At 37.4% G+C, this 65,404-nt stretch overlaps 1 protein-coding gene across 1 annotated transcript; it reads left to right on the top strand.

Annotated features, from left to right (window-relative positions):
• The first annotated feature begins 19,145 nt into the window (after positions 1 to 19,145).
• Positions 19,146 to 60,956, top strand: USP7 (ubiquitin specific peptidase 7 (herpes virus-associated)). The gene is made up of 30 exons (XM_010287317.1): positions 19,146 to 19,250; positions 25,181 to 25,379; positions 26,757 to 26,895; positions 27,621 to 27,709; positions 28,424 to 28,532; positions 34,525 to 34,655; positions 37,453 to 37,507; positions 38,037 to 38,117; positions 38,211 to 38,301; positions 39,112 to 39,194; positions 40,196 to 40,305; positions 41,123 to 41,279; positions 42,383 to 42,527; positions 43,119 to 43,249; positions 44,351 to 44,485; positions 44,678 to 44,779; positions 45,465 to 45,570; positions 45,973 to 46,065; positions 46,956 to 47,023; positions 48,123 to 48,223; positions 49,591 to 49,744; positions 51,038 to 51,105; positions 52,499 to 52,607; positions 52,704 to 52,781; positions 53,142 to 53,242; positions 53,863 to 53,962; positions 54,798 to 54,917; positions 56,267 to 56,338; positions 57,239 to 57,329; positions 60,334 to 60,956. The coding sequence occupies exons 1-30, from the start codon at positions 19,208 to 19,210 to the stop codon at positions 60,438 to 60,440; spliced, it is 3,168 nt and encodes a 1,055-aa protein (XP_010285619.1). The 5' UTR covers positions 19,146 to 19,207; the 3' UTR covers positions 60,441 to 60,956.
• The last annotated feature ends 4,448 nt before the right edge of the window (positions 60,957 to 65,404 follow it).

Here is a 65,404-nt window from a genome sequence, read left to right as displayed (position 1 = left end):
ACTCTTTCCTTGGGAGCAATCTCCCAGCTGGGTGACTTATTGTGGGGATGACAGAGGCCTACTTTATGCCCCTGTGTTTCCTAGGTGAGGGTGCACCAAAGGTAGAGGAAGGGGTGCCTTGGGAGAAGAAGCTTTGAAAATAGGTCACTACTTCCAGAAGTGTAATTTTGCCCTACCTACTGGTCCTGTTCAGAAGAGCACCTGGAGAAGTGTGCAGCTGAGAAGAGTGCCTTGTTCTTGGTTGCAGCCTTGTCTAGACGCAGTTTGGACCGGAGCAGAGGAGAGGTTGGAGGGATATCTGCTCTTTTTCTCCTGCCGCCACTGAGAAGATGGTATCTTAACTGCCTGCCAGGCAAGGAGTGGTGCCAGCACGCGGATGGATAGCACAGGATTTCTAGGGGTATATGTTACCTTCAGAAGTTCATTTTATATTAAAAAGACAGCCGTATACTTGATTGTATTGAGGTGGGCATGAATTTTCTGGGGGGCTGGAACGCTTTCCTGAACCTATGATATCTCTCTCCTGTGTAAATTCACTGAGATCTGTAACTAAGTCATGTGTTGTGGTTGAATGCATGCAGCTGCCTTCTGGATCTGCACAGAAATTCAGACTGTCCCTGTGATATTCAGCAGCAACAAAAGCTATTTTAAGATTATATTTTAATGGTAGTTCTGTACCTGGACATACCTGAATAATTTGGTTTATGGCTTACCCAGATTGTTTAACTACTTGCTGTATTGTCAGGTTTAGGAGAAGATACGAATTGTTTTAGCTATGCCTTTTGTAGTGGTGAGAAATGCCTTCTCCTTTCCACAGAGCTTTACCAGATCTTTCAGATGCATTTTCAAGCAACGATAATCAAATATAAGGATTAGACTTAAGTTGCTGGAGTTGTATTGAAATCCACGTTACCATTGTAAAAAGCTTAAAAAGCACCAGTGCAGATAGCAGCACACACCACTGGCAATAACAGCTCTTCTGTGTACATCGTTTCTACGTGTATGCTATGTTCTGTGCCGTGGTTTCTACACTCTCTGTATTTCTAAACAAAACTTAAATGCAATCTAGTCTTGAAAATCCTTAATGACGTAGAACTCACGCTTTTTGTCTACTGTTTCCTTTTCTGTTTCCACCTTAAGATAAAGCATCACAAGGGTTATGAACCTGTGTAAGCAGAGATTCTGATTGTTGGGTGTTGAGAAACTGTATTGCTGGCACTTAGATTGCTGCTAGGTAGATCTCAGTCTGAGATCTGGCCAAACCAAGTACACGAGTGTATGAATTCAAGGGTAGGGGTCATTTCTTTGATCCCAGATAAAGTATTCATGTAAATCGGCTATTACAATAATAGTATCAGTAATAGTAAAATAATACTAAATATTGTAGGTAATACCAACGCTGATGTTTCTGATTTTATTCCTCACTTGCAGAACAGACAGTGAGAAAGCTATATCTCGTTTGATCCAATCTTTTGCCTGTTTGCATACTTGTTAAAATTGATAACAAATCACATGGAAACTGCATGTTCTGCAGGCTTTTTTATGCTCAAATGCCATTTCTCTAAAAAACATTTCATATTTCTACATAAAAAAATGAAATGGGAAAATAAGGTATAAAACTAACCCTGGAACAGTAGTTGTAACATGCAATTAATGTAGCACAGGCAATGCTGCTGTATAAGAGGAGTGTGTCACTTAATGCAGGTTCTTAACTTCCAACTGTAGAGAGGATGCCATAATTCGGCCGGGGTGCTTTGGACACCAATGTCTTAAGTTTCAGTTTGCATGTGTGCAAATAGGTGGGGGGTGCATTTAGTGGTGGATCTGGGATAACCTTTCCTTTTCCCTGATAGCTGGAGCTCAGCATTCAAGTGGATGTTCCCTGTACATCTCAGCAGGGTGAGTTCAGAATTGCTGTGCCTGAGAAGGAAGGTTGCAGGTATTTGAAGTGTGCTCAGACTTCAAGAATGCTGTATTGTATTAAGTGATAGGAAATAAGCACTGTTGTCATTGAAATTCTAATATTTATAGCCTTTCTGTTTGCTTGTGAAATTTATGGGGTTGGTTGCTACTAGCATTTGCAGAAAGTGATGAAAAGAAAATTCGTCCCCTCCTGCCCTAAAACTTCAAAACCAAATTTGTCTGTGAACACTTCATCTGTTAGGCAGGTATGATGGCAGAAGCAACAATAAAAGTGAAAACCAGGTGCCTGTAAGATATATTGAAAGGTGTTTCTCTTTGTTCTGGGGTCATTTATTCTGTGTCAACAGTTTGAAGCGAATATTTTAATTTTCAAAGAAGAGAGGGTGGCATTTGTAGTGGTTTGTACAATGAAGGAAGACTTTTTTTTTTTGTCTTGGACTGTGCAACCCAACAGCAGTGGGTGTGATACTTCTCCTGTGCATGCAGTCTGGTCCTTGTGATAGACTTCCTCTCTCCTCCCATACAGATGTGCATCGATTGAGTCCTAGGGCCTTGCCTTGAGAAGGGGAGTATGGGGAGATCCTACAGCTTGATAGAAGTTCTCTAATAAAATCCCAGAGATCCCTAGCATCCCACAGATTATCATCTGGATGTTTAGTGAAGTCTCTTGTTTACCCAGACTGTCCAAGCCAAAGTGAGACAGACAGCTACTCGCCCTATCCCGTGGCTGTGTCTCTCTTTTTGGTCTTGTGGGGTTTCTTTGATCTTAAAAAGTGTGCTGAAAATGCATCAGTAGTAAAACATCCACAGGGACATTAAAATACCTGAATTTGGCCACGTGAATTAGAACAAATCAAAACATGTGTATGTTTATTTCTTTATTTTAACATTTTTATGGTCAAAGGATGTAATAGGGGGGAGAAAAAATGTACATCTGCTAGGTAAAAATCTAGACAATGCATTGTTTCTGATGGGGTTTGTGAACAAGCTTAAACAGGTAAAGACTCTGCTGTTACATCTGCACAGCTAAATTTCCTTTTGTGTAGCTTAGCTGTTAAAAAGTACACCAGTGTTGTCTTACCACCCTGATAAGCACAACACATTGCCACTTACTTGTAGGCACCTGCTTTGTGTAGGTGAAATAGCTGAACATTGTATCAAAGGGTTGGTTTGGTTCTTTTGCTGGTCAGAGTGTTGTGTCCTGGAGTGCAGCTTTTCTTCCCTGATAACCTCCAGCAAATAACCATTCTCTTCTCAGTCCCAGTCTATTTTGTCTTTTGTTGTTGTTGTTGTCTTTTTATACCTCTTCTTATTTTTTATTGGCATATGGCATGGCATGTCTCTTCCTTTCTTTTTTTCCTGAAAGAAAGTTTTTCCTTTCAGAAAGGGAAAGGTATTCCTGCATGAATGATAGTTGCACTTAACTTATTACAGTCTCTAGTTAAATTCTTAAATCCTGGTCTTATTCTGACTTTGAGCAGTAACATCTGGAGCTTGTTTCAGGTTTGGGTCAGACCTGACTGTAATGACATTTAAATTGGAGCTCTCTGCTTCAATTCTGTCAGCTCAAGGTATTAAAAAAATAGTGACTTTTAGATGAGAAACCTTCAAATAACGCACACTAGTTGCAGATACTTTTTTTGTTTGTACTTTTATTTCTTAAGCAAGATCTCCTAACGTGTCCTTTCTGCTTCTGAAAGGACAAACATCCTTATGCATTCTTAATTAATTTCTTTTTGTGTGTGTGTAAAAAAGGTCTGGAGCTGAGGAAGTGCCAGGAATTACATACTAGACAATTTGTGGTGTACCCCTGTTTGGATTTATTTCTCTCTCCTCCCCTATGATCTGCTGCCGTGCACTGTCACATGCTTACCCCCCTCTAAGGAAAACTGTTGGCTGTTTTAAAGTCCTGGAAAAGTAGTCCAGAAAAAAGAGAGGAAAAGAGATGAGGATCCAGTAGCGGGGAGGACTGACCAAAAAATCTGCTTTTGCATCTCAAGGGGTATACTCAGAACACTGAGAGCATTCGTGGGATAAAAGTTATAGCGGGAAATGTGAATGGACTAGCTGGAGCAAAAGAAATGTGAGTAGTGAGGGTTTCTGTCCCAGCTGTGTGTGAGTTTCTAGTGGCTGGTGATGACACAGGCCACAAATGCTACATTATTAGAGAGAAAAATAAAGAGTGGGGAAAAAACTTAAAGGGCTTATGGTTTTCCTGAGACACAGGAAGAATCATTCATCATCAATAGAATAAGGAATTTTAGATACAGCTTAATTCGATGGTGGTGTTTGTACCAGCTTCTAGCCAGAGGCAAAGCAGGAAGGCAGTAATTAATTTTTGGAAGTCCTCAAAACTTGCTTCAGATGAGTGGTGCTAGCAATGGAGCAAAAATAGAAGTAGTTGGGAAGATTTGCCAGGAAGAATAGAGTATTGAGATTGGGAGTGTATTTGTGGAATTAGGGTGTTTTGCAGAGCATGAGAAAGATGTAATTCACTGGGTGACGTGCAGTTGTCAGCTGTTCTAAAACACATTTTCAAGTCTGTTTTGTTGCCTTTATGCTCTAAGAATAGTTGACCAGAAAGCTATTGAAATGCTGTCTGAGGATTTGGCTCATGAAACAAAGAACAAAATGTAATATGTAATAAATAAGAAAGTAAATACACAACAAACATGTGAGCAGTGAAGTACAACTTCCTCTTCAGAATGTATTTTTGCTCAAAAATGTGCTAGTTATAACTGCTGCTGCATGTGAGGTGACTGACTTTCCAAAGAAAAAGGAGAAGAATTTTGACCAGCTGCTTTTGTCTCCCTTTTCAGGGAAAAACTAGTTTGGGGGGTTGTTTGGGGTGGTGACACATCAGGGCATTAATAGGAGTGCTGAAATATCCCCAGTATATAAAATAGACTCCATCTGAAGCTTCATTCCTCCACCCTTCATCCACTTCATTGCACTGCAAGATGAAATCTAAATTACATGGGTGCAAGGTCTCATTTCTTGAATGTGTCTCTCAAATTTCTGTTTCTAAAATAGTTGTTCGCATGATTTGCATAAACCACGTAGTTTTGAAGTTTGCAGCTGCAAATGTTAGCACATGATGTACGTGGTTCAAGAAGCCCTGTCTGTGATAAAGAATTGTTTTAAAAATGATTGCTGCTTTACAGGTGTTCTAGTGTTTCATCAGTAGATTCTTCTTTTTAATTTTTTTTTTTTAGTTCTTGTTTGTATTCCAAGTAGCTTGATTTTGGAGACCTGAATTTAGCTGTTTTCAGCTAATGCAGGCATGGACGAGTGCACTAGTTTCTTTGCTTTGTTGATACCGGTGCATTTGTCTTAGGTTTTGAAAGAGAAAGCTAGCCTCAAAAAGTGCATTTTTTGGTATGTATATTGTTTTCTCTAGAATACAAAGTATAACTTCTTTTCCGATTGTGTTTTCTTAATGAATATACAGACTTGGCTAGTTGGTCCCATGGCAGCCTTTTTGGTGCCAGAACAATTGGTTGGCTATTTAACACTTGAGCAATTAAACAGGAAAAGCTTTTTTTGTCACTTCTTAAAAGTTTTTGTTTGTTTTCATTAAAAAAAAAAAGTGACTTAAAATTGCTGACTGAAAAAGTGATAAAATACGGAGTGCTTAACTGAGGACCATTACATTCCTGTTCTGCATTCTTTTAAGAATTCCTTGGTAAATAATGGAAGCTGACACCTGAAATTCCGTATGTTTTCTATATCAAACAGTTTTTTAGAGGTGTTATTTGTTTGAAGAATGTTGTTCTTCATGTAGGCAGTATTAAATAATCAACAGTTTCGTGCTAATTTTGGTGTCTGCTAACATTTGAATGTTTTCAGTACAGTAATTTTCATCTTCAAAGCAGTAAAGAGAAGCTGATCTTTAGAACATTTTACAACAATAATCAGCTCTTTCTCAGAGCCTAAATAATTGTTTCCCTGTGTTAATGCTTGGGGGCAGAAAGGTTGCTGTCAGAATGGAAGGGAAGAATAAAGGTTAAATCATATTTAAAAGTGAATGCTCAGGAAAGCCTAAACTGCTTTGGGACCTAATGGTTCCGTTGTCAGGACTGAGGAAGATTTTTGGTTCAGTCCTGTGTTGAGGCTTTTTAAATTATTTTAATGATTGCCAGTGTTTGAGCTACAAAGTAGGAGAACGCAGGGTAGCCACCTGCATGATTCAGTAAATTAAGGCTTTCCAGAAATTTAATGGCAGTGGTTTCTTGGGACTGTCCAGATCCCAAAATCTTTGTGGAGACTCTGGTCAAAATGGGGATGCTTCTGATGCAGGGAAGGGGATTTCTGCGCCAAACAGGAGCAGGATGGGGTAAACCACCCCACAGCCACTGCTCCTCAGGGCACCAGCCCTTGCCTGTTGAAAGCCAGGGACATCACCAAGTCCCCAGTCCCAGCTAGGCACTCCTCCCACCTACAGCCATTCTCTGCTTCTCCTCCTTGGCTCAGTGAAGTCTTTGTAGAACACGGAACAATGCTAACGGGCTTAACAATTGCTAACAATTGGAAAATTGAGCTTATTAAGTAACAACCTCAAAAACTCCTGGTAACCATGTCTTTCAGGAATTTGGGAAACTGGTGGAGAATAGAAAACTCTGAAATCTGTGTCTTAGAGAACAAAAAAGCACTTTCTTGTCCAGCCCATTGTAAAGCATCCCATTTGGAAAAGGCATGTTTTTTGTTGTGCTCATTCCAAGGCTGTCAATTTTAGATGAAAGCATAATTATGTCTTGTTAATTACAGTGAAAACAAATGGTAAAATTAACCCAAAGTGTAGATTTTTCTGGGTAGTAGGAATCTCTTAAAATCATAGTTTACCATTATGCTTGAAATCAGTATGTGTTAATAAACTTAAACATAGCAAAAAGTGAATCTCAGTAGAAAATAATGATTTTTGCCAGCAGTGCTCCTTATGTCTCTGGGAGGAAACAGTAAACATTCCTCTGTTACCAGGACGTGCACATGTGCATGTGTATCCATTCACATAAAAGACTTAACAAAAAAACCCAAATCACCAAAAAAACCCCCCCTTGAATGGTTTTATTGTTGTTAATGTTTTCTCCATGGTTAATCTAGACTTGTAAAAGCGACCCTGACATGAGGTTAGGGTTTAGTTAGGGTTTATCAGTACTGGGCAGACCCATGCTAATTGGTTCAGCTCGGCACTTCACTATTGCAGCCGCTGATCTGTGATGCGGTTCCTCGCGCGATGCATGCGGTTCCTCGCGCGGCACACTCAAACGAGGAGGAAGCTGTCAGAAGCACTGACGCTGGGCTGGGAGGCAAAGCCATCATGGGTGGGTGTAGGGCCAGGTGGGGAGCCCAGGGCTGATCCTGCTGTTCAAAAGCAATGTTCAGAAGCTTCTTACAGAAACCCTACATATCTACACAAGATTAGCCACCTTGGATTGAGAAAAAATCGTTTTTAACCTGGTGTTTTGAGGGCTGTCAGTAGCAGACACTTGTGTTAAACGTTAGGACAGGGAAGGCATGGCAAGTTCTCTTCCTCGCTGTGCTCACCCCAAGGATGTCTGAGCCTGGCCAGGCTGCCTCCGTGCCTTTTCATTGCTCCTGATGGAATCTTCCATTTATTGCTTTGCCTTCTGTAGTGAACGGGGAATAATATATGCTATGTGTAAGTTCACTGTGCTTCTGCATCGTGAACACTGAGTGCAGTCTGGTCAACAGCCTTGCTTTCCTCCTCCTCCTTAAAAAGGTATAGAAGTAAAGAAGTTACCACGAGGAAAATAAAGATCATAAAAGGTATCAAATGGCCACTGTAGCAGTAATGACTGAGTAGACTAGCAAGCGTCCGTCAGGCCCTGGTGTTGTTATGGATAGCTGAGGAGAGATACGCTAAAAGTCGGGAAAGCACAAGTGGCAGGAGAAGGTGAAACAGAAGCAATGCAAGACCCAGAGAACATGGAATGTAACATCAGAGGACAGATTGAAAACAAGAAAAAGAGCTATTTTGTATAACATAGTTAAACTGTCGCACTCCTTGCTGGTATATTGTACCTACTGGTAAGGTCCACTGGTTTGCAAAAGGGTGGGCACATGCTCATAGGGCATTTTGAAATGCAGAGAGCATGCACAGATCAGGAAATCCCAGAGCCTTGAGATGGGGGCCTGGGAGGATGCCCTACAGCCGCATCCCTCCCCATTCCTGTTCCCTTCAGCCTGTGTTGGTAGTGTCCAACCTGCGTGCTGTGCTTTGTGGACCTCCTGTTTTGCACCAGTGCCGCTGCCTTTGAGCCAGAGAGGGCCAGAAGCTCTTTGGCCTCCATAGCATCTCTGACAAAATGTTTCATAACTTTCAGAAAGTTCACGTGTGGCATGAAAAAGGATTTTGTTTTCTTTAGTCTCGCATTCTGGTAATTTCATGTGAAGCCCCTTGTATTGTAAGTAGTAGAAAATAATTGTTCTCTGGTGGGTTTTTTCCATTTGATTCCCCTCCTCCATGCTATTCAGAATATTTGTCTGGCATATCCTGTACCCCGCTTTAGTCACCTTTTCTCTGAAGTGAATATATCTAGTCTGTTTTCTCTGTCCTCATTCTGAACCTGTTAATGTGTTATATGAAGTCGAACCAGCACACACGGCAGGCTTTATGTAGAGTTGTGACTTCTAAACAGTATCTTTCTGCTTCCGTATTGTAATTCAGATTGTTGTAGTTCTCAGTGTGCTGTGCTAGTTAGAGCCCATAGTATTCTTTATAGAACCACTGCTTCAAGAACAATATAGTCAGATACTGTGCTTAGGAAATCCCAAGATCTTACGGTTGTGTATCCCAACTGAGCAGTGTATGAATCATGTGGCATGACATGGATCACCTCTGTCTGTGTACCCAAGGACGTTTTTGCATTTTTCTAGATTTGCCATAGGACAACCAGATCAACTTTGTAGATGATTTGGCTTGTGATTTCATGCTGCTTTGTTATCATAGCCACCTTTAAAACAGGTTTAGTAGTTGCATAGTTAGCCTAACAGGAGAAATTTCTTGTGACCATATTTGATTTAGACTTCTTTACTATTCAGCAAAGAAGCCTGGATTTAAGCTTTTTGTGTTGTCAAATGAGACGTAAATACCATTAACTCTGCTTGCTTTTTTTTTTCCACAATTGTGTAACAGTTTTTAAACTTACTGTCCTGAATCTGATTTGTTTGCCTTTCCCTCTTCTCACAAAAGTCTAGTCTCAGAACTACTAGCTACCTGTAACCACTAAGTCAGAATCGTGTGAACCTACTTTACATATCTATTTCTCTGCACAGCAGAAAACATAAGGAAAAAGAGCTAGAGCAAAATCAGGATTAGCAAATCTCCAATGATAAAGGAAGACCTTTAAAAACAGTACTGAAAAGAACAGGAAGAAATGCTGAAGGTGTTAGATCCTAGGTATGATGTCTCCGTGCACATTGCACAGTTTCTCTACCTTGGAGTGATCTGTCCTGTTTAAAGGTAAATTAAGGTATGAGGCTAAAAGTTAATTTTTTTTCCTCCCTGTGTCTGTAAAATTAATTGCAGTGTAAAAATCTGTATTATTATCCATTGTTGGTCTTTGCTAGGAAATTATTTTTGCATTTAAAGTCTTAACATGGACAGATCAACAGTGTTTCAACAGTTTAAAAAATTATGTCAGTATTAGGAAAAAAAGATGCTTTACTATATTCATGTTACTTTCCGTGATAGTGTGAGCAAAGCTCAACATACTTCAAGACTAAGTTCAGGAGTGAGCTGTACAATTAGCATTTGCTGTGAGTATGAATCCATTCTTAAACAGAATTTCAGATTCTGAAGTAATGGTGAATAATATTTTGACCTTGTAACAAAGTAACTACACAGAATCAGTGTACCTTCAGACCTAGTTTGGGCAAGTGGTATGTGTAATCATACTAACCCATGTAAGGCAACAATTTATATTACGTTAAAGTGCAAAACTTTTTTGCTGCTTAAGTATATGGCAAGCATTCAGTCATAGTATTTACTTTCTGAAACTGTGGACTGTACTCATCCAAATTGATACAGAAGTGAGGTCTGAAAAATGTATGTAGCTGACTACTAAAAATTATACTGGCCCAGGTGGTGAAGGTGTATGCTTTTCTATACTTTCACAAGAAAAGAGGGAGGCGCTAATAGGAGCGTAATCACCGATCCCATAATGTGCTCATATTATTATCCAAATAAACTCATTTAAACTGCTATTTAATTGCCTTTCTTAAAGCACCAAGAATGTGATCACAGCACAATAGCATGCTGAGTATAGTGTCATGTATAAACATAGATGCTCTGTGATGCTTGGACTGCCCTGGCTCCAGCTGAGAGTGTATCCTTTTCTTCCCTGTGTCAGAAGTTCATTGTCCTTTGAGTAGTTTTTCAGCCTTTCTAGTGATGATATGCTGAAGAGTTTAGCATTTGTTGTTGCAAGAGATAAATCCATTACTCACTAAAGCACTAAAATGTAAAGAAGGGTGTGATACTGGAAAAACACATTGTTTAGGGTGTGTTCGGTAGGTTGGGACTGAGCGCCTTGTCTTCAGCAAAGATGTAATCATACTACCATGTCTGGAATGTGCAGAGGCAAGACTTGACGAGTTAGGGTAGTTGCTTCTATAGCCTTGCTGCTCTAGATACAGCAAAGAGAAGGTAGTGCAAGTCCAGTAGCTGTTGCCATAATCGGTCATGACACTTCTGATGTTTCAGCCTTTCCTTATCATGGAAGAAAATAATTTGTCTTGTCAACTGTTCTAGTTACTGTTTTTTGAGTATTACATGGGAGCCAGAAGCAGTCTTCCTTCCTTTCTTCCTCAGCTGATAGTTTTCTAGAAGCGTAACCTGAGCTAACAAAGCTCATCAGACTGAGAAAAGGATGAAAGATTTTTCAGCAGACCTCCTCTTGCCCTCCTGACTGCCAAGGGGTTATGCACTGTAGAATGGGTAAAGCCAGGTTAGTGAGACAGGCAGGTTGGTATTTCTGATAAGTAACATCACTGTACTGAAGAACAACTCATGCTGGTGCTGCTGTCTACCCCAAGTTATTAAACACCTGAGGCTTAGAAAGTGTATGAAAAAATTCTTAAAACAAGAAGGCTGTCTATACAAACTCCTTCAGCAAGAGTATAAAGTTGTAAATACGTAGGATAATTATAGGTGTGTTTTTAGTGTCCAAACTGAACTCTGGTTCATGCGGTCTTTCATTTAACACTGAATTATTCATAAAGCAGTGAGTTAAACTGCTGAAAGCAGGCAGTAATTGAGTCACTGTTTGTTTTAGTAGATTTTTCGGGGTGACTTCTTACATGGCAGCTTTTGGTACACTGAGTAATTGCATTGATAATACCCTAAATGCTTTATACATGTCTATAAGTTGTTAATCACATTTTTAAGGCTCAAAATTTTGGTTTGTGAAGTGCCATCAGGCTGCTCCTCTTCAAAGATAAGCAGATAAATGAGTTGCTGTAGCCAATTGCCTAGTTTATAGAGCAGGTTTTGTGTAAGCTATTTGTTCTCAGCTATTTTTCTATGCACAGAGTTACATTGTACTTCCCTTTTACTTTCACATAAAGATAACTTTCTCAGTAGGATTAAGTTTCAGATACTATTTACGTTACAGACTGATATCTTTCATACATGTTGTTTAGCTTTCAGGAGCTTCTTAGAGTAATAATTTCTTTATCGAATACTGGAATAGTCATGTAACCTATTTTTTTTTTTTTTTTTAAAATTCATTAGGTACATTAGCACAATTTAAAACCAGTATTGCCATCCTGTGTTTTGTCAAAATGTTCTCTTTGGACAGGCAAACATAGCAATAGGAATACAAGGCAACAGCAATATAATGATTGATCAGTGTAATAAGTGGTGGCTGCAGTGTTACTGTCTGTCTAGTCATTGCTAAACATTTTGTAGGCATGGCAGAGATGATGAGTCTGCTTCCAGGAAGTTGTCCCATCCCAGTAATGTTTTCTTCATTTACTGTCTTGTGTAGCATCATCTCCTGCTGTGGAGGATTTGCAATTCACAGTCAATAATGCAATAATTATTTGTTTCGGATGACAATTAGAGGGCAAGAGACTTCCGTATAATACTGTTTCTATTTTTTTTTAAGATCTAACGTTGGCTACTTGCTCTTCAGTAAATAAGTGTCCTTTCTACTTTCTCTCTTTCTTTCTTTATGAATTTGCTAAAGCAAATTTTAAAAGCATTGAAGACCTTTAAACCTTGTCTCCCTATCTTCAAGTCATCTCACTTCCTGTGCTCGTAACACCTTTCTCCCTTAATCTGTAAGCTTGCCTCCTGATACTTCTCTAGAAACATTTTCCCCTGAAGACTTAGTCACTGGCCTTTGCAGCTTTCTTGTTAGAGGTTTATATTGCTAGATAGACCTTTTGACACCAGATCAAGTAATGAAAAAGTAATGAACCATGAAAAATAATAAATGAAACAAAAGCAAATAACCCACCATTTTGCTAATGTAAGAATTAACTTTTAGCTGTAAAGGCAAATTACATGGTTTTTACAAGTCCTGGTAAGATCTGTGGCAGCAGTTACCTACACCTTGACATCAGTCCATAGGATACTGGGGATTTATGTACTTCCCTTTCCCCTCCTCCCATTCTACTGGTGAAATTAATCTCTGTCTCTGTTACTGTTTCATCCGTTAAAAATGTTTTAGGTAGATTGCTTTATTTTTAGATGCCTTTTGAAAGGCAGCCACACTACAGAAATTGATTGATACCTCTTCAAATTTTCATTGCAGCAACCTAGGACTGTCTTGAAAAAATGAAACTCTGTATAGCACTTTTCATTTAATTCCTTTTCTCCTGAGTCCCTTTGTGCAGTAAGTGGTGTCTATATTCTAACTGCAGGTAGGGATTAGAGGCCAAATAGTTTCTCTTACTTTTGAAAGGCTGAGTTCTTCCAGAGCAAATGAGGGAAAATTTTTGCTTTGAATACTTCTAGTTGTTTAAAGATTGACTATTGGAAGTTAATTTCATTCAGACAATAGAGTTGGGAACTTGTTTGGCTAATTTTGGTGTGTGTGCTTGTTTTGGTTTTCTGGGGTTTTTTTTGTTTGTTTGTTTTGGTTTTTTTTAAACCCTGCCTCCTGTCAGTAATGCCTATTAATCTGGCTTTTGTAGCAATGGTTTCCAGAATTCTGGAGAAGCAACTTGCTGGAGCACCCAGGTTTTCTTGTGAGCTGTTAATATGGTGACATAAAAAACAGTTCCACTGGTTCAATAGACTACCTGTGGACCACTTACAGGCATGGTTTGGGGAGTCTGCTACAGAGAGTTGTGAAGTAACCTGTCACATTTTTTTTCCAGTTAATGGCAGATACTATTCTTCATCTTCTTCACGTTATTCTAAGTTTCTTGTTTGCCTTTCAAGAAGTAATATCCTTACCTGAAGGTTTTCCGAATGAGTCTCATCAGTGTCCTCTTTGCACCACCACAGTTCGGTAGCTGCTTTAGAAAGCACTGCATTTACTGCTTTCTTTAGGAATTTTTAAATTATGTATTTTGATATGCTGCCCAATAGTTCCAATAGCAAAGGTCAGTTTGGTGGTAAAAGAGGTGATATTCAATGTAGCACTTGAAATCACTGAGTATTTTTTCATTATAATTTCTATCAGTGGTGATGTTTTAAAAATGATTTTTCTTTTCTTTCTTTTGTTTTTAACTTGTGTGGTATTATCTGTGTGAGACTGGCATTCTGAATTACGCACTGAAGCAGTAAACTTTTAGAGGCTTATTGGATGTATTTAAAATACTGATGTATTTAAAAATATTTATTTTTCAAACTCTTTATAAGAGATTATAGTATGTTCCACAGTTGAAGAGGAGTTACACAGTGAGCACTGAAGAGCAGGGGCTCACCGGGGCTGCCGTGGGGGTTGATACAGGTTACTCTTACTTCCAAGCAGTCTAGTGAGTTCCAACACCGAGGTGCGAAGCTAGACCTGGACTGCGTGTTAAGCATGCAGTTGATACCCCTTGATGCTGATGTAATTTGACTGCTACAAGACTGACTTTGCTAATTTTTCAGTGAGATTTACATTACCTGATATTATTCTTATCTCTTACCACCTTATATTTTTGCTCAGCAAGTCCCTTTTCTTAGTGTTTACTGCAGCTTCACTCATCTGCTGGAATACACACACAGAGCCATTTATCATATCTGTACTTACTATTCTATTTATATTTTAAAAAATAACCACAAAGAAGTTTTAAAAGGCCCTTTAAAAACTTCTATGAAGGCTTTGATTCTGGAATGTCAATTTAGTCTAGCAGCAGAGGAGAAAGTCGTTTGTTTTCAGCTTTCCCCCTCTAAAGGCAGAACCCTGGACATGGAGTTTGGTTCATCAAAGTCTTCAAGCTGCTGCCAGCAGTGAATGACTGACTTCTCTTCGGCCTGCCAATGCTACTGTTAGGGCGGCTCCCTCGTCGTTTCTGGGATGGCTGTGGCAGCTCTGCGTAGAGGCCTATGCAAACCATCTGTAGTGACATGTAAAAGTTGTCAGTACTAGTGATTTCTGTCATGAGGTGGTTGTACATGATAATTGTAAGCAAGTTTTTAGTATCACTATTACTCCTTCATTGTGGTCTCTCTAACCTCACAAGGAAACAGAAATGTTTCATAACCTGCTAGGGCGACTGCTTCAGTTTCTCTGTGGCTGCCAGATACAAACGCTAATGACAAACACTATAGATAATCTTTCAAAATTTGAATACTTGGTGTGATATGAGTCATGACTGAAACCTATGAAGTTAGTAGTTTGCTGTCATCATTGTTAATGTAGTAGCACTATTCTGTTGTAATTTAATTGCTGCGATAGTGGAGTCATTCTGTAGCTTTTGTCCACATGTGACTGCAAGCACATGTTTACTGCTGAGCAATGTATTCTACGTTTTGGAGAGAGTTGAAATTCTACAGTACTCCGGTCTTGTAACAGGACTTAGGTTGTGCCAAAAGCCAAATGATCTTGACAAAATCTTTACTGCTTTCTCATTAATAGGAAAAAAATATAGCAAATTTTGAGATTTCTTCCCTGTAGATTTGAATTATTGTGAACAGTAGAACAACAGAGCAGTACATCTTTCAGTGGCATAGAGTTCATCTTATTAAACACGCTGAATCCATCTGAAGAGCTTTTTTTGAGTACAGTCTTTTTAATTATTGGTGCTATTTTTGTTCTGATTACTTAACAGTGCAAGTATTTGAGTATGATAATGTTGAGGTCATGGTCCATAACAAGGAGATTTATTTTTTTTTTTTTAGTACTTTCTGTAAGGTCTGGTATCCCATGGCAAGACTGTAGTTTCAGAGAATTTGATCTTTTTTTTTCTTTTTTTTTCTTTTTTTTTTTTTCCCCTCTTAGCATCAATTGCAATAACCATTTTGCTTTCAGGCTTTCACTTCAACACTGTAGTGACAGACTTAGTTAATGAGCGATGAGAAGTGTGTACCTGCAAAGCTCTTCATATATGATAGAGTAATTTGTCTGTGTAAGGTGACTGATGCTCCTTACTGACTTCCCAAACTATATTGTCATGCTCCAGTTTCTTTCTGGTTGCATACGTCAATTTTTAGACTTGATTTCATTTCAGCATTCATGATCTTTCAGTAAATAAATGAAAGCTCTTGTTTTGCTCAAACTTGCTACTATCTGAAATACTGCTTCTTGGAAGGTGTCTTAACCTCCAAACTGCAGAGATCCCCTTTAAACACTTGAAGTTGTATTGTTTGTTCGTAATGCAGTGGCATTGGTAGATAGAAAACTGTATATAACCTTAAATGTTTCAGAAGAAATTGTCATCACTGTTCTCCATGGTGCCTTGCATTCCTTTTTGTAATGAAAGAGTATCTACAAAGTTGTATGGGTTGCGTTTTGGGGAGGTGGAAAACACCTCTTCACCAAACAGTCTGACAGTGTTTGAAGTTGTGGTCTTGAAGGCTATATTTATTTAATATTTTGCAGTACTGTATTTAAAGAATTAAAAACATTCCTTATTCATAAGGTCACTTCATGCTTTGTTGTAATACTTTCTTATGTGGTTTATGTTAACTTTTGGTTGATTAATAGACTGCATCTTTAATTTATTCCAGGGATACGATTAAAACTGGGTAGTCTGGTCTAGGAGCTGAGATGACTGGGGTGATGTTGACACACTGTGGTGTAAGTTGCATTAAAGACAGCACTGTATTAAGTAGCGTGTTTGGTAGGAAGGTTTTCCTGGCCAGTGTAGATAGGTATTTTTTCTTTTTCTTAATCTGGTATTGTATAATTTGAGTAAGTCTTTGGCATTGTTGTGCTTGAGGCAAAGGAAAACGTGTTTCTTAATTAAATCTTGGTATGATTTGACAATTCTTTGCTATGAGCTCTTAAGGACAACAGTGGAAAACATATATTACCGGATTTCAATGCTATAGCTGAAAAAAAATTTTGTCATACTGCTTGCTAGTAAATCTCTTGTAAAAGAACTGTGATTTGTTTGTTGAAAGTATTTACTGTAATAGTTGAATTTTACTAGAAGTTAAAAATTCCCTTATTCACAGAAGCTGAAAACCTTCATTAGTGTTATCTGGGTTCCATATCTGAAAGCTGTGTTGTAGAATGTGTGTCGATATATGTCAGAAAAAGCAGTAGTGATTCAGTTCCTATTATCACTGAACAGTATCTCTCAGAAGCTGCCTCAGTTTACCTTTTAAGTTGATTGCTTTTACTATGATCTCTTCTGCATTTTCTCCCTTCTCTCTGCTAACCATTCATACTTTCGAGGACTGTAGAGCAGTGTCTCATAGAAAGCTCTTTATTAGTTAAGGACAGTTCTTTCCCCATAAAATATGGTATCAACATTTAAATCCTCTGTTAAAAGAATATTTTGGATGAACTTCTAGTGAAAACTGTTCCTCAGGTGTTTGCTTCAGTTTGTTTCTAGATGCTAAGTTGCCTTGATGATAACTTTAAAACTAAAAATAATAAAAAATCCTAGTATTAATTTAGCGTAAGCAATTGTTGCATTGCTGTAGGCATGCTGTATGCTTTCAGATAGAAGTGACCCAGAGGATGGCTTCTTTGTTAGTCTCTCACTGTGCTACTGTTAATTACCACCAAAAAAAAAAATCTTTTATGTTGATTTTAACTTGCTGTTCTACCGCGCTGCAGTGTTGCCAGTGCTCATAGCTGCTAGTGGGGCATCTGCAGCTGTATCACGCAGGAGCCAATCTTCTGCAAACATTTTTCTAATAAAATCAAAACTTGAAATCATACTTCATTTTACTTTTGTACTAATAATGAGAAAAGCATGTACTTTATTGGGGGTGCTGCCTACTGTGTGTTTCAGCATAGACTTTTCACTCATGCCTCGGTGAGATTTGCTGCATCCTTGTAAGCTTCCAAAAGCTGTGTTTGAGCATTAAGTTTATGATCTTTTCTAGCTCTAATCCAGAAGTAAGTCTCTAACCTGATCTGTTTCTGCTCATGCTCAGGGCAGAGGTTATTAGTTCTGTGGATTTACTAGAAGAGGAAATAATAAGAGGAGGAATGCTTTTTTGTCAAAGTATGTTTTCTTGTGTACTGTGAGTTGGAATGAGGCTGCAAAAGCGTGTTGCACACACCTCAACATGGCTGTGAGGAGAGGGAGGACTGCAAAGCAGCTGGGGACTGGTCCTGCTTCGCTTCTCGCGTGGCCTTCGTTCCCTGGCTTTTAAAGGACCCGGTGGCGCTCTCACACAGCTCTTCATAGCTCGTTCCACTTCTTGTCCCTTTTGTACACGGGGCAAATTCCGCTGCATTCAGATAGGAGATGAGCGTCTAGGCTAGTTGGTTCCGCTCTTCTCAGCCGTTCTGGCAAACAGCCAGGCGCCCCGATCGCTAAGCCCCCCCACGCGCGCAGATGGCGAGCACGAGCACGGGTGGGGAGCGCTGTGCAGCCCCCGCAGGGCCCGGCGGGCGGCTCTGTCCAGGGTGCTGACGGGGCGTGGGCGCGGGCTGGGGCGCCGGCGCGGAGCTCCCTGTGTTCCCTCGGGAACTGTTTCCTTCCTGCAGGACGGGTTACCCACATCCCTGGCTACCCACGCAGGCAGCAACTTGCATGTAGCTTTTGGGTATAAAGCTGTTCTTACTTACAGAAATCAGTGACTTTGGGGGGTTTGTGGTGTAGTAGAATATACAAGTTAATAGCTGGACTGGTACATCAAAGAGAAACTTAGAAGATGCTTTAAAGAGTGTCTTTTAAGTAGTGCTTGTCCTTGAGATGGTTGCAAGGGGTTATAGGCTTTACAGTTTGATGATTAAAAACAGTTTATTCAAGAATATATATCCACATCCCTGTAATCGGGCTGAGATGATCCATTAGCTTTTGATGCGTAAGCAATGGAAGGAGGTGTTGTTCCGTTGCTGGATAAATCAGGAAAGTGCTTGTTCAATCAAAGCAATGCATCTTTAAAGTAGTGGGTTTTTAGTTCATGAAGTTCATAGAATCATAGAATAGTTAGGGTTGGAAGTGATGACCTTTAAAGGTCATCTAGTCCCAACCTCCCTGCAATGAGCAGGGACATCTTCAACTGCATGAGGTTATTTCGTATCTCTTGTTTTAGTGGTGTTTACATATGCTTTAAACAGTTACTGTAATAAAACTTAACAGTAGTGATGGCTAGAAACTGGAAAATGTTACCTCTAATATGTTCCTGAGGTGGTAAAGGATTTCCTTTACAGTTTTTCCCGAGTAAGATTTAAACCTTAGCATTACATTTGATTAAATGTTTAGTTTTGTTTTGTTTTTTAAAAGTGGTAACACTGAAGGAGTCTTAAAGTAAATTATTAATTTAGAAAGTCTGCTGTTAGGAACTGGTATCTATATAAAAATGTCTAACACCAGAAAAAGTAATTGAAAAGTTTGTTTTTATTTAAGGAGACTTGATTATGAGACACTGACTGTAAGTTTATGGAAACTTAAGAATCAATTTATGTTCTTTGTATTTGTATTCTGCATTAATGTGGACTTTTGTCTTCATCCATAAGTATTAATCTGTTTGAGGAATTTTACAGTTAGACATGTACCAGTATAATTGTTGTGCTGTAATTTAAGTAGATGCTGTTTTGCACAGAAGCGTGCCATTTGTGTGTCTCACAAGCACTACCTGAGACAGAAATGTTAATATAGCTGATTAATTTTTATTTTTTATTTTGTGTTAGCTGGAGACACAGATGATCCTCCAAGGATTACTCAAAATCCTGTCATTAATGGAAATGTAGCAATGGCTGATGGACATAACAACACTGAAGAGGACATGGAAGATGGTAAGTAAATATTTCATAAAAACATGTGGTTTGGCTTCTTTATTTTTATGATTTTTGAGGACATGGTCCATGTCTTACTTGTGTCCTCTGAACTGCAGCTCATTAAAAAGAGGAAACTCTGTAGTTACGACTGCTGGTTTTCTGTATAGGCATCCTTTTAACATAACTATACAATGGGATTAGGCATCTGAGGGCTTGGGATTTTTTTCTATTACTCTTTCTAGGTACTCATTTAAAAATTGCTGAAAGTGATACTGTCCGTTGTTATATTTTGTGATATGTCCCTTTAAACATACTGCAGCTGGTGCTTGCTGAATAGTAATTTTTGTAAGTTATGCAATTCCTTCAGGACATTTAAAATCATTATCTATCCTGCTCTCTTGTCAGGTGGCAGCTGTGATCAGTTTTTGTCTTTGTATGGTAAGTCAGTGGTAACTATTCTGTGGAGGAACATTCCCCCCCCGCCCCACTCTGATGTCCTTTTACTTGCAAATGCAAAGGAAGAAGTATGTATTGATATCCTGTTAATAAAAGGGGACACATGTTTTTGAAATCTTTTTGTCAGTCTTTTAAATGAAAATAAGGGTGTACAGTTTTTTCTGTTACAGAAGATCAAATAGTTTTTAAGTAGATGTGTCTGGGTTTCTTTAAATAAAGATGATGAGTTTGTAATTCACTTAAGTCTGTTATGTTTAGTGAGGAAAATGTACAATGATACTCCTTTTCATAGGAGAGGACAGGGGGGACTGCTCTTACTTTGAAGAACTAAATAAAATTGAATTGGGAGAAGGGAGACAAAATGAGTGGGATTTGTTCCCCTCTGATTCCTTATTTCATGCTGTCTTGTGAGAGTACATTAAAGACTAGGCTTAAACATGTATTTAGATTTATGCAAAATATTGAGTGTGGGGGTTTTTTTTGTTTGAGAAAAGTCAAGAGTTTGAGGCTAAGGGTCAAAAAAGTGCTTACTTTCATGTATTCAAAGAACATATAATAGAATACTGATAGAAAATAATAATGTTCCATGAAGAGAATATGGTTTACATGCAGGACAAAAGCATCTCATGGTTGAATTGCTTCTGTGTCATTGGCAAAGATAAAGTTTCCTATGATCAGATTCTCGCCATAAAGTAAAAATGAGATCTGCTTCGCCTATGAATTTATTTTTGTCTGATTGCCTGGTCTCATTCAGAGGGCTGTGATTTCTTGCTCAGAGTAACTAGCTGAGACCAAAACAGGTATTCTGTTTTTATCAAAATCAAGTTAAGCTGTTGTAAAAGATGTTAAATGTCTTTGGGCCATGGTATTTGGAGGGTGGCAAGAGATCATATAGGTTGACACCGACTGGCAAGGACAGCTCTGTTGAACTTCTGTTCTCAGTAATGATGTTTATAGGTAGAAAGCCTGATAGTGTTTGCTATCAATACAGCCAGTAGATAACACATTGGTCAGCACAAAAATTTGTCCAGGAGTTGGTCTGTATATACTTGCACAAATTAAGCAAAAGAGACTGAAGCTGCAGAAGCAATTGATGAAACCCAGGCCATATCGAGGACGGCAACTAATCTCTTCATTCAGAATAACGTGGACTTTCTAACCTAAAAGCTACTGCAAAACAGTTTCTGTCACTTACCAAATTTTTGACTCCTCTCAGAGAACTGGATATGAAGGTGTCGCGATAGGAAGAAGTAGTATCTCAAAGTATTTGGCAAAAGGCTTGCGAAAGCTTATGGTGGCACTTGTGTTTGTGGACTTTCAGTATGGTTAGGAGCTTTGGTCCACTCTGCTGTGGGACATCTTTCAGGGTTAAAATGTGATTGTTAAGCAATACTCTTAATGGTTCCTCATTATCATATTTGAATAAGGAGTGTCTGGCTACGTCTTAGCGCTACTATAGCCCTGCACTGACACAGATAGAAAGTAGTGTTATTGCAAAATGTTCTAATTGCAAAAACATTCCTGAAGACTTGCATCATGTAAGTGGATGAGGCCTCTTTTCCAAGTCTTGTAAATTAGATTAGTTGCTTGCTGTTGCATTATTTACACATCGATGCAACTGCTCTCTTGCTGTTTGTTCTCTTGCTATCCTGGTGTGCAGCATGATGTACATGTATAATGGACAGCTTGGCGATTCACAAGATAGGAAAAAATGGAGACATTGGCCTCTTTGATAAACATGCTCTGTTTTCATTGCTGTTACTCATAGCAAGTGAGATCAATCTGAGCTGATAAAGAATGCATGAAGAGAATTTAGATACCTCTTCAGTGAAAATCTTGATGAGTTTAATGGTTCCTGCAAAAGAGGTGAGGAGTAAGATGAAAGGTTGATGCTTCCAGCTGGATTACAGAAACCAGCCTTCTGGTGAATTTCTGAGTTGAAGGAACTTTTGAGGTGATTTTGTCTTCCTGCTTAGCACAAGAAGAAATGACTGATAATGATTTGAAAAAAGTGCAGCGCTCATCCCCTTTGCTAGGCAGTTAACCACAGGCATTGTGAAGAACACGTAATGGGGGCAGCAGTAGACCACCAACAGGGCTTCCAGATAAGACTGTGTTCTCCCAGGTGGTTTGACTAGAACCTGTTGTTGCTATGTATGATGTCTTAGCAATTAAAAAGAACCAGTGGAAACATTGTGCTGCGTTTTGTACAATGACTTAATGAACCAGCCTTTGTGAGCTGGTTCTGCAAATAAAGTAAAAAATAATAAAAACAGGATTCCTATCAAATTATGTTTGCAAGTGCATCAGTATTCAAAACAGCACATAGGATAAATTCTCTTAGAAGTTAAAGTTCAAACAGAAGGTCCGTAGCTAAACATAAACTCACATCTTCGCAATTACCTACTGAAGTCTCATTTCTGTGAAGAATTGCAGAGGCTACAAGGCTTTCAGAAGCATCAGTCTTAGCCATATGCTAGTATTGTGTGCTGTATTTGTATCATTATTAAAATATTCATAGAATATTCAGCCAGTTTCTCCATTAATAATTCAGGTTCAGAATATTTTAATAACCTCAATGTACTTTAAAGGTAGCAACATTTACTAAGAGAATAAAGAAACCTGCTTTTCTCAAAGGTATAAGCACTGAAGTATGTACTTCAGTCTTAAAATGGATCATGTTCTGTATTTGGATCTCTGATTTGAAGGATCTTTGTCGTGTCAAGGTGCTAAATGTGACATTGATCTCATCAGTGAAAAAAAAATCTTTTCCATGTAGCAAATATAATCCATTGCATGTAACTTCAGCCAGCATTGCCAGCTGGGTCTGTTCTTTTTATCTTGTGTTTAGGATCATGTGTCATATTTGTAGTTCAGGGATTTATAGAAGTCTTACTTGCCAGTCACTACTAAATTATCCTCCTGCCAGTTCCAGTTTTTATTGGAAACTGGTGGACATATTTGATGGTGAAAAAAGTTTTTATTTATTTATGTGCTCAGAATACCTATCACACTATTTAAACTTGTTTTTTTTTTTAATATAATTCATGTTTTAATTGATTACACTTGCTAAAAATATGGGCTTTCTGGAAGGAAGGGGAGGTTGTTATTGCAGGGGTGTGTGTTTTGTATTTTTAAAGAAAATTCTATTTTAGGGTTGACCTATATTATGAGGCTGTGTTTTTGTGGAGCAGTTAGTAGTGATTGCTCAAATATTTTATATAGAAGAGTACCCTTCCCTGGTGAGCTCTCATGCACAAACTTTCCTGAAAAGAAATTGAGAAATACAGGCAACTTTTCTCTGAAGCATCTGCAGATGCTGCGTGGGCTGCCTTTTTTAACTGACAGCGTAGCAGTGCTGCTGCATCCTTGTGCTGAACTGCTCTGAAAGCTGCATCAAAGGAGGCAGAAAGCAAACTTGGTCAGCTCATTTTTCAGCAGCTTAGACTAAGCCCAGAAGTATTGATCTTGATTGTGAACAGGGAGGTGTGCTCGAATTGGTTTGAGATACATGTGATGCAAGACTGATTTTTAAATTGTTACCTGTGTTATGGATTTTTTTTTTATTCAGCCTGCAGAGCAAGTTTGAGACCATACAGCTCCTTTGGCTGCAGCCTGTCTGACTCTTGGTCCTGGAAGACCAACTCTCTACCCTGTCAACAGGTAGCGAGTAGGTAAAATGGGTAGGGAACAGTTTTTAAGTAGGCGATAGACTACTGGTTAGCTACACTTACATGTAGGGAAGAAGAGGAGAAAATAATCCTTTGAACTCTTCCGTTACTGAGGAAGCTGGCAGCACAGGGTAACGTGAAAGTCATTGCAGGTGTAGTGGAGGGAGGAAGCTGCTTTCTGCTGTAGTACTATTGCTTTCAAGAGATGGTTGGGAATGCTTAGGGCTGTCAGTTCATACACAAATAAGATCAACTATGTTATCAAGATCAGATGTATGACAGTTGCTTGAAAAGAAAACCGTTTTGCAAGGGAGAGGAATGAATTCTGTCAAAGCTCCCCAGCAGTTGTGGACAAAACTTGTTAATTTTCTGTACTGATGAGTACAGAAACAGTTCTGTACTGAACATCTTTACAATGTTGCATGTCGTAATCGAGAGAGTTTAATTTTTCAAGTAAGGTAGCAACCAGGGCTCACCTGTGTGTGTTTTTTTTTTTTTTTTTTTTTTAAAAATCAGGCCTGTCTCTGGTGCCATGCAAAGCTTTCTGAGTGAATGACTGCTTTGCATGTACAGAAATAATACATGTGTTGTATACCGTGTGCCTTGTCAGATAATTTCATGATCCAATTTCTGGCTTAGTGGTGTTGTACCTTAGGGTTTTTGGTTTCAGATGTCACTGCACGTGTGACAGATTGCTTCAGTTCTGCATCACCCGTGAGTGGTGTGAGAACAGCAGTCTGACCATGGGTGCTGCCCATATGCTACTTGAACCTCTGTATACCCAGTAGCACATCTTCCCATGTTACACAGGTGTTAAGCTGGAACCACGGAAAAGGAGGGGAGTGTCTTGTGCATATGCCATACTTCATCCATGCCCTGTAAAATTGTTGGGATAAGGTGCAGGCTTTTCCTCCCTGTATGCAATATGAGGCATGTCACAATAAAGACAGCCCAGCCTCGTGCCTTCCTGAAGCTGTCGCAGTCTCCAGCACCCTGTTATAGCTGTGTACGACAGAAGCAGAACAGATTGTGGTATATGAAGAACTGGGGATGTGGGAAGAAAGCAAAATTAGTTTAATTGTGTGTGTCAAAATAAGCTATTTAAAAGCTATTTAAAAAAAAAAAAATAGCATCTCATTTAACTTTGTTTTAGACCGTTAAAAATCTCTAAAATTTTCACATACCACAAAGAATACAGGACCCTACTCTTGGGCTGTTCTTCAGCAAACAGGTATGAGATTTTAAAAAACCCATCCACCAACCAACAAATGGGGTTACTCTGTTTGGAAAAGATAATTGTTGCAAGCAGAAAGCAACTAAATGGTGACTTGGTATCAACTGGGCAACCGAACAGATTGTGAAAATCCTTTGCAGGTCTTGGTTCATGCAAGGAGCTAACTTAAGCTGGGCTGTGAAGACAGTACACAGCAAGAAGGGTTAGAGTGGGCTGTGATTTATGTTGTAAAGCATTTGATGTCTCTGTCTTGCTGTACCCACTACTTTAGAAGAAACTTGAGTGGTAGCAAATTCTAGTTCTAAAGAAGTATTTAAGAAAATAGTGTATGAAAGGAATGTGTCTTTCAGCACTCTGTTTTCCTGAATGGTGTTGCGGTGTTTTTCAAAATGAAAAAAATGAAACTTCTGTTGCTAAGGAGTTCAGTGCCTTTCAGGTTGTTGTGTTTTTGTTTGGGTTTTTTTTTTTGTTGTTGCTTCCAATATCCCACTATATAAAACATACTTACGTTGCATGATTTTTTGAAAATTGTGTTTTGGAGTGAAGAAGATCAGGTTTTTCCAGATAATTTTGTGTGTGTGTTACAGATACAAGCTGGCGATCAGAAGCAACATTTCAGTTTACAGTTGAACGCTTCAACAGATTGAGCGAGTCAGTTCTCAGTCCTCCCTGCTTTGTACGGAATTTGCCATGGAAGATCATGGTTATGCCACGACTCTACCCAGACAGGCCACACCAAAAAAGCGTAGGATTCTTCCTTCAGTGCAATGCTGAATCTGATTCCACGTAAGATCCTTCTAATTATTGTACAAGTCCTCTCCTTATACTAGTTAATCTGTATTGCAAGAAAAACAAACATCTAAAAAAATAGTTTTACCTAGCTTTCTGCAAGAGTCCCCTTTTCACCCTGCCTTTCTGAATCCCAACACATAAGAGTAATCCTCCCTTTAGGAGGAGCTAAAAGTAGCTTGTGTAGCTACAAGTTTGTGGTAGAATTTAGATACATTTCTGTTTGATTGTTGGGGGAAGTGTTTGACAGTTTTCTTGGCATGGGGAAAGTTCTGGGTTTATTTCAAATGGAAGTGGTACTGGAGCTTCTCTAACCCTGCTGAGCTATAAGTCCTGCCCTACAAAGTGTGTGAGCAGGTAACTGCTAGCACCTGAGGCAGACTGTTGTATGAGGTAGTCACCTCCTTAAATGGAGTTCATCACTCATCGAGCAAGATACGAACATGTACATGTTCTTGGAGTCCTGTGTGCAAATCAACATTGGCTGTCTTTGACCACTTTTGTAAATAATATGGAAATTTAAAAAGATAAATACAAATTTCTGGGGCATTACTGCAGCTTATTGAGCTACAAAGCAAACCCGTCATAGGTATCCTTTCCAGTAAGGTAGCTCCATTCTTGCACTAAATCTCACACAACTTGTAGTTCACTCTGAATAAAAAGTTGCTCTTTTCCATCATTTTTCTAAGCTAAAATGTGAATGCTCAGTGCAGAAGGTAAAGAACAAAGTTGTAAGTGTACTAACTAATCACAGGAGAAGTAGTCCACAAGCAAGTAATCACTGAAAAATGATAATGTTGTCTTCAAAAGTATCAACAAAGGTGCAGCTGGTGGAGCTAAGCAAGCAGTGACAAGACCTTGTCTGAACTGATACTCAGTCCGCTTGTCTTGCGCAGTTGGGATGGATTTGAACAGGAATGGTGACAATGAAGTGCTGCTGAGAAAATTAGAGTGTTGGGGAGTTTTATCTTGTGGGAGGGAGGGTAGAACCACCTCCTCCTTTCCTTAGCCAAAGGTTGAGTTACCATACTCTGTAGACACCAAGACTACTTTGAGTTAGCCTATCTGTCTGCACTGAATTGGATTAGAAATAGCTCACCTCAGAGAGCAGTTGGCTTCTTAAACCGCTGTTACCTGCAGCTGTCTGACAGTACTTTCTTAACAGTGTTGTCCTAAGAAAAATCTCTGTTCCAGCTTCGCGTTCATAATGTGGCTTCAGACAGTCCCAGGGATTCATGCCCTCAATAACAACGAAATCTTAATATCTAATAAGGAGAAAAAAAATCCTATATGTGAAAGTAATATATGAAAAATCCCTAATAAAAATTATTTTAATGACTGAATGAGTTTTGAATATTTCTTCTGTATTTGTAGGTCGTGGTCTTGTCATGCACAAGCAGTTCTCAAGATAATAAACTACAAGGATGATGAAAAATCATTCAGTCGTCGTATTAGTCACTTGTTCTTTCATAAGGAAAATGACTGGGGCTTTTCCAACTTCATGGCCTGGAGTGTAAGTAATTGGACACATATTAATCTTTTGCTAGATGAGGAGCAGTTTTGAACCTGCTCTCTGAATATGGAAATACTGATAGGAAAGTCATTTTTCTCCTACCTGTTATTTTTTTTCTGTCATCGCTGTAGATTCTTTTTCAATTTCTTGTAAATTCCTGCACTTATTGTAGACTGCTTTTATTTACTTTGTGATTTAAATATTCCCTCATTATCTTCTGCATATCTGAATGCCTGTTTTTTGTTTTCACTGTGTGATAGTCAACGTCATTCTGAAGCAACATAGATTTTCTTGCATTTCCACGTGTTCTTTGTATATGTGTACAGATATTTAATGTCCTAATAATACTACGGAGGCTTATCTTGAATTGAGACAGCTTTTTAAGCATTTTAAATGGTTGGTTTCTCAATTTTTCTTCTGTCTGGAATATTGTCCAGGAGGAGCAAAGCCTTTGATTACCAACTCTTATTAACCACAGAAAATTGAAATAGTACTGCAAAATCTTAAAAGCCAGGAACAGGTTTCCTGTATCGAGACATTAAAAAAGAATTAAAGTGTATTAAGATGAAAAACAGCTTTGTTGGTGTCCTTCAGTTTTTCTTCTTCAGTTTATTATTACTGTAGCCCTGGCTTGGAAATTAGAAAGTCATGTATAACTGGATGCTTCCCTATAGTCATGTTGCAAGCTCCAGTTTTCATGTTCTTTTGTCATTCCTGTTTTACAGGAAGTTACTGATCCTGAAAAAGGCTTTATAGAAGAGGATAAAGTTACTTTTGAAGTCTATGTTCAAGCAGATGCTCCACATGGAGTGGCGTAAGTATCTTTGTTTAAAAATATAATTCTTAATTCTAATATTTTTATGTTGCTTTAGATTGTTCAAGTATTTTGTGGTGGTAACATTTGTAGTTCTCATTAGACATTTTCACTTTGTCACCTTTAATTGATGAATTCTCACATGGCAATATTTTTCGTTAGTCGCATAGAGATTTTTGTATAGGTTAAATTTCCATTTTCATTAGTCAGCATAATGTTGTGGAACTTAAATCACAAATCAATTCATACAGAAGTTTAACACCTCGGCAAATATAGCCTCAACATTTCTGATCTTACAGCTGATAAGAGTTTCAGACACCATCAGGTGGTTCTACTATTTAACTTGCCTTGGTTTACAATTGTTTTAAACCTGCCTCATCGGAGTTTTTCAACTTCATGTCACTTGTAAACAAAGTGATTGTACTGAAATGCAGACTTGCTCTTAAACGTACAGCTCTGGCTTCCATTACACTTTCATAATACATAATTTTTCTGGCATACAGAACATCTTTAGAAAGAAAACCTAACAAAATCACAAAGTACTTGATTGCAAAACCTGTTGTTACTGGCAGGCAGTAGTGAAGTGTAGTTCATTTGAACCTTAAGTAACAATGAAAGGTATCTGATATCTACCAGCAGTCCTACCTTAGAACAAATACTCTTTATTACATTAATACAGAACTATCTTGTTTTTAACCACTAACTGTTTTCCAGGTGGGATTCAAAGAAGCACACAGGATATGTTGGCTTAAAGAACCAGGGAGCAACTTGTTACATGAACAGTTTGTTACAGACTTTATTTTTCACAAATCAGCTACGAAAGGTAATTAATATGTGAAAGAAAATGAGTATTTCAATTTGCAGTCTCAATATCTTATAGTTAGAAATACTTCAAAACAGAGCTGTATGTTCCTTTTGCCTCCTTCATCCTTTTAGAGAAGTTGTGACTTACATGGTGGTGCACATGTTACTTGAGGCTGAATGCAAGAATCTTCCTTTTATAGTTCGTTGAACGTAAGCTTTTGGTTTTTGTGAAAGCAGATGGAGTACCTAGTGAAAATCTGAGCTTAAGGGGTGTTTCTTAGACTGTATTTTGTGTTAATGTTGCTATGAATTGTTGGAAGGGGGCGGGCAGAAGGATAACTACATCTTGCAGATGAGAGATGGAGGTAATTACCATTTATTGAAATAGTTATAATAGAAGTCAATTATGACTTCTCAACCCATAAACAATGTAAAAAGATAAACAGGTATGACCTTTGTAGTTCATTTGTTCCATCTTTTAATTTATATTATACAGTTGAATTTTCCGTTGTTATGGTTAGCATCTCTGTAGTGATGGAAAGCGTTACAATTTCAGTAGTTTAAACAACTGAATTTTATATTTGCTTCATTCATATGTTTTTTATTTACTGCAGAGGTTATTTGTTTGATGGAAAGAAAAACTTCTTTAAATATCAGCTTAATAAATATCTCCTGCAACCCGGGATGAAATACGCTAGATAATATATCTTTTTAAAATAGTGCAGTAGCCTTAATGGGGTAAAAACATAAATATCAATGACTTGATATTGGAGATGGCTATCTGGAAGAGGGGATATACTTGAGAAAAAATGTAACTTGGCACCATGTAGTTTATTGGAGTGTCTTAATGATCCTAATTCATCTTTTTGCACATTTCTGCTCTTACTGTATCTCTTGGTGAAAATGAACTGTTCTGGCTTACGCTTTCTCGTATGTGTACTGGTTGTTACATTTCCATTAAGCTTTCTTTTCTCCAATATTTTCCTTTTTAATGTACCAGTGTCTTAGATTTCGCACCATCTTACCATTATTTATATCACTGTGGCCTGTAAGTATCCAAGTTGGGATTTCTTTTTTCTCTTTGCAATGTGCTGCTTACTCTGAAGCGTTGCAAAAAATAGCACATCCAGCTCTAGGAGACTGTAACTGAGATCTTACCAATTCCACATACAAGAAATAAATACTTGACTTGTTTTACATGATGCACCTGTTTCTTTTTGGACAACTTCACTTTGCTCTCGAAATAAAAATGTGTTTTTATACTAGCTACATCTAATCCAATTGTGTAGTTCCTTTCAATGTCTTGTGGTCAGTAAATCAATATGTACCATGAAGTAATCTTGTGCTGTGAATAAGAAATTCTTTTTGTGATACACACTTGTTTCAACTGAATTAATCTTTTCAGGCATTCTCCCTGCACTTCTCCCCCAGCCCCCAAAGAAATAGCAGCTTTTAGGGAGTTTTAATATCTGGATAGTGACCATATGAGAAAGCTTAATTTACTAGCTGGTGACTGCAGCTTTCTTTGTGGAAGTGTTACTGGACATCAGCTGAAATGCCCAAGATTCCCAAAAACCTGCTCACTCTTCAGGTTTTCAGAGCCCCTACAAACGGAACAGACTACAATAGTTTTGGACAGTTTTAATACTCATTTGGCTTTATTACAGTTAAGGAAGAATCCATAGTTGTCTTCTTGGAGCAATAAATTTTTTTTCAGCCATTTTTGTTTCCACTTTGAGCAAACTTGTTCCTGTTAAAATCAAGTAAAAAAAAATGTGTAATATCCTCAGTTTGCTTATCACCAATTCTGTTATTGCTGTTAATCCTCCTTACTGAGAAGAAATAATGATTTCTATTGCTGTTATTTAGAGCTTTGTTAAGAGAGAGGTTGCTGTCAGGGGTAGAGCTGAGAAAGCAATGAACAGTGGCAAAGGCAAGCATGTACCTATGGAAAGTCAGACTCTGGTGAAGCATAGGTGAGGATTGATGAAGAGATCCTTTCTTCTCTGCTCTGTTTCCAGACAACAGGTGGGGATTCTTGGGTATTTGACCTGAGACCTCCTTTTATTAGCAACCAGGTGGCTTCAGTGGTAGGGAATAAAGCAAAGGAACTTTATCTTCAGAGCATATCTTTATTTGTCTGTGACTGCACGCTTAAATATAGTCCACCTAGGCAAAGGGCAGTGGTAACTTCCTGAGCGGGTCCAGGTTTAATCTTGGACCATGTTACATGGGTCTTTCTATGTCATTAGCACCTCCAGCCAGTCAATACTTGTGGCTGTATCCAGTCCATTTGATGAAAACTCTTTGCTTGTTCCCTTGAAAAATTCCCTACAATTCATGAGAACATTGCAGAATGTTTATATAACTATACTAAAATCATAAATACTGGTCCAGTACATTTTTCCCTGATCTGGCTCTCTTCAAGTTATCCAATATATTTTAACTTGCCTTGGAATTTCATACACAGTATTTCCTTCCCTTCTTCAAGTAACTGTCTTGACTTTAAGCAGTGTGTTCAACCTTATCTGTAGCATTCTTTTAGCATGTAAATATCTGAAATTTTTCTCATATCTCTGTCTCTGTTGCTTATAGTGATTGCCTATACATGTCCCTGCCACTCTTTCGTGTTCATTTCCTGAGGGAACTTCTCAGGTGTTAAATTAGAGATTCTGCTTCATTTTTCAAATGGATCAAAATACCTCACTCTTTTGATCTTGAGGTCAAGCTTTTGGAGTTTGGAAGGGTGAGGCATAAAAATGAAGGTTTGTAGAGGATCATATTTGAAAAGTGATTGTTTTAGCTTGGAGAAACGCTTAAGCTTTGAGAAATGGGCTTCGATGCTACTTACAACCACGAACAGAATGAAGAACCAAAGAAAGGTTATGTGTTAAATGTTTAGTTTGTAGTAACACATTTAGAATTTCAGAAGAAATAAAACTGGTGTTTTTACTCAATGGCAGCTGGAATACAGTAATTATAAGTAATTTGTGAAATATTATTTTAATATTACTTGAGAGATATAGGAAAGGAATTAATTGTCTAGATGGTATATGGGGAAACTAAATAAGAACTAAATGCAAAGAATCTGATTTTGATTAATTATCAGGGTATTCTGAACTCCCATTTATACTTATGGTGGAAGAGTCAACCACTAGGTTGACTTCTAGCCTGCTGCATTATCATATTGGTTTGTTATGCAGAATATTTATCATTTTAATATTTATTGTATGAGCATTTTTTCAGCACTGGCTATATTTGAATTTCTTCACTGGTTGATCTTTTGTATCTCACTTTTGTTTATTTAAACATATCAAGTTACTATATATTTGCTTTTTAAAAAGCATTATAACCTGTTAAAACCAGTGAATAGGGACTGATTATATAGCTTTGGAAGATTTGAGACTTGGTCATTCAACTATTTCCTGTTTCTGCCTTTAGCCAGTGAAGACCAGCTCATAAAAGGGTTCATAAACCAGAGGCAAGAAGAGGTTAACTCTGCAAGATGCTGACTTGTTTTGGTGTTCATATTTTAAAGCAAAAAATAACATTTGCTTGTAAAGTCAAAGGTATAATTTTAGCTATTCATATTTGGATTGGAGTTTGCCCAAATCAGCATAGTTAACTCTGCATTTGGATAATAAAAATAGAGACACAATTGACAATTATTTTATTAGTTTATTAGAATTGTTTTGAAACTGTGTGTTCTGATCTTAGGAAAGACATTTTCATAATCAGGGTGGTCCAATAATCAGGGTCTCCACAATAGCATGTGTGGAGAGGTTGTGGGATCTCCATTCCTGGAGATGCTCAGAACTCGAACTGAATATGACCCTGAGCAACTGGACCCAACTTTGAACCTGACATCTCTATGAGCAGGACCAGAATTCAGAACCTACAGACTTCTCTGCCAGACTAAATCGCTATAAACTCTTAAGCTCTTAAAGCAGTGCTTAGCTCATTAGAAAAGTTGCTGATGCAGCTACATGAGAAAAAAGTTTTTTTTTTTTCTTCTCTTAATTTTTCTAGGCTAACCAGGTACTTAGTCTGATGGATTGGCAAAAATAATGGCATGAAGGATTATTGAATTTCAACATCTAAAACTTGTTGCTGATGAGAAAAATTGAAGATGCTATTTTCTTCAATTTATGAAATGTAAAAAAGCAATTTAAGCAAATTTCAAAATCAAAGCAGAGCAAAGGAAGACTTTTTTGTTGCCATGAGGGTGGGGCTGGTCTGTTCTTAAAATTATACTAAAGAAGTAAGAGTTCTGTTGGCTGTCCTTCAACAAAAAGTTGCTGATAAATGTCAGTTAATTTCTATTGCTGTTTCTCCTTTTTTATGTGTAAGTACTACTCTTAACAGTAACTCACAAATAAGTGGAAACATAAAATTTGGAAGTTACTAGTGTTCAGTCATGCTGCTTTAGATCATCTCTGTTTACTGTTAAATTTTGGAAATTAAATTTAAAATTTAAAAGATAAGTCACGTGAACTATCATATTGCTTTACAGTTGCGTAATTAACCAGTGTTTCTCAGTCTAAATACAAGGGATTTGCTTTCTTTATGAAGCTGTTTGATATTTCAGTAAAATAATTTCCTTCATTTCATCTTATTACTGTAGCTATTCTGCTGATAGTCTCATATTATATTATTCTTCTAAGTATTTATGTTGCTGTACTTTTGAAAAATTTTGTGCATATTCAAAATTGGAATAGGAAGCTGGCCTGCCAACTTCTTAACAACTTTTTTTGGCCTTTTTTGTCTCTTCCTTCCTTTCTTTTTTGTTATTCCTTTGTGTTCTTTTTGTATCAGCTTGGTCTTTTTCTAAAGTCCGTCTCTTTTGGTTCCCATCACCTCTGTGCTGAGCTTTCACGTAGCAATGAATGGGTTTCCCCAACAATTCAGCTATGTATTGGAAGTACAAACCTTGCTCTGTATCTAGGATAAGTTAGAGGTGCTGGACACCTGTGAAATCTAGGCTGATGCAGACACCAAGTGAGAACTACTGAGATACAGTTCAGCGCTTCACTCGCAGAAACGTATCGTTCCTTGTTGTTTCACAAAATTCAGGTGGCATTTTTTCTGTTTCTTGTAATAGGTTATTGTCTCATATGCTACTTAATATTGGAGTCTTTATTTTTTCATGTATTGTTACCTAATCTCCTTCTAGAGTTATCTATGTTTACTTCTACGTTCATGCTTTCTAAATGAGTATCTCCCTGTAAAATACCTTTTCTTTGCTGTTACTTGTCCTTAGATATATTAGGGTACACTTTTTAAAAAGTAAGTCTCATTTAAGTGCCTGTTGAACTCTCCTAATCCCTGTTTGGTCTATTTGTGTAATTTCTTTGTTCTCAATCCTTCCCAGATCAGTATAATCAGTGAATTGAATTGTTAAGCTGTTTATTTGCTGGACAGCAATGACGTTAAGTAGGAATGAATGTGTCAGGGAATCTCAAAGCTTCCTCTGGCATCCTTCTCCACGTGGACCGTTACTCTTTTTGTTCATTTGTTGCCCGTTATGGTTTCGTGTGGTGGGGTTTTTTGGGTTTTGTTTGTTTGTTCTGTCTTCCCCCCTTAGGTAACAATATTCACAGATAGCCAAGCTACAGCACAAAACTGAAGTTATTCTCAAAAGCCTGTAGTATTGATCAGTGTATCTGGTCCTACTGTGATGATTGTGTAGACATGCCAGGCGCGATAAGTTGTTTGAAGGTTTTGAATGGTTTAGTGTATTTACTTTTCTAGGGTGGAATAAGGGAATGATTTAGATAAAATAACCATGAATGGAATTTGTTGTTCACATCTTTCTAACCCCTGTGCCCTAAGAAGAGTCATTCCAGAAAATTAATGTTTTTACACTACAGTATGAGATTTTTTCCAGACTCTTTTGGAGTGATGATGAAATGGAGTTACATGAAAGAAGTCGCTGAAGAGGAAAGAATGCATTAAACAATATGAGCAATAAACTTTTCCGTAGATACTAATTGAAATAAATGCTTTTTCAGGCTGTGTACATGATGCCCACAGAAGGCGATGATTCATCCAAAAGTGTTCCTTTAGCATTGCAAAGAGTGTTTTATGAGCTGCAACATAGTGACAAACCAGTCGGAACTAAAAAGTTAACAAAATCTTTTGGGTAAGTTTCAGAAATTCGGACTATTTATTAGGCTATTAGAGGCTTCATAAAGCTTTTATTTAAAAAGACTTCATTTAAATCAGGCTATTTTTAGAAATGTGCAGAGAAGTGTTAATATAGCATTATGTTAATCACTAACTTTTCTTAGTTTGCTTGGATAGATTTTTATTTCTAGTTAAAGACAGCTGATCCAAAAGTCAGATTTTTTTGGTGAGGGGACCGGTATACAGTCAAACAGAGCTGTTAGTAGCGGGGTTATAATTTGCCTGTTACCTGAAAATTGCATGGTGCATTTGGCTTAAGTAAAATTCACGACAAAATATATTGTTGAAACATTGCAGTTCGTGTATTGTTAATGTATTTTTTAAAATTTAAATATGTTTTGAATTTAGACAAATAGCAGTAATTTGCATTTCCATATTCTTAGTTTTGCACTGATAACTGTTGTAACGTTTTCTTTCCATATATCAAACATGCACAAATTTTTGCCTATGCACAATTTAGAAGCGTTTAATGTTGTATTCTGTTTCGTGGTTTAAAGCTTAAGAGGAGTATCTGTTGCATGAAGTAAAGGTGTTGGAGCACACACGCAAAGTAATTTTTTTGGATTTTCCTCATTCTAGCACCCTCTTTTCCTCTACTAAACATCTACAGAAAAGCTTGCTTTTTATTTTCATTTTTGCCTTGTATCCAGTTCACTGCCTGGTATTTTTTCCAGTCTGGTGATACTTCTTGTGAGATGTGTTACAGGGTGTAATATTAAATCTGGAGTATCTAAAAATAGAATTATACAATATAGATGCATTGAGGGTGTTGAGTTTTTTTTTTTTTTACTAGCTTAATGTTTCAGCTTAGCACAAGTTAGGACAGAAGATGAAGATTAGCATAACCTTTACAAGCTTTCTCTTTGCATGTTGTGTAAGCATGGAGTAAGATTTTATCAAAAACTGTTCTAAAAGATTGTATTTTGCATTACTTTGTCACACTCTATTTGTAGACTAGTCTTTTGTAGCAATATTGATGGGTTAGGAAGTTTGTATCGTCGTTTTCACATAGCTGTCCTAGTGTCCATCCCGCATCTTCTGCTAAAGCTTGTAGTAGTTCCCTGTCCTGATAAGACTCTTCATAACCTTGTGTCTTTGTAACCTTTCCTTTTCACCTTTTGGGAGAAGTTTAAAATGAAATCGGTAACCTCAGTGTTGTATGTTTATCTGGTCATACCCTCTTCCCACTAGCACACTGTATATTTAGTTTATCAGCACTCCTGCTGTCCTTTTACTCTGGAGAGACTTGCTGATATCATAAATATTTCATCTAGAGTTAAGATCCCAACTGAGTCATCTTTAGTAGCATGAAGAGACCTTTCCCGAGGGTGTTGCAGATGCTTAATTTTGTACCGGAGAGCAAGGTTTTAAAAATGTGTTCAATCCTGCCTTCATTCTTGGGAAGGAATTTTTGAATATGTTTAAGATTTAGTCTTCCCCAGCTCATTACATCAGAGAGGGGTTTCTAACCTTGTGAGACATACCTATATGCTGTGTAGAGCGTAACTTTATATTGGGTATTTTGAGCTTCTAAGCTGGGCTTCTTTCAGTAGAAAGTCATGCCAATGTCTGAAGGAGCCCTTTTTTATCCTAATATTGTAAACTTTTTCTTTGATTTTGTCCTTGAAACTGGCTAGTGTTTAAAGCCTAGGGAGTCAGGAGGTTATTTTCCATTCTTAATTATCCAACAGGTCACTTCATTCAGCTTTTTAAAGTGTGGACACCCACACAGTTGTTTTGGCACACTTTTGGGAGTAGAATGCTGTCGTGTGACAGTGGCAGTGAGTCACTGAGAAGAGAGTGGGAGGGGAAGATAAAGTTAGTATTGCTCCTGATCACCCTTGTGCTTGTGGCTTCAAGGGCTGGGGTTGAACCTAATGCTGAAGCTATAGCCTACAGTAAACATAGCTATTTCATATGGTTAGGAGTGATGACTGTAGAAAAAGAGTTGTCAGAGACCTAAAAAAGCATTCTTGAGTTCGTAGGAGAAAGTATTTCATGCTGAAACTAAAACCACTTTATGCTTCTTTTCTATTTAAGGCAGTAGTGCTGAATGCCCTTGTTGCAGTGTGCCATGTTGGCTACAAGGTGTTTAGAGGCTGTTGCTCTCACTCCTCCTTTCACAGGAGTGTGTTTGCACGTGGACAGTTTAGGAAGCTGGATGCCTCTTGCATCCTTGGAGTTACTTTGCGTCCAGGATTAACTGTTTAGATGTGCACAGAGGAGCCAATATTTCCTAAAAATCCATAAATTCCTTTCATGCTGAAATAATCCATGAATGCTACTTGACTGCACCTGAAGGGCCCTCAGAAGAGAGGCAGCTAGAAGCATGCTGTGGGAACTATTCTGACAGCACTGAATTGCTCCCAGGCCTTTTTTTTAAGAGTTGTTTTGGCGTGAACTGAGACTAGGTTGTAGACTGGAAGAATTCTTCTGCTAGCAGTAGCCTGGCCCTTGCCTCTTTGGCTGGCTCCAGCTGCCTTGCCGGTCCCCATCCCCAGATCCACAGAGAGAGAAGGCAGGTGGGCATGGAACGGCTGCCAAAATGTCCCACAAGTTCATTGCCCCCTTCTTCCCGCCAAGTAAATGCTACAGAACTGAAAAAACCTGTGCATCAGCCAGTACCAAATCTCAGAGTCTTTATATCTTGCTCTGTGCTAAACTCTTGATCTGCAAAGAAATCACAAAAATGCATATTGAGCTGTAAGTTTTCTTCATAATATAGTAATTTTGTATTAATTTGTCTTACAAAGGTGGGAAACTTTAGACAGCTTCATGCAACATGATGTCCAGGAATTATGTCGAGTGGTATGTTTTTACAATTTCTTACTGATCTGTGATGCATAATGTTGTCTCTTGATATTGTGTATATATAATTTAGTAACAATCCTAGTAATACTGGCACCGATTAATCTAAGTTAGGTCTCTAAAACATAGAGTTTTTGCCTTGGTTTATTTCTCTTTTTTAAGAATGGGATTGATTACGGCCTTTTGTGTGCGAGGAATTTGTAAAGGATAGGGAAGGTTGAAAATAAATGGAGCGTATGCTGGTGATCCTTACACAGCCATGGAGAGAAGTGCAGTTTTGAAGATGCAAATATATTATTACATTTGTGAGGTTTTCCAGACTCAAAGGAATGTAGCTGCAGTAGTCCTCAGTGCAGTTTTTAGGGAGGAAAATTTAAAGGAGTAGAAAGGAGATTCCAGTACGAATAGACTAATGTTTCATTTTTATGCAAGTGATTTAGAGTTTAATCAATGAAGTAGTCGTCTGTTTGTGATGAATAAATTCAAAACCTGCAACTTTATCCTATGTAAAACTTGATTTTTCTTTCAGCTGCTCGATAATGTGGAAAATAAAATGAAAGGCACATGTGTAGAAGGCACTATTCCTAAATTGTTCAGAGGGAAGATGGTGGTATGTATTTAATAATTTTTAAATTTTAAATAATTTAAATTAATTCTTACTTATATACATTGAAATTCTGTGTTCCTTATTTTTTGTTTACAGTCTTATATCCAATGCAAACATGTAGACTATCGATCTGAACGAATAGAAGATTATTATGACATCCAGCTAAGTATAAAGGGAAAGAAAAATAGTAAGTGATACATTGTGATATGCACTAATCAAGTACTTCTACATGTTGGACATCTTTAGTGCCTGTTGATTTCAAATGAGTTTGTTGGTACTTAGCACTTTGAAATACCCTTTCAGAGGAAAGAGTCTTTGACACCTCATTGAAAACATTTTCTACAGAAAATGTTCTTTGCTTGTGTTACATTTTTGCCCTTCTCTCATTTCCCTTCTCTGCTCCTTCCTCCTTAATTCTCTCACTGATATCTTTTCACAAAACTTTATGAATTTTAGGAATTTTCCAGGTGTCATAAAAGTGCATAGTGTGCCATGGTGTCACACTAGGTTATAATATGTATATATGAAGATGAAACTTGGAGGAAATGGATTCTTATTTAGACTTTGACCATAGTAATAAGCAAATAAAAAGAATGAACTAATTGGAGCAGCATAACAGTGGTCCCTTATCACCACTTTACCGAGTACTTGGCACACAAGACATGAAAAAGGACATGTAAGAGTCCAGCAAACAGAATCATCTAGCTTGATACTTAACAGTTGCTAAGTGAGAACAGGAGATTTGGCAGACAGTTGTAACTGTGATTTTTAAATCTGTTGATATTCTTATGTATGCCCCTACAATTTGGTGCATTTCTTGACATTCTTAAGCAATATAAAACTTTTTTTTCCTTAAATAAAGGTAGAAATACTCAAACACAAACTCTCATGTCTTCATGTGTTATTTGATTAATATATTGTTAAGCCCCCAGGCTAGAGTAAACTTAACGTTTTTCTTCCTCCTTCCCTACAATTCCCCAATCTTTTTTTCATTTAGTTTTTGAGTCTTTCATTGACTACGTTGCAGTGGAACAGTTGGATGGTGATAACAAGTACGATGCAGGAGAACATGGCTTGCAGGTATTTTTCTTTTTTTAATTTGGTTTTAAATTTTATTTTTCTGTTCTTGATAAAATAACTTAACATAGCTATGGTAACCAAAAAATGTTGCAAAATCCGTTCTAGGTTGTATCAATTGCTTTTGGGTGATTTTTCTCCTTCGACAAGCTTTTACATAGCTCCTCTTAATTGCTGTTAGTTTTCTTAAAATGGAGCTTGGATTTTAAAAAAATCTAACTAGCAGTGAGTTTCACTTTTATACCTGTGTTTTAGTGACTAGAATGGTTAACCTCTCTACTGATCTCAAGACTCAGAAGTTCTTCCTCTAAGAGTAGTCTGTTCTTCTATATGACTACTAAAAAGCAGCATAGCTCTAAAAGTAACTTTAGAGAGGTCATTTTTGTATCATCAACAAGAACGCGAAGTAAACCCATGGAATTTTAAAAATTCATGTGTGCACACATGTTTCGGAGCTTTTCAGCTGCGCTTTGCTGCATCCACTGTAGGAAGCTGAAGTCTTTTATAAAAAAATGTTGCTTCACTAGAGCTTACTTCTGCAGCCTCTATATACCAGGTTTTGTCAGTAGTGTTCTATATATTCTTTAGCTGTTCTTGGGAAAGTACAGCATGGTAGCCAAATATTTGTTGGTAGGATACAATGAATATGAAATTCTTAATTGGTCAAAAATGTGTTTTCACCTCCTCTTGGCCTCGTATTCTCTTTTGATTTTACTTATACAGGAAACTTGCTCTTAATACAGTGAGGTATTCACATGTGCTTGTATGAATGGCCTAAATTTAAATGAACTGAGTTCTTGTAAGTGTTACTGGAGTAGCTCGTGGGAAGGTGGGTGCAATATTAAGAAGGTTAACTTCCACCCCAGTTTTAAACCATTCTTTGCTGCACATTGTGTTGTCCCTATAAAGTAAACATCCATAGGAAGAGTGACGGCAGCAAACAAGTATTTTGAGTTGCTGGAAATCTTGCAATTTCAACCCTCTATTTCCTTTAAAATGTCTAGGAGGCAGAGAAAGGTGTGAAGTTCCTAACATTGCCACCAGTATTACACCTACAGCTCATGAGATTTATGTATGATCCTCAGACTGACCAAAACATCAAGATAAATGATAGGTAAGTTTTGGGAGTTTGTTTGTTTGCTTGTTTTCTTTCATTGTAGAATTTGGACCTGTGAATGTATTTTACGAAAATAATTTGGCAAAACCTTTTTTTTTTTTTTTTTTTTTTTTAATTCAACTGCAAGAGGAACGTGTGTGCAGTCACACATTGTGGAGGTCCCTAAAAGGTGCACTGGTTGAATGTTAAGGTTCTGAATGAGAAATTGAATGCTTAAATAGTCATTTGTAGCTGTTATTTTGAATATTAAATAAGTGAATGCATCTTTTAACACTTTGTGGAACATTCTTCGTGCCATGTGTGGAAAGTTGGTTACATCCCCACAGGCTGCCACAAGAGTAAGTAGGCTGAATAAGTAGTCCTCTGCTTTCCCTCCATCAGTTTCCATGGCCACTTGCTGTAAGTAGAGGCTAATAATTTCTCAAGGTGTTACATTGCTGGTTGTAAACTAAATCTGTATGGCAACGATTTCAGTCACACCAAGAAGGTGAGACTGCAGCAGCTGAAAGACATTTCAAAATAGTGTTCCAGTCCAGTGGTGCCTGTGCTAGAAAAGCTGTGTTTGTGTACTAGAAAATAAAAGGTTTTGTGCTTTTCCCTTGGCACAGTGAATCCAAAACAGCATTATTTCAGTTAAAGTGCTCTTAACTCTGTTACTGAGGGCATACTTTTTCAGAGGTGCTTATGCAGATTATTTCATAAAATCTGCTCCTGTAACTTGTTTTTGTAACTTGCTTTAGGAGTCATGTCCTCCATAATAGCATGTGTCTGTCTTAACTACAAATACAACTGTCTTAATTCTTTTCAAAACTAGGTTTGAGTTTCCTGAACAGTTGCCACTAGATGAGTTTTTGCAAAAAACAGATCCTAAAGATCCTGCGAATTACATTCTTCATGCAGTTTTAGTACACAGTGGAGATAACCATGGTGGACATTACGTTGTTTACTTAAATCCAAAGGGGGATGGAAAAGTGAGTATTGAAAAGCACCTAAACATATTTGTGTTTTGCAAATATATACTTGCAGTTTTCATAATGGGCAAATCTTCGGAATTTTTCTTCCCTTACAGAAGAGCGTGCCGACACACTCATCTCATCACACAGGGATCTGACTTCTCCATGTAGTTCTTAGCTTGATACTCTTTTCATTTGGTGCCTATTCTAATGTATTTGGGAAACTTACTTTACAAAAAGAAAAACGAGCAGCCCTTGTGTCTAGTTTTGAGTCTTTAGGGAGGATCCTGTATTTGGAGGCATTAAAGAATCACTTGCCTTCTTAAAAGGAGCAGCTTCGTCTTTGCTATTGGCTTTTGGCAAAAGACTTTTAACTAAGGGAATGCCTTCAGTTGTATGTGTATATGTGTTGAAGTTCTACTGCAGTCAAATTTAATCCAGCATTTTTTCAGGCTGACTTTATGCTGAAGCAGATATGAATGTTTCAAATGTTTCTGTGACTCAGAAGTTCACTGTCTGTGCATGTCCCACTGTTACAGGTTTAGGTGACTTGATTGGATCAGACGTTTATAGGTCAGGTGCCTCTTCCCTTGAGTTGACTGGTTTTGTGTGTACATGACTGTTCACAGTAAAAGTAGAAATCAGATTTTGCTGTGAATTTGTTGCTATTTGTCTTTCATTCTTAATTGGCTTTATTGTTCTAATTTAAAATGTTCTGTAAATTACTTTAAATATAGAAATAATTACTAGATGTTGTGTATCACCGCTCTTTTATTTTACAACAAATAAGGTCAATTTTCTGATTCACACAGGAATGTTAGATATTTGAATAACAGTCTAAAGAAAAAATCCTTTGATTAATTATTGGACTTTTGATCATCAGTGTAAAATGTTAGAATAGTTCAGTAAAGGTTTGGTATTTATGACCTTCCTTATGCTGAGCACAAGTAGCAGGTAGCACAAATTATACTGAACTAGATTTGTTTTTAAACTCATGCTGCTTGAAGAGCAATTTTAGTTACTTCAAAGAGCTGAAAGACATGCCAGAAATAGGAAAAATTTATCATTCAAGAACATGTTTTTGTGTGTAAAATTACATTTATATGAAATTTTCTCTCTAGTGGTGTAAATTTGATGACGATGTTGTATCAAGATGTACAAAGGAAGAAGCGATTGAACACAACTATGGAGGTCATGACGATGACTTATCTGTACGGCACTGTACGAATGCGTACATGTTGGTTTACATCAGGGAATCAAAATTAAGTATGTATACTCTGTGTGTGTTCCAAGTTAGACGTACATACAGGGATTTAGGGCTATACTTTACTTCTGAATTGTTGACAGTTTTCCTATACAAAGGGGCTGTGTTAGTTGTAATTTATAGATTCTGTGGGATCAACAAGCCTTCTCTCATTTTTTGGAAAGTACGTGCAATCTAGTGTTGTCTTAGCACAGTAATTCAAAACTGTGTATCTGCAAAGTTCTTCAGCCTTGGTTGTTTTGTAGGATAGAAAAATTAGTGAACTAACTTCAGTGATGGAAACTAAACCAAATTGATTATAAATATGTAGATATATGTATACTAAAAAAATTGAGTGGTGGTAAATATTTTTTTAATCCTGAAATGAATATTTAATTCAGAAGTCTGTGATACATATTTCATGGAAGTAGTGCATTTTGACTTGGGATAGAAAATGCTTCTTTTGCCAAAACATGATGATATCAAACCATGTTTTTAATTAAAAGATGAAAAAAAGCTGATTTTGACTTAAAATCAGAGGAAAGTCAAGTGTGTATGAAGAAAACCTTGTCTGATGTAAAACTTGAAATGACATCACAAAATCTGCTTTGTAGGTGAAGTTTTGCAGCCTGTCACAGACCATGATATTCCTCAACAACTTGTAGAAAGGCTACAAGAAGAGAAGAGGATAGAAGCTCAGAAGAGGAAGGAGAGGCAGGAAGCTCACCTCTATATGCAAGTGCAGGTCAGCTTTTGAAACAGATAAAGTTGTAACTACCTTACCATTAAAATTCAGAATATGGAATGACCCAAGACAAACCTTGACTTTTCTTTTTTTTTTTTTTTTATTTACTTTGAGTTTGGAAGTAGTGTTTGAAGTGAAATTATGATTTTAGTGCTTGTAAGTATATTTACATATGCAATGAATCCTAATGAAACAAACAGTACTGGATGTTACAGCCGTTTCTGTTTTCTCTACAAGTTATGTTCTTGCAAGTAAAAATAGTAAGTTCAGGTGAAAGGAAGAGGACCAGGTTATTTCGAATGGCTGCTCTGCCACTGCACTTTTATCTCCTTCAGGAATTATTTTCTAAAATTAGAATGTATCTAGCCATAGGCTGCAAGCCTGGACTACTGCCAAACTGAGCTCATCAAGTAGAAGCAGAAGGAGAGAGTGCTTATATTTGCAATTATCTTTTTGGAAAAGCCAGATGGACTAGATTGTTATGAATCGCCTTAAGGAACTCTGTTTATGGCTCCTTCCAGAGCCCATCTGGCACAAGAAAGTAGAGCCCATTTTCCACTTGCCTCCATGTTTCCTTGCATCTTCTTTCTGGTGTTTGTAAGTAGAGGTATTGGTGAAGTTCAGCCTGTTCTATTCTGCATTTACATTAGGGCTGTTTTCAGTGGAGAGACTGGCAGAGTTGAACCGCTTGTCTTTCTGTTAACAAAGAGTGCATGGGAGTTGTGGGAGATACAGGAAACATTTTTAGGCCAGGCTCCTTGCATTACACCAGCAAAATAATTATGTAGCCTTTTTTTAAGTGCCAAGATTGTTAGAGCACATGTTTCCAAGATTGAGATCTAAGTGCAACTGGTTTTTAATTGTTTGGGATTTGTAAGAATTAGTGTATTTTAATTACTTACTGATTTGACTATCAATCACAATTTAAAATTTCGTTGTAATCTGTATACTTGCAAATTTTCTTCATGAGAACAAGAATAGTGTTAGCAGTGTGCCACTATCCAGAGAGCTGGTGACATTGCATAGTAAAGCATCATGAGAAGGCATTACATTGTGCAGCTAAATTAATATGAGTAGTAACCTTTAAATGTATTTTTTCAGATAGTGGCAGAGGATCAGTTCTGTGGTCACCAAGGCAATGATATGTATGATGAAGAAAAAGTGAAATACACTGTTTTCAAAGTATTAAAAAACTCCACGCTTACAGAATTTGTTCAAAATCTCTCTCAAACAATGGTAAGTTTTCTGTAGCTGAATATCTGTATGCATTTATTTTATTACATTATGGTTGCCTCATAGTCTTTATCTTCTCCAGATATTGGCAGCAGTCATGACTTAGACCTTTTAAAATAGAATATTTGGGCTTAATAAAAAGTATCTTAGCCTTTTTGTTTCTTTGTTTCCTGTCACAATTTTTATTTATTTTAGGGATTTCCCCAGGATCAAATCAGATTATGGCCAATGCAAGCAAGAAGTAATGGAACAAAAAGACCTGCAATGTTAGATAATGAAGCAGATGGCAATAAAACGGTAAATATTCATTGATAGAGGACATTATTTCTGTACATCACCCATGATTTTTAGTTCTCTTTAAGAATCTGGAAGTTTGAAACATCAGATTTTTCAGGGTTTTAATTTAACCTGTACCTGGTAAAGTTTGATACTTGAGAAGACTTGAGATTTAGTGGATTGATTTGGGTAGGAGGGAAGGGTGTGGTGCATGGTTTTTCTTACACGAAAAAGGGCATGATCATGATTTTTATGTTGGATTTCAAACAGAAATGTCTTTTTGAGTCCTCAATTATCTTGGCAAAAACTCTGGATTTAATGAAATGTGTTGCTTAAAATGTAAAACATCATGTCTAAATACCACAGAAAATGGTGATTGGTTTCACTGTCCTGTTACTTCTAAAGTTTTAAGTAATTTTCTTGCCATAATAAAGACAGCTGTAGGTATAATTTTTTTTCTTAATAAAAAAGAAAGAGGTCCACTTTAAATAAAACCTATAATTGGTGCTTCATAAAAACCTTTTTGGTGTTTTTATATCTGTCATTGTTTCTTTTGATAAACTTCCTGTCAATAATGCAACTAAAAAAAACAAATCGCCCACTCATAGAATGTCGTAAAGTTCTTGCATCTGATGAAAATGCAGGTATCAGGTTATATTATATTCTCCAGAGACTTTTTTTTCTTCTTCCACATCTTTCTACATAGATGATTGAGCTCAGTGACAATGAAAATCCATGGACAATATTTTTGGAAACAGTAGATCCAGAGATGGCTGCTACTGGAGCAACATTGCCCAAGTTTGATAAAGATCGTAAGCATATATGCTAAAACTTGAGTAAATACGAAGTACTTTTATTTTGGGTATATCTCAGAAAACATTGTGCAGTTCTTTTTTCAATTATGACATCGATGTACCCGTCAAACTACAGTGCTGAAATTAGTTTTTTTCTGCAGTTTTTCCCTTATTTCTCTTCAAGTGTAAGACGTTTCACACGGTTTTATTATCACTGAATAAATTATTTTTTTATATTTATATAATGTATTTATAAAAAATTCAGCATTTAAGACTATTTTAAGGGCGTTAATCCAATTAATAAATCAAAGACACATCTTTGATGCTGTTTAAATAAAAATATCTAGATGAATCTCTGCCCCGCCCTGACATACTCAAATAAGCCTTACTTAAAATTAAATCTTGTTTCTTAATTTGTAGATGATGTAATGTTGTTTCTGAAGATGTATGATCCGAAGACTCGGAGTTTGAATTATTGTGGACATATCTACACACCTATATCCTGCAAAATACGTGAGTTCTAAAAATAAATTTTATTGTTATAATTTAAATTTTTCAAATACAATAGATTGCATATTTACTTTTTTCTTTTAATATTAGTTTTAACACTGAAATCAAAGGTAGGCCACAGAAAGAAATTCTGATTTCTCCTAACACCTGACAGTTTTCTTCCCCATGTTGGGTCAGTGGAACTTCCTGCAAGGCTGAGGCATTGCTTTAATACACTGTTGACTGTTGGTTAATTTTTTGTTACATTTGCTGTATCCGCCAGGTGTTGTTGAACATAAACAGTTGTTTCAGACTTGCTGTAAAGTTTTGTGATTTGATATTGCTCGTCAGTTTAGTTTTTTCCTTGTATTTCAAGTTTTTTTGTGGAATGTACTTCTGCAAAAGCTTTTAAAATAACCCTTCTACAACTTTTCACTGTGGTAGCCTGAGAGCAGCTGCTCAGACTGAATTGGGCATGAGCCTTGGTTTTCATATGGGTCCATTTAAAGCATTCAGCAAATGTCCACCAAGTAAAAATACTTTGATTTGTCATTTTGAATGTCTTATTTTGTAGACTTGTATGTGCTTTCTAATTTTGTATTTTAGCTGCCTTAATATTTTATTTTTTTTTAAGAGATTAAAATTTTTCTCTGGGGAAGGAAAAGTGTTATTTCAGCTCTTTGATCTTGGTTGGCCTTACACACATTTTTGTTGTTCAGATGAAGTAGAAGGAAACTTTGAAGTCTATCTCTGGGATGATGGTCAATAAGGGAAGCTTTAACCTGAAAGGCTCTCTTTCTTAGGCATTTTAAAACTCTTTTTCCAGGATAGAAAAATAGGTTCACTCCTTTTTCAGGAGGTCTCACTAGCAGTTAAAGTGCAATGCATTTCACATTCCTTTTCTTTTCCAATAGGTGACTTGCTTCCAGTTATGTGTGAGAGAGCAGGATTTCCACAAGAAACTAACCTTATCCTCTATGAGGTTTGGATTGACAGACTTTTTGTAACATTTTTGTCTTTCACATGCTATAACTAGAGAAAAAGAAGCTTTATTGGTTAAAAAAGGTTGCTTATAACAATGGTAATTTATAATCATAAGCAATTCTGTAACCTTCAAACTTAAACTTTGAAGTTTACAGTGCTGCAACAGAGTACCAACAGATAGTTGACATCAAAACAGATTTAAAATTAAACAACTGAAGTGTGATGCTTTAAAAACAAAAGACAGAGTTAAGAAAACATTGCGTCTTCTCCTTCCTTCCCCAAGTTAGAAATCAGCAAACAAAATACTTAGTCTGCTAACGTGTTTCTGCCCAAATACAGAAATCTTTTTAACGGCTGTATTTATTGAGTGTTGAAGATGCAGATCTTGCCAAGGCAAAGTCCTTGCTATAGTAAGAGCAAGGAATTTTTTTTTTTTTAATTGCGATTTTTGTTAGCAGTCATGCTGCTCTCTCTGGTGGTTCCAGGGCAGCACACACACTTCCATCTTAAAAAGCAGAACTGTCAGGTACTCCTACTGTGTGCAGGTCAGGGTTACAGTTTGATTCCAGTTTGTTTAGACAATTGCTTTTATCCCAAGAGATCAACATACAAGTATAAATATGTAATATGCATGTAGATTATTTTATAACATAGGCATTTTTAATATGGTTGGGTGTTGTTTTGTTTGTTTTTTTTTTAAGACAAGTGAATTGCTGTACAAAAGTTCTGCACTATTAAAATAAATGAGCATAATTAGGGTTCTCCATGCTTCCTGGAAGCTGCATCAGTAGAAAATTAATCTCGGAATTTTGGAAAATTTTCAGTGCTAACAAGATAATACTGAATGATAAAATAGTCTTGAAAATAAAGATAACTTGAGTGAGACTCCAAAGGTAAAAATGAGCAGCCAGATTTATCAATAGCAACTAGATGTATCTGGACCTTAGCTAAGATTACATTTAATTTACATACACATATGTATCCGTTTGTTTCAGTTGAAAGAAGATACAAGTTACCTTATCTGAGGATTTCTTCACTATTGTGACCTTTATTTTTGTCTTTATTCTGTGATCAACAATTTTTGTTCTTTATTGCAGGAAGTTAAACCCAATTTAACGGAAAGGATTCAAGACTATGATGTATCTCTTGATAAAGCTCTTGATGAACTCATGGATGGCGACATCATAGTGTTTCAGAAGTATGTATTTTAAGGTGCCAGTTTATCATTGCAATTAAATCACGTGGTTCACTTTGAAAGCATAATTTCCTTTAACTTAGCATTTTTAACGAGCAAAGTAGAATTTTCCAACAGTAGACATGTTCTCAGCAGTTCTCATTTGTTTATTCAAAGGGGAAATGAAAAAAATTTTGGTAGTATTTTAACAATCACATGCCACATTATTTAAGGAAAAGAAGATTTCATCCTAGTTTAGAAAACTCATAACCTAAAATAGGACTTAATATTACCCAAGAGTGTGGTTCAGCAATGTGTCCAAGTTCTGCAACTTTTTACTTGGAGCTGCTGTAACTTGGAAACTGAAGAGCCTACCAACATTTCAGATCTCGGGCTCTACCATTACTGCTGTTCAAGGCTCTTGGCTTGGAGCTCCTTTCAGCCTAGAACTAAACTAAACTGCGTTCCCTTTTTTCCTTTTACTCATGCACAACAGTGAGTTCCGTATCAGTCTGCAGTGATGAGATGCTCCCAGTTTGCCTGAGCGTATGCGACTCATAGGTGTACTAGTGCTTCAACTGAGTTTTCTCCCAGGCCAAAGGAGAACTCCTGCATCTTGTATCCATTAAAGGGACCTTTCATAAGCTTGTCAGGGCTATAAATCAGCACTTCTATGCTCTCACTCCTGATGGTCACACCCAACTGTGTTGCTCTGTTTCTCTCCATGGGCTGACAGTGGGTGGAAGCCAGCTAGTCTATCTGCAGCACTCTTACCCCAGATTATGTGAGATGAATGTATTTCTCATGTCATGCCTTGGAACTCGCATTCCCTGTTGACCCAGTTGGTGTTATGCACCTTTGGCTGGCTGCTGACTCCTGGGTAAGTGCACAGCTTGTACCCTGGTGCTATTTCTCTGCTGAGAAGATAGGGGTACCAGTCAGTAGTGACCCAAACCAGCGTCTGTGCCGACTGTTTCGCACTGTTGTACATCTGGCCTCTCTGCAAAGCAATTCATACAGGAGTATATGGAAAGCTGTAGCAATGTGCAGTAATGTGCAGTAATGTGCCATGGTGGGAGGGAGGGATGACTCCTGCTAGAATGCTGCTGTGAAAGGGCTGGCGTCGGTACCGGCAGATTGCCAAGTGAGCGAGCACAGCACACGAGCGTGTTTGCCCTTGCACCGCACAGAAATGCTCAGGGGTGTAGGTCACTACTGACTGTATTAGTTCTACTGTGTACGAGTGGTGGCTCTTTAAAAAGGTTTCTAAACTTTTTTTCTGTATCTCAACTGTTGCTGACTTACTGTAGAACATGTTTTTAAAAGCCCTAACTGCTTGTACGTGTAACAATGTGATATGTGATGGTATTATCATTTGTTTGCTCTTGTAGGGATGACCCAGAAAATGATAACAGTGAGCTACCAACAGCTAAAGAATACTTCCGAGACCTTTATCATCGTGTGGATGTCATTTTCTGTGATAAAACCATCCCCAATGACCCAGGCTTTGTTGTTACTTTATCCAATAGGATGAATTACTTTCAGGCATGTGTCCTATTTGTCTCTGCTTTTGTTTCCTTGTTCTGAAAATAACTTTTGCATTAGTTTTCAAGTGCATTACACATATTTTTAGAAAAGAGTAGATCTGTTCTTGTACACGTTTTGCATTGTGGTAGTGAAAAATTTAAGGAAGCCGGTAATGCTTGTGAGAAGAAAATACTCTAAAATCTCCCAGTTTTATTAAAAATGAGTTATTTGACAATAGGATTCTTTCTTGATGTGCCATTCTGCTCTGTCAGGGAAATGATATTCTAGTGCAATTATGCGTTTGCTTTCTAACGGACATGTAAAACTTGCTCAACTTATTCAGCTGTTAAATACCTAGGGAATCTAATGATACCTATTTTCTTCTGGTAATATCACCAACAATATTAATTTTGTAGACCAAACTGTATTGCTTTCTTCACAGAATGCTGTTTAATGCTCAGTGGTACTAGCAGGTCAAACCTTTTGTGCTCAGAAAAGGTGACTGGGAGTGTTAGAAGAAGAAAACTGAACAATGAAACTTGAAAAAAACGCATAAAATAAAGTTGATCTCATCTATTAAGCACCCGAGTAGATTTGGCTCCCTACAGTTCTCCTGCACTTGCTCTTATCAGTGTCAAAAAGATCACTTAAAAACAGACAAGTCTATTTTCTGTCACCAAGGGCAGGAACTCTGAGCACCTGCTTACACAGGGGAAGTCAGGGATGGCTTTTGCTATCCTGTTCTCATCATCTGCTTTTCAGCAACTCGCTTTTATTTCATTTTTACTTGACGTGTAAGTTCCGTATACCTTATTTTGGTAAGGGAAATACAGACAGCGATTCCCCATGCTTTTTGTGACACAGTGACATGAAATACACTGATGGGAATAATGTGGTGATATTTCCCAGCAAGCTGACTTCCCTGGAGTGAATTAAAGAACAGTGGGAATTTCCAAAGAGCAAGTCTTACTTATTTCCCCATTAATACTAGAATTAAAACAAAAAACCCTACATAAAAACAAACAAAAAAACACAAAAGAGGAGTAGAGCTGTTGTTGTGGATTTTGTGGCCTTTTGGTGACAATGATTTATTGTAATAAAACAATTTCCTTTTTTTCCCCCTAGTGTATCTTACTCTGTCAACTGTTCAGAAGCTAAAGATACTAGTTGATTTTGCCTTGGAAGTAGACATAGTGGGTCTCTCAGAATTTCAGTAGCATAATGTTTGTGAAATGCAATGAATGACTGTATGATTGTAGAGCAATGTCATAACTGTCTCAGTTCAGAACTTACAAAAAAATTTATTTGCAGGTTGCAAAGACAGTTGCGCAAAGACTTAATACAGACCCAATGCTATTACAGTTTTTCAAGTCCCAAGGGTAAGATGAATTTCCTTAGTGTTCTGTGTCTGAAATACTCTTTAAAATACTTAGCCCAAATATAGATAAGTAGCAGTTACTCTGTAGTTTTTTTCCAGCTTGTAAACTAATTCTTAAGCAGTAAAATGTTAGTGTTCTGGCATGCACAGCAAGTTGCATAGACAGTTTAAAGTATTGCAGTGGCTGACACTAGAGCCTCAAGGAATTGCACATTTTAGAAGAGTTCCAGTAAGTGTCATTGAAAAAAACCTGCATTTTAAAGTATCACTGTTTAAATGTCTAAAATCATTAATTACTTCAAAGCCTGACTGTATGGGACAAATTATTAAGCTAATCTAAGTGGTGTTTCAGTGAATGCACATTTCTAGAATGGAGGAGAGCAGAAACAAGTGTACATAAAAGCAGGATTTTTGCTGATTTATGCAGGAGTTACTTCACTGGTTTTTTTTTGTCCTGTTTTGATTTTTTTTTTTACACCCACCCCCTCATCCCCGCTCCAAGTCTGCAAATGAGAATTAATGAAGATGACTATGATCTAACAAGTTCCCAGCTGCTAAAAGGGACATTTCTGATTAAAGTGGTATTCTCAGGCACAGTTGTGTAAAACTGGATTTGAATCTGTATAAAACTATAGTAGAAAACAGTAGTATCAGTAGTTATAGGTATATGCTGCAGGAATAATGCACACACAAAATTTACCCCATCATTTTGTATTCCTGTAAATATAGATTGATCTTTATTAACCTGTAGGTATCTCCCTTCATCATCAATGAACCTGTCATAATTTGAGTAGCTCTCCCCCCCATCATATTTTTGGTGCCTCCCCCCCCCCCCCCCCCTTTTTTTTTTGATTCTCAGGAGTTGTGTGGTCATTCAAAGAGAGTTTAAAGAAATAATTTAAATTAAAAACCTTTGTCTTGTAATTGCACGTACTGGCTTTTTTTGCCATGAGCCACAAGTAATTTAATCTCTTTTAACTTTACAGCTTAACTTTTACTAAAGACTGAATTCTAAATTTTACAAATACATTTTACAGTGCTGTGGTCACTCTGGAATTTGCTGTGTCATATGGCTCCACAAATTAACCTTTCACAATCTAAAGCATGTGCTGCTCTACTAGTAGTTTCAGAGGAATGTAGGTCTGCCGTCCTGAAGCATTAAAGGCGAGCTTGTAAACATCCAAGAGAGTTAACACGCACATTTAATGGTATTTCTGTTCCCATACACTCACCTGTTTTTAAAAATCACTAAAGCACTGAATATAATGCTGCTTAGGCTGTGCTAGCAATTATATGAAACTGGAAGCCAAGAATAAAAAATGTACTTGGTACTTGGATTTATTGAGCAGTGCTGGATTGTAAAGAGATATTTGTTTTTCTTTTTCGTTCTGTAGTTATAGGGATGGCCCTGGTAATCCTCTTAGACATAATTATGAAGGTACTTTAAGAGATCTTCTGCAGTTCTTCAAGCCTAGGCAACCTAAAAAACTTTACTATCAACAGGTAAGAGTCTTTTGTTTTTATTGGTGTGAATTTAAAAAAAAAATAATTCCGCCCTATACAAAGTATGCCTAAAGTGTTTTTCTTTTCTTCCTTAAGCTCAAAATGAAAATAACTGATTTTGAAAACAGAAGAAGTTTTAAATGCATATGGCTAAATAGCCAGTTTAGGGAAGAGGTGAGTGAGGCTGGCTGTTACAAACTTGCTATCATTTCTGTGTCAAAGCTGGTATGACTGTGGTTATGGTGCAGTTTGCACACCTGTTGTCCCTGAAGAACACAAAATTAGAACAAAGTTGTACCTTATGTAAAAAAACCAAACTACTAAAAACAACGCCAAAACACATGAAAGAAAATTTAAAAAGTTTGTTCCAGTTCTTAACAAAAACTTTGAAGGTGATTGGTGTTCACTTCAGTAACTGTTATCTTCTAAAGATGAGTTTTTCATGAAGAGAAGAATACAGTGTGTTTTGTGCTTTAATAAGGTTGGTTACATTTTTCAGGTTTTCTAATGATTATTCTGTTTCAAATTCCGTAGGAAATAACAGTATATCCAGATAAGCATGGGTGTGTGCGGGACCTGTTAGAAGAATGTAAAAAAGTTGTAGAACTCTCTGAAAAAGGTTCAGGGAAATTAAGGTAAAGCTGGAAGATTTTGATTTCTGTTATGTGATCATGTAGATTGTGTGCAGAAAAGTATCCATAGAATTTAAAATAGTGTAGAAAACATTATTATCAAATGAAGTCTGATACTCTGTTAAAAATAAAAAGCTTCCAGATTCACACTGCTAAGAGAGTTTTTATTAACTACAAATATAATTTTTATATATTTATTTATTTATTTTCTGTTTCATGAGGTTACATCCTTGAGATGCATGTTTCATCAATTGCATTTTTTGACTCTGAACTTAATAATTGTTTCCAATTCAAGCATTTCATGCTGTTCACTTCTCAGAGGTTAAAAGTGTGGTCGTTCAAAGAGAGTTTAAAGAAATAATTTAAATTTAAAACTTTTGTCTTGTAATTGCACATACTGGCTTTTTTTGCTATGAGCCAGAAGTAATTTAACGTCATGTTAACTTCACAGCTTAATTTTTACTAAAGACTGAATTTTAAATTTTACAAATACAGTAATATTATCTTTTAGCATCCTAACTACACTAATCCTTCTCAAAGTTTGAGAAAAAAATGTTGCATTGATTATTTTTGGTTTTTTTATAATTTTTTAAAAATGCTTTTCCTGTTTGTTTATTTTTAAGGCTGCTAGAAATTGTAAGTTACAAAATAATCGGTGTCCATCAGGAAGATGAGCTGTTAGAGTGTTTGTCACCTGCAACAAGTCGAACGTTTCGAATAGAGGTAAATACTACTTTTGTAAAGAAACTTTAAAACTTGACTTTGAGAGAAGAAACTCTCAACTGGCGATTCTGATTTTCAAGTACTGTGATACTTTCAGCAAGCTAAATTACATGATTATATATATGTATTTTAAAAGGTAATGCTTCTAAAAATTTTTCCTTTGTTCCATCTGCTTCCCTATAATGATTTCATTCTTCAAATTTTAATGTATGTTTATTATAACAATACGTGAAGACTTGGCAAGGGCTTGTCCATAGAACATTTGCTCCCTTAGCAATAATTGTTTGAGGACTCATGGCGTAAATGTTTATCCTTAGAACCAGTTTCATACTTAAATATTCCAGAAGACTTTGTTTCCTTTTCTGTTAAGTTTGAGCTTCTTGAGCCAAATTTTTATACTTATCATGTGATTTTTGTAAACATTTCATCAAGCAAATCTGTTAACTTGGCTCAAAGATCAGAAATTAAAAAAAAAAAAACCAACAAAAAACTTCCAATGTATACTGTAATGAAGTGATGGCAAGAGGTCTGTGATATTGCTATCAGCTACTTCTACACCTGATAGAAGATTTCATGTCAAAAAAGCCATTTGGGGAAGCCAGGAGAGTATTTACTGAGGGGAAGCTGAAACGCTGTCATGCCAGGGATGAATGAGTCTTGTAAAAAGACTCTGTCAAACAGCATGGTTCTTTTAATTGTTTTTAAATAAACTTGTTTTACACCAATTATGCTTTTAGTTACTTAATTAAGTATATAAGTATTAAGTATATAGTTACTTAATACTTTTTGGGGACGTTTTAGCTGATTGCAGGCGTAATTTTGTGTCTGGATCTAGGAAATTCCTCTGGACCAGGTAGATATAGATAAAGAAAACGAAATGCTAATCACAGTGGCACATTTTCACAAAGAGGTCTTTGGGACATTTGGAATTCCATTCTTGCTGAGGATACACCAGGTACAGTATGCCTCCTCCTTTTTCTCCACGTGGGATTATATTAATGATGATTTCTTAAAGCATTGCCAAATAAATTGATTATTATAAAAAGTGTATTGGAAAATACTGCTCTTCTAATAAAGGCTTCTGCCCCTTACATGCCTTTTTACGGTTAAGTCATTTACCACCTCAGTTCTCTTTTGCACATAGAGATTGTTTAGTGTTTCGGTGAGTCTGTGCAATATCTAGAAAGTAGCCAGCGACTTGAAATACTACCACAGCAATACTAATCCCCGCAGAACCCCTGCCAACGGACCTAGAAGCCTATTTGTAATACCACTTCAGTAATTGCAATGCCAACTTGTTAGCAAGAGTGGCTAGGCCATGGTTGCTTGGCTTCTTACTGAGACACATGATTGTGAAAACTGAGTTTGTTTTCTTGAACATTTTCTAAGATGACTTTGTATTTCATAGCTTCTGTAATTTGATGTGCTTTATCTTCTAGGGCTGGAAGTTAGTACAAGAGTGAAAGCTGATTTTGAAAGCTTAATTTAAATTGTTAAGTTTTTATGTGGTGCTGCTCCAACTGAATGTCACACTAATTCTTTTAATATCAAAGTGTATTTCTGGGGGCAGTTAGCAGTTTGCTTCTAAACTTTTTTCTGGTTCATGTATGTTAGTTTGTATGAAAATTACCTACTTTTATAAAAGTTTTGGACTGAGAAATACGTCCACGTCTCTGGATCCAGTAGCATTTCACTATATTCCGTATTTTTGATCAATGTAGAGAAAACCTGTGATCAATATAGAGTAAAACCATTTCCAAATGGTGGAAACCATTTGCACTTCATTTCCATGTCTATGACAGTTGATACATATTATTTGACTTGAAGTTGATGCTGATCCATCACTTTTTTGGGGGGCAGTTTACATACACAGCATGCAGAAACATACTACAAAAATTACTAATTGAGGGGGAGCATCACAGGTGTAGAGTTTTTAAAAAGTAATATGCTTAGGAAGGATATGTAAAATTTTTTTTTCCAAATTCCTGTTTTGCTGCTAATTATCTAACTTTGTTTCTTACCTTTAACCTGGCTTGCACATACCACTAGCAGTGCCTGGTCGATTTATGGGACAGTTTGCATGATGATGAATTAATAAGACTTACAGTTGCTGAATTTATAGCAAGTTGTATGTTGTTATTCTGTATTGTAGTGCATGATGTTGACATTGTGCAATTTTGTAAATAGCTGAGAGATTAAGGCAATGTATTTCAATTAAGCTTAAAGCAGGAACTATTAACAGCACCCCCTTTTTTTCCCAAGATTATTTTTTTTTTACATTAAAAATCTTGATGTCATTATCAGGGTGAACACTTCAGAGAGGTTATGAAGCGGATTCAGACAATGCTGGACATACAAGAAAAAGAATTTGAAAAGGTAATGGCAAGTTGGAAGAGTTTTTATTGCTGACTCTAGATGCTAAATTGAGTTTATTTTAAGAAGTTGGAACACCACAGATTTGGGATAAGTGTAGATTTTGATCAATAGAACAGTTGCTTGACTTAAATAAGAGAATAATTAGGTAGGGTGTGTAGGAGTAGTATTTCTGTCCTGTATCAAAAGAGATAGTCAGCAAAACATTAAAGTGACCTAGAAGAGTTTAGATGGTGCAGGACCTCTAGAGGCCACCCATTTCAGGTTCCTGCTCAGAGCAGAACTAACTTGAAGTTAATTCAAGTTGCTCAGGGTTTTACCCAGTTGCAGTTTGGAAACTCCCAAGGATGGGAATTCTGCCATGTTCTGGGCACTGTATTTTAAAGCATCATGGCTATCATTGTGAAGACACTTCTTTTCCTTACGTGTAACCAGGATTTTTCATTTTGCAACTGGTGATGATTTTGTCTTGTCCTTTTGCTGTGCAGCTCTTGAGAGGAGTCTGTGTAACAGTCTTCAGTTGGTGGAAGACTAGATGCTTGTGTTAGCCTTTTCTTCTTTGGGCTAAACAAACCGATTTCCTTTAGCTGCTTGTATGCCATGGAGTCCAGCCCCCAAACTGTCTTACTGGACTGTTACTGGACGTGCTGCAGTTTGTTGCCATCTCTTTTTCCCTGGAGGGCCCGAACCTGGACACAGGATTCCATGTGCAGTCTCGTGATTTCCGGAGCATTCATTTTATCCTATTGTTGAGGTCGTTGATGAAGATTTTAAACAGGAATGGCCTATATCAACCCCTGAAGAATACCACTCATAACCAGCTGCAAGTTAACCTATGACATTAGACTTGAAGGCTTTATTTTACTGTGGTATCTTAGTAGGTTTTTTCTTTCCTTTTCATAGTTTAAATTTGCAATTGTAATGATGGGCCGACACCAATATCTCAATGAAGATGAGTATGAAGTGAACTTGAAAGATTTTGAGCCCCAGCCTGGTGAGTTGTTAGACAACCTGTCTGTTCCTTTGACCTGTTGAAGCTGCTCTGCCAGTTGTCATAATGTGATTATCCTTAACTCGGGATGCAGAAAGAGATCGTTCTTTGTACATGAAATACATTACATGTAGTAAATAAGCAAGTATTTGTATATGCTCGTGTGCACACTAACAGTGTTAAGTGTATATGTTAGTTATTAATACACCTATAAAATACATATTCTCAGACTAAGTAATCTGTCCTTGTAACTTAAAAGTTTGCATTTGAGTTACCAAACGGGTCAAAATGTCTGTAGAACATACTTTACAGAAGAGAGTTGCATCTTTTTTGTATTGACCATCTGCTCCCCTGTATGTTTGATTCTCACATTTGTTATTGGAGTGTGTGCTCTTATTATTCCTAAATAATACTAAGGTGCATTCTCATAGGATTCTTATTTTAAGTGTGCTGCAAAGAGGTATTTGAATCTCATATTCATTGAAGACACTTCTTGTTCATTCTTGGTATCTTCAATGAATCTGAAGAATCTAAGGAGAATGTTACATATGTGAATGGGATGCTGTTTAGATTTTCTGTTCCGAAGAGGTGATTCACCAAGCTACAAATGCAGCTCTGTTCTGAATTTGTCTGTGGATGGTCTACCATCTTGTTTACTTGACTGATATTTAAAGCTCTATTCTCTGAGGAATTTACACGTAGGAGAAACCAGCTTAATCCTTCAGCAGTTCCACCAGAGTCATCTTTTGAGAGTTTCAGCTGGGAATGGCACCTTAGAGTCTGCAGTCAGGGCTCTGTTGAAAGCCTTGAATTTACTGTTTGTTGTTTTTTTTCCCCTAGCTTAGCTGAGTGTTCCTTTTTGTGAGCTGCTCTGTCTGGTAGAAACGAGATTGAGGACAACTTGCTCTCTGCAGTTCTATTTTTCTGACAATTATGAGCTCTGTTTTTTGTTGGCGGGTTGTGCTAGGGCCAAACTTCTCTGATTCCGCCCCCCCCCTCCAAGCTATGTTCTGGATTTATGTAACAGTTGTAAAGGAATCCTGTAACTGTCCATTTATTTTGAAATCCACAGAGACATGGACCGATACCATTAATGAGTACTTTGCAGGAACCTAGCAAAAAGTCCTCTCATGGTATATTACACAGCCAGGTTTATGGCTCATATGGCTGTGAATATGAGGGGACTTGCCAAAACTTTGAATGCCTGTGTCTGCACAAGTCATCCGTGAGCAGAGAAGCATGTATTGGAGGGGCCTGCAGAAAAACTGCACTAGTTGTGAGGGGTCTCTGGATGACAAACTCAGAGGTGGACATTTCTGGATGGACAGATAGACCCTTACTTGTGTGGTCAGAGCAGCCAGAGTCCTGATTTTTTCTGCGAATCATCTTTCTGAAGGCGGGAAGGGGAAGGCAATAGTCCAAAACGAACTGTCAGACTTTGTGAGTAAAGCAGAGCCAGTATTGCTAAAACAACCTGAAAGACTAAACAGGTAAATAGGTCAAAAGTACAGATCATGGCAGAAATTGGAAAAGGGAGAACTTGAACTGTTTGTAGGAGTTGCATGGAATGTGAGATTCAAAGGATTTTAATTTGAGAGTTCACGGGAAGTTGCCCCTTTGATACAATACACTTTGATGCAACTCATTCCCCCTAAAATTCTCCTATGGGTGATAATATGATGCTCTAATGCTGCCTTATCTAAGTAGTATTTCAAGGTGTGGGGATCACATGTTTCTACAAATAGCAAATTTTAACACATGCTGGACTGATTGAACCAAAGCTTTGGCATTCTGTAATATTATTGACGTAGCTGATGTCAATAGTGTACCTCTCCTTTTACAAAGATGCACTCTTAGCAATGACTGTGCTGGCGCTAACGGTGTAGGACTTCATTTCTTTCTTTAAAAGACATTCAAATGATCTCAGCAAGATTGGCAGTTCTCTTTTATATTTGACATTGACCATTGTGTCAGACAAAAAGACAAATAATTTTGATTGAAGAAATTATATATAAAAAAAGCAGATGCAGGCAACCAAAAAGGTGGAGTGTTTTATGCTGTAGTGGTTGCAGTTGATGGCTTTGAATGTAGGAGTGTGCTTTTCTTGCTGGGGGGCTGTTTAGTTTCTGCCTTTATCATTTCACTTCAAAGAACATTTGATGCTCTGCATTGATGACATCTTAAAAGAGAATTTCCTCCATTTGCGCAAAGTATGTGGACTGTGGTTTCTCATGAGAACTAGTGGTAGATAAAACCATACTAGGTAGAACAAGTGAAAAAATCTGTATGTTTTCTTTACAATCTAAATATGACTAAATTTCTTTCTCAGAAAATAAAGAAGAGGTCAGTTACATGATTTCTTAATTAACTTATTATTTGCATTTTACATGTGTTGAACAAATATTTCCACTTAAACCAGGTGATAAGAATAACAATACAGCAAAGAGAACTTACAATATGGCAAATACTATAGGTTGTCATATTCAGATGGTGGATGCCTTCCTGTTTAAAACAGGCTCAGCTCTTTGGTGAAAGCTGGTACTTTGTGCCTCTGGCCATAAATTATAACAGTAGTTTTCTTGCTTTAGCACTCACTTCACTGGTGTAAACCCCTGTAAGTGACTGAAGAGAAGGAAAACCAGCTACCTGATCCAGAATCAGCTGTAAAATGTATTATTGGAAGGAAAGCAATGGTCAGGAAATCTACCTTGTTGGCTGTGGACTGCAGGACTGTTACAGAATCATAGAATAGTTTGGGTTGGAAGGGACAAGTGGGCAGGGACATCATCAACTGGATGAGGCTGCTCAGAGCCCCATCCAACCTGATCTTGAATGTTTCCAGGGATGGCGCATCTACCGCCTCTCTGGGCAACTGTTGTGCAGTCCTCTTCCATATCCTGTGATTCCTAGCAAACTGTGAACAAGGCACACAGGAGTAGCTTGTGTAAAGGAAACTTTCCAATTTAGCCTTAAAACCTCATTATTTTTTTTCTCTTTTCTTTTCTAGGCAACATGTCTCATCCAAGGCCATGGCTAGGGCTTGACCATTTCAATAAAGCCCCAAAGAGAAGTCGCTACACTTACCTTGAAAAAGCTATTAAAATCCATAACTGACTTACTTAACCAGATTGTCAAGGCAAGGGACAAAAATAAGTGTGTGTGTGCACCTTTTTAACAACTGTAGAACTTTGGTACACGTGCACTATATCTGAAGTCTTCAGCAAGAGGATTTGCTGCTGATGTTAATTTTATTTTGTTGAGGCTGTTCAGTTTGGCTTCTCTGTATCTATTGACTGCCCTTTTTGAGCAAAATGAAGGTGTTTTTATAAAGCTTGGATGCCAATGAGAGTTATTTTATGGTAAACGTAATGCAAGGCAATTGTCAGCATATTGAGGGAAGAGTTTAGTAGAACAGTTGACATTGGCAAAATATTTGTCTGTAGTACGTTTATAGATGGCATAAGCTGGCTGGCTGCCCTTCCCGGTATGGTGTTCACCATCACAGCAGCTAGTAAGTCTTATGTTTAGACTCACATCAGATTTATTTCCTTCAGTTATACTTTAAATGACATTTTTGTGCATTTGTAAATGCAAAAAACTCACATCATCAATAAATAGCAATCTCTACTTCATTGTGTACATTGTTGGCACTTATTCGGGATTTTTGTCTCCTCCAGCTGCATAGAATCTTTTTTAATAAACTAGTTTTCGTTTAATTTAGTCACTACTTTGCATCCTGTTTTGCCAAGTGGATGCCCTGAGTCCTAAAATGAGATATTTGGGTCTTTTTATTAAATTTTCAACCATTGATAAATACTATTGTGATTTATTATGCCATCTTCTGGCAAATAGAATGACACTCAAAAGTTGGCAAAAGCAAGTGAATGGATTATAAATATCATTAATTTAGTTAACATGGGAAGAGATGGGGAAAACATGAGAAATAGCCTTTTAGCACAGAGGGCATGCTCTCACTAGTGTTTAGTAAGCTGTTGACTTTGTATAAAAAAAGGAGGGGAAAAAAAAAAGAAAAAAGAAGAAAAAAAGAAAAAATGAAATTGTATATTTAATGAATGAACATGTACAATTTAACACTTGGAGGTTAATTTTGTTGGGTGAGTCTGCAAGTGAATTTCACTGATGTTGATATTCATTGTGTGTAGTTTTATTTCAGTCCCCAGACTGCTTCCTTTTATTTTGGAGCTAATGCCAGCCGCGTGTCTAGTTTTGAGTGCAGTAAAGATAGAATCAGCAATTCACACTTAATTTTACATTCTTTTCCAGTATTTTATTTTGTTTCTGTAGCCGCAGTGTACAACAACTCTTCCTGTATATTGCCTTTTTTTGCTGGAAAATGTTGTATGTTGAATAAAATTTTCTATAAAATTTTTTTTCGGTGAGTGATGACATGGACATTGAAGAAGACTTCTCCTCTCCTTGGAAATAGAGTTTTGGGAAATGTTTTAATTTGTGAGGTCTTGCTAAAGGTGTGTTTTTTTTCTTAAGTGTTGATAATTGTATAATCCTCGTATTGGTTGTTTTGGGGAAAATTTGTGGGGTTTTCTGTTTAACTGTTTTGGGTTTTGGAGGGTTTTTTGGTTTTTGTTTGTTTTTCCTCCTAAATAGTCACATTTGAGCTTAACAAATAAAAGTTTTTTCCAGGAAGGAGCCATGTACAATTAAGACAAATGGAAAAATTATTTTACTAGTTTGTTTGTAAAGCTTGTAGTAGAGTCTTTGTGGTAGACTTGACTCTGCCTGCCTGTACAAAATTTTTTGTGGTCCAGATTCGCAAGTCTAATATTGTAAATGGTGTAAAGTGAAATCTGGAGTCTCTAAAGGTAAGCTCTCTTAATAGAGTAATAGACGCACCATAATGTGTTCCCTGTATTCATAACCAAAACAAAGTGCTTAGAAGCTTCCCTTTCTCAGACCTATCAATAAACATTTAGCAGGGGCTGTGTACATGTGATGGCCTTCATACTTTTTCCTGAGATGGATTCTGGTGATTACTGAAAACACCAGCAAGTATTTTAAAATTAAATTTCAAGATCTATTTCATTCTTTTAGCTTTAAAATTAATTAATCGCTCAAGTTTTAGGTGTGTTTGGGATTTCTTTTTAATTTATATCTTGCAGTGCTTTTAACTGTCTCTCATTTCCAATCAAGGCAAACTAGTTGTTTACTTTTCTCTCTCTCTCTTTTTTTTTTTTTCTTTTTTGTCATCTCAGTGTGTAGGTTACAGGTAGAGGGAAGTGCTTAAATGGCATGCCTTAAGTGGATAAAGTTTTCCTTTGATTTGTGTTTGCATCGAACTGGTGAGAATTACAACACCTTCCAAGTGGTGTTTTTACTAGTACTCAGATTGTCTCTACAGGCTTTCAGTAAATGTCAGGATTTGTATTTCTGTAAAATCAGACTGTGGTCAACAGTAGTAAACCCTAATTATATTTTGCGAATATAATGTTATGGTACACTGATATAAAATGGAGCTTGTACCTGAATGTCACTAAGTTTTTTTTAATTTATGGGATGTTGGCAGCTTTTAGGGAATATCTTAAGAAATCGCAGTATTTCCTATTTCAGAAAAAAATTTCACTAACAAAATAAATTTTGGGTGCCTTTTGATTTTTAGATGACTGGTTTTTACACGCTTCAGTATTTGTGCTATTCCCACAGTAGTTTTGAAAAGATGATACTTTAAGGCATTCTTACACAGTTTTCAATAACTGAAGTTTTTAATGAAATTTTTTTATTTTGAGCACGAGTAACTTGTTAGTCAAATGTGGAAACGCACCTGTGAAGAGAAGAGGAAGACAGGAGGTTTTCTCAGGTGCAGTACGTTTCTTCAGTTCATTTTTAAAAAATTGCAAGAATACAGCCTTTTAAATTACTGTGCTTTCCATTTCTTATTCAGAGTTTGGAATTACCTGGATAATAGACAGTGAATGCATTAAATTACGTTAATGATAATATAAGTGTTAAGCAATAAGGATGTAATTTCATGGTACACAGCATCAGAGCAACATGATGTTAATGGCCCATCTGAATTCTCCCTACGAAAATAGCAAGTGTTGTTCCTGTAGATTTACATAGTGCCTTTTATCCTAAAGGAGTCCAAAGCATTCTGTGAAATCTAAGCGATTCATACCAGTGACATAGTTGCCGACTAGAGAATGACAGCCAACAAAAAACACCCTGTATACAAGAAGGCTTGCTTAGCCACACCAGGACAAATCTGTGCTGCCGCAAGACACGTCGGAAGGATCGGGCCGATGTCGTACCGCAGGACGTGCAGAGCGTGCAGTGCCTCCCGCGTTACTGGATCTACCTCAGCTGCTGCCCCTCTGGAGCTGGCATGCCAGCATCCCACCCCGGCATCCCACTGGAGCTTGGACCAGCCTCTCCTGCAGGCTCTGCGCTGGCTGCAGGCGTCAGGGCCCAGATCTAAGCTACCCCGTGTTTTTGCTATTTAATATCCTTTGTGAGAACTCGTTTTCTGTAGGAATTGTATATATTGTAAATAAAATAGACTAGGATAAACACTGGATTGGTGTCTTGTCCATTCATTTTGGAAAAGATTGGGAATGACAGCTAAGGGGTTGCTCAGGAGTCGGCATGATTGTGTGTCAAGAATGACATTCACAGAGTAGGGAGAGCTGGTCAGAAGCTAAATGCTGACTTCTGTGGCAATTTCCAGGTTTCTAACTCTTACTGTTTGCTTGGGTTTTTTTTCTCAGAGGAACTAAAGCATTTGGATACAGAGGTGGGGTGCGTCAGTGTTTGATGTGTATGTGGCATGGTGTCACTTACTGTTGGCTTTTAAATCGGCCTGGCCTTTAGGGTCAGAAAAAGGAAAATGTTCACATGTGATATGCCTGAATCTGGCTTTAAATCCGTGCTCAACTTAATTTGTGTCCCAGGTGATGTTGAAGTTAGCTGTGTACGAAGCACGGCAGGAAATTAAATTTGCTAACCCCAGGCTGTAGCTGGAAGCCTTCATAAAATACTTGTGTAAACTCTTGTGCTTCCAAACATGGTGTAAAAATGCTCTAAATACTTCTGTTAAATGTCTTCCACACATCTTCAATCATGTATATAATTTCTTTTTTAGGCATATATTCATGTGTTTTCACTTGTGTACCTTTCCTTCTAAGCATTATCTAGCTTGATGCTTTATTTACCACTACTTCAAAGCAAAGCTTGCTGTTTCACAGCCTGATTTTAAAGTGGAGAAAAATTGTAACATCTTAAAAAAATGTGTGAAACAGTGCCAAACCTGCTGGGCTGATTATCTACTTGGCTGCTTGTGGATTAATTGTTGTGGTGCTATTTCCCATTAGGTCAAAGTAGGTTGGGTCACCAGAGGATGGTGATTTACTGACCTTGGTTCTGAGTGAAAGCTGGGGCAGCTGCTCTGGGAATTGCCTTTGTTGCACCACTGGCTTGTGAAGGCTGCGAGGTGTTGCTCTGGGCTTCGTGCAGGGCCATGGAGTCAGTGTAAAAGCTCTATTATAGAAACACCTCACTTGAGAAATGGCACTACCAAGCCCCTAAGTCCTCTCAGAGGTTGTCAGTTTCTAAACGTATAAAGTATAAAAACAATTCAAAGACAGGTAAGGGGCAGCTTGTTTCCAGGTGGCTTGCTTTGGCCACCCGCCGTGTTTGGGCCAGTGGAAGGGTTTGGTACGTGAGATCCTTCTGGCACTAAACCCCAGTTCAGCCTCAGTGATGCTGCTCAGCATCAACCTGGGCATTATAGCTGAAGATGTGTGGAAGGCTGGATCACACTGCTTGAGCAAGAAACGGTTTCTGCTTTGCTACTAGAAGCAGTTTTCTTCAGCAGTATCGCTTGGGTTTGCTGTTCTCATCGTCTTCGGCAGGGCAATGCGTCTTTCTCGGTTCGTGGTGCCTCCCGGGCTGAAGGGCCAGCCCGCGGCTCTAGCACAACAGGGCCTCGCACCATCCATTGGTTTGATTTGCCTGGAAAATACTTGGTTAACAGGTTTTACTTACGTTGGTGCAAGTGTGCTTTTTTCACACGTCTTAAAGACCGGAGCTGCTGTAGGCGAGGGACT

This window comes from Phaethon lepturus, unplaced genomic scaffold (assembly GCF_000687285.1).
Source record: "Phaethon lepturus isolate BGI_N335 unplaced genomic scaffold, ASM68728v1 scaffold15725, whole genome shotgun sequence".
NCBI classification, from domain to species: domain Eukaryota; kingdom Metazoa; phylum Chordata; class Aves; order Phaethontiformes; family Phaethontidae; genus Phaethon; species Phaethon lepturus.
This window is presented reverse-complemented; position numbering and strand designations above follow the sequence as displayed.

Excerpts from the sequence above, each read along its gene's own strand:
- USP7 (XM_010287317.1), top strand. The coding sequence starts at position 19,208 with ATGGCTGATGGACATAACAACACTGAAGAGGACATGGAAGATG. Across the intron at positions 44,780-45,464 it reads AAGCAGATGGCAATAAAACG|ATGATTGAGCTCAGTGACAA; the intron begins GTAAATATTCAT and ends CTTTCTACATAG. Across the intron at positions 57,330-60,333 it reads AGATTTTGAGCCCCAGCCTG|GCAACATGTCTCATCCAAGG; the intron begins GTGAGTTGTTAG and ends TTTCTTTTCTAG.